Genomic DNA, 71,823 nt, shown 5'->3' on the forward strand with positions numbered 1-71,823 from the left:
AATATCAGCAAAAACGGTGAATTGAATCATCAACATCCCGCTTACGTAAGGACACGCAATGCACTTGACGTGCCACGCCCACCCCCACTCGCACGCCCTCAGCCCACAAAATAAGGGATACTGCGGGAAAAAAGATGCTTAATCTCATCGTGTTTTGTCTCAGGGCTCTTGCCTCGACGAAAATACCCGCAACATGGCACCGCATTCATCTGCCGAGATAAAAATGAAATAAATTTGAGTGCCGCGCAGGTCCTTGTCGGCGTATAGAAGCGGGAGTGCTTAAGCATTTGTGCCAACACAGACGTAAAAAATCTGCTACTTATAAATTATGTTTATTTATTTATTATATTTTGAAGCAGCTGCGCTCAACTACGCACCGTTTTGTCCAAGCCGAAACGAAAGAAAAACTTGTCTCCTTGTGTTGGCTGTCAACGGTTGTCCCGGCACAACAATGCACGATGCTTCATAAGTCTGAATGGGAAAAGTCCCAGCGCGAGGGGCTGGGAATCGGATTTTTGGTATGGAAAGAGAATCTCCCAGGAAGCGTTCAACAAATGCTGCTGACAGCGGACGCACTCAAAATCCAGGCTGCCCATTCAGTTTGCCAAAAGAGGGAAAGGAAAAGGAAGAAAAATCGGTAGAAAAAACGAAGACGAGGGTAGCCCCAAATTGGCAGAGCTGACAAAATTGGTCAGCAGTCAAGGATGGGACAAGGACATTTGTTGCTAATAATGTTATCGATGTGGCAAATACACAGGGCATACAATTTACATAATGAGCGGGCTCCCTCAGGACAACTTGACTGGATCAGGATAAGTCCAGAGCCAAGGAATATCATTACGTGAAACACTTAAATCTTACGTAATTGTGCTCGTCGCCTTTGAAGAAAAGGTCACTGAATTAACTTATTGCTGTTTGATATGAAAAAAAAATTAAAAAGAGATTTATTTGACATTTTTTATGTCGATATTAACCCAGCAGTATGTCTATTTGTGTTCATCAAAAAATTGTGAACGAATATTTTCTAAAACAAGTTACAAGCTAAAAATGTTTGTTAAATTGTTACACCCACAACCCTAAACTTCCAGGCGCCTTTTTTGCACTCCCACACTCAAAAAAAAATTTTAGAAAATCGCCTATGGATTTGCTTTACTGGCGATTTTTTTCTATATTTCTGGAATATTTCTTGAATTTAATGAATTTTGATTAATTGGAAGAAAATTTTCTTTACCAGTAGAAAATTTTTTTATTTTAAAGAAAAAAATCGCCAGTGAAGCAAATCCATAGGCGATTTTCTAAAATTCAGGGCGATTCATTTTCTGAGTGCAGAAGCGTCTGTTAACTCTGCTCAATCCCAGCGACAAGGCTGTGATCTATCGCATTTGCATTAGCAATGAGGCGAATTATAAGGCGGTTCCGTCATTTGGCACTGTAGATGCTTTCGATACCACTGAACTTACTGTAACCCTTTCGCCAGTTAAGGAGGATTTACCCGACTGCTCCATAGTTGTGAGCAGTATATCAAAAGACGATGAAAAGAAAGCAGAATGGAACTCGATGGATGTCAAGATCAAATTAGATCCGAAGAAAACCCCACGGCAAGGAGACGATAGCATCAGGACACGTTTGCAGCCGCAGGATCTGGTTGAGATACTCACGAAGCATTATAATCCTGCGTGTGCCGACTGTGGTCAGAGGTTGAAAGAATCGGTAGCGTCCCACGTCTGGCGAAAGGGCCAAAAATATTTTACTTTCCTTTTCGGTGTTTGCTTGGGAAGTAAGTTTTTGCCAAAAAATAAAATGTTAAATAATTATTTATTAATTTTAATATTATAGTTTCAGCTTTTTTTATCCGTAAGATATTGTAGAATTTGGAGTACAAGTCCGGCGTTTCAAATGCGATTCAATTGAATTATGAATTATGCAAATACAAATCCCTGCCCCAAGCGGATTTTCCTCAGCCCCACACTCACAGTTACCTAAATCAATCATACGCGCCGTTGGCCTCATTAGTCGAGCGTTTAGCCCAGCCATTTTCTCTACCTCTTCACTTCGGCCTAAGTTTGCACTCAAAAAACAAAAGAAAATCTTAATTTTACATAGAATGTTCGTTTTTTTTTATTTATTTATGAAGGCACAGTGTTCATTTACTAGAAAATTTAATTATAAACTATTTTGAATATTTAGATCTATCAAAATAAATAAATTAAGACTTTGATTGATTTATAAAGATTGATTTTATAAAGATAAAAACAAGTTCGTTAGTTAACTTTAAGTTAGTATTTAAATACACAAAGAGTTTTAAATCGAAAAGAGCTTTATAGATGAAAATATTTTTAAATTAAATAAGATATGTTTAATTTCTTGTTATGTCAAATGCTTCTTTTCTTAGTGTATTAGCCGACATCTCGCGTTGCGGCTTTAAATCAACTTGGCTTCCTTATTAACTAATCTGCCGCAAATCGTTTCAATGGTTTTGCGAGAGTACACATAAACACCACACCCACAGTTGTGCACCTGCTGAAATACACTCTTATATATAAATAAATCCTCGAGTACTCGCCATAAACTTACACACAGACGTATATGGCAAGTTGCTCGTTGTGGGCTTATAGTTATTTATAAAGCAATTATTGCCACAATTAATTTGTGATTGCATTTCGGGCAAAGCGTTGGCAATTGTTACTGTTGTTGCTGCAGGTTTAATTAGTTTACAAGGAACATTGAAGCCGTGCTTTATGATGCTAATTATCATTTTGCGGTGGCCCAATTCAATTTCGCTCTCCCGATCAAACAATGCGCAATGGCTAATTTCAATTCTCCCCAAGACCCAGATAAAGGTCCACACAACTAATGACCTGAAGTCAAGTGCACTTCCTATTTTAGGGAAAATTCTTATCTTAGAGAAAATTCCTTGAATTATTTATTGTTTGCGATGCTTCTCAACTGTCATTTCGTCTGTAGTTTGTCTGGTTTTATACAATTTTTCTTTATTTAGGTGCTCTGCAGATAGAACTGCGTCTGCAATTCGAAATGGGTTAGTGTCACCTACATTGTCGCGTTGCGAATGCAGATGGCATGCGTTGGGGAAAGCAACTTATTTACGAAGCGAAGCTTGAAATACTCTAACGAGAGCCCATAAAAATAAAATATATAAAAAATATATACCTGTATTTAAATAAATATTATTATATAGATTTTATTCATAACAATAATATTTATTACCGAGATCAACAAAAATATTAATATAATTAAAGCTAAAACTAAATACAGGATAAAGTAAAGATTTTTTAGTACACTGTAAATGAAATTTCAAACTGTTGATAGAAAGATGGTGGATATGAATTACACCTTAGCTTCAGAAATGACAAGTGAAGAAATTCAATTTGCCCAAATCGAGCGTAATTCAGATTTTTAAGTCTCACCAAAGAAGCAGTCACTGTCACAGTAACTGTTACTGTTCCCGTTTCCCGTTCCCTTTCTCGTCGCATTTTGATTCCGTGTTTTTGGCCTGTTTTGCCTTTATCGGAATCACAATTTATGCGGCCAAAAGGAAGTGAGTGGCCGGACCTTGGAAATTGTATTGAAAAATGATTGAAATTAGAATGTCTGATGGCATTTTGAATTGGATTTCCTCAGTCCCTTTTATCGTTTGTACTTTTTGCGCTCGTTTTGTGGCCAATTTCAGGCGAACACCGCAAGACAGGCCACAAAATGTTGTCCTGTTTCGGTGGGGCACCCCGCACCCTTAACCCTCTGGTGGCCCCTGGGCAAGCCCGTAGCCGTCGCTTTTGATTGCTGTTGCATGTCAAGATTTGTCAGGCAAATGAAAATATTTTGCGGCCCGGGTTTCTCTCTACGAGGTTTGTTTTCCTTGGGCCCTTCGCTGCAATGTCATAAAACATTATTGACATTTCAATTGTAAAAGCATTTTGTGTGTGACATTTTTTTGAAACAGCCATGGAGCAGGAGATGTTTCTATCCCTTTTAAATATTTTTTTTGCTTTTTTTCTGCTTCCCTCTTAGGACCTACAACTGCTCCCCGACGATTCATTAAAGTCCTTAATTTTCCTTGTTCTCCATGCCGGTTTGGTCACCTTTCGGCTCACGCATAAAACTTCCGGCAAACAAAGCCAGAAAAAGCGAAACAACAAATAAACAAAGTCAAGTTTTTTCCACGCTCCTTTCGGCTCTTGGCTTACGAAAAGTTTTACGAGCTTATCCTGGCAAGTAAGGGCAGACGAACGGCGAAGGACGAGCTACAAAACATGACGAAACACATACAGGACATGGCCCAATGATGCCAAACTGCAGTTAAGCGGGAGGAGAATGGCAATAAGCACTGAAAGAAATCGTTTGTATCATAATAAATTCATTTAGTCTGTGGTATAATATTATATTTTAATAATATTATTATTTTTATATATTTAATCAGCGGTATAATTTAATATTAATATTATTTTTATAGATTTATTCAGTGGTATAATGTAACATTAATATTATTTTTATTTATTTGATAGCATTATTTATTGACTGAGCTTACAAATTTCTAGCAGTGCATAGGGTTAAGATTAAGACAAGCGTCTGCCATGATAGAACTCAACCCGACATCTGCTTCGGGCTTTGGTTTGGACCCGTGTCGCCGCTTTCTTCGCCACTTCAGAATTCGGGGGTTCGCTCAGGTGAGCCGGAAAAAGTTATAAGGTGCCAAAGGCCGTAAAAGATGCAATCAAAATCAAACTGATTTGTCTCCGGGGAGCGATGCCAACTTTTATATTTACGACCGGGACTGGGACCGGCACAAAACTCCGACATCAGCAGACTCGCGACGAGACGAAGATGGAATACACTCCGAGTTGATTAATGCACTGCCGGGATATATGAATATCTGAGCAGATTGGCTGCTCCCTAATGAATGGACCGGTACGGAAAGAGTAGTAAAAAAGTTTTTAGAAAATTAAGTTATAAAAAAAGAAGTCGAACTTATTTAATTACTATTTGATTTATTTTTATATCTATCTAACTCTAATTAATTTATATAAATTCCTGACAAATTATTTGGAAACAAAAAAGTCATTCTAACATTGCACAGCTATTTATCATACCCTTTTCTTTGAGGCCATAAAAGCGGTTTTACCTATTTTGGTGGCTGCATTTAAATTGCACTGGCACAGAGGAAGGGAGTGAGACTCGAACTGAAACTGAGACTGGGCCAGGAAAGATGTCCCGGCAGCTGGACGCTTTAATTAGACAGTCGCAGTTGTGTGAACTTCGGGCCAAAGTTGCCGGGGGGCGGGGGAAATGCGGCGGAGGAGGAAGCCGGAGCTGGAACTGAAACTGGATATGAAGCTGGATACCGAATCTGGAGCTTCCTCCCTGCAATGGCCGCCGGTCGCGAGTCATGAAATTTATGCGTTAAAATTGCATAATTTGGCCAACACACACAGACGCAGACGCGGAAAAACTTTGCACATAAATTCTGGAAGTCAAGGTAACGGCGGAAACTTTTTGACCAAACCCCCTCGGAGTCCCTGGGGCCCTATCAAATTAAACACTTTCTGGTGTTGGGGCGTCTCTACTTAACGGAGTCGGGTGGGAACGGGGGGGTTCTTCCCCCAGATGCACAGATACAGAGATACACGTGCTCAGATGGAAGATGCACAATTCAAAGCACACACGATTCGATTTTAATTTCCTGTTTCGGCTTGTTCTGCCTCTTCCCTGGAAAAAAGCCCTTCGAATTCCCCCAATCCCATCCAGTCGGTTGCCATTTCATTGCCTCTTTTGGAATTTGCAAATACGAGTTTGCATGGGTGGATAAACTTGCCTTTTTCTGTATTTCTTTTTTTTTTCCCCTGCCATTTTCTGTTGTTATTTTTTGTCTGTGACATTCTAAGTGAATTTTTTGTGTGCCGACTCCCTAATAGTTTTTCAGTGCAAACTTTATTTAGTGCTCCTCGGTGGGATTGCCCAGCACCCTGAATGCTCACTCAATTTTTCGTTCGCCAATTTTTGAACATTTTTGCAATGAATTTCGTTTTCGGCTGGTCCGTCTGACATCTCGTTCTGTATGTGTGTTTTGTCTGGCGGCGTTTTTATGAAGATAAAAAGCTCAACAAAAGTCTGGCCAAATGTCCGGCGGCTTATATGCGACTACCACTCTGTGGATTGTGGCTAATGGGGCTGATGGCCTAGAACCCATTTGAGCCCAGTTGGTAGGGAAATCGAAGGGGGGTTGTAGAATTGGGCAGGCGCTCGGTTTTGCTGTTAGCTGCAATAATTGTTAATTGGCAGCAATGGATTTAAATTGTTATCGATTGCCGGCTGCGAAACAATTATAAATGGCCAAGTGTGAATTCCGGGGGTTCAGGGAGTGCTTAAACTTATGCCATCGATAAATATACAATTTTTGATGGTGTTTGCCTGGCTTGACTTCTGTTTGCATTTTAAATGCAGAAATCTAGACGCTTCGTTTCTGCTTAAAAATTAAATTTATCTTGGATCTTGTATACATATTTCTCAAATTGTATATTTTATATGTTTAAATTGGTAAACTTTTCCCAGACAGCCATGCATACTCATAAAATAATAATAATAAATAAAGTCCTGAAAATTCGAAAAAAATCTGTTGGTTGAAGAAACTCACTTTGCTGCACTTAACTTTTTGGACTCGACAATGGAATTTTTAGCATTCGAAATGGCTTAGCCGTTTACACTGATTGTTTCGAGGAACTTTTCGTTTTAAGCTGACTTTGCAGCACAATTGGCCAAACTCGACGGTCCGTCGGAGGACTTAAGTTCGCCAGGCGGCTGACGAGATGTTGCCAAAATGCAAAGCAAATACAACAAACCGAGGCGAAAAGAGGGAGATCAAAGTGAGGGACTTTCCGGCGTGACGGGAAACGGAGCGTGGGCAAACAAATCCTGTCGCATAATTTTTGGCAAGAACGTGAAATTAATTATGCGCAAGAAGAAAGGCGGCAGTCAGGAAAAGGGCTAACAAAGGACCTCGCGTAACATCCTGGCCAAGTCGCGTCAGCTGCCAACAATTTTCCTGGCGCCCAACAGGAGCTGCCGCCACAGGAGTGGGCAGCCCTCGGAGCATTCGGTCTGCAGCAGCCGAGGATTATGTTAAATTTAGCGGTGACGATGACACACAAGACACTTGGCAAAAGGTTCTCACACAATGGCCGCAATAATTGCGCGGAATTGAGAATGTCTGGTGGGTGGAGGTGGGCATGGGTCTGGGCAGCGGCACAGCAGAAGGGTGCCATTAATTGTGCAAAGTCAGTGCGACTGAAAAAGGCAAAGTCAGTGCCAAGTTAACAGACGCCACTTGCCAAAAAACACTTGGGCAAAATGTTAAGTCTCAGACATTCTGTATTTTAACAATATGTAATTTGATTTAAGATATCATTTAGCTTATAAAAAATTTGTTGGTTTTAGACATCTGGATTTAAGGAAAGCAAGTTAATTGATTTTATTTGATTTAATATATTATTTGCAAAACATATTTTAATTAAATAATTTATTTTTAAAATATTATTTTAAGAATTACATTTATTTTTAAGTACATGGAATATATACTCCAAAAAATAAGGTCTCTGTATAATTTTAAAATTTGTTCCCAAAACTTTAAATATATATATTTTTTAAGTGCAAGACAGACAAAATTGAGTTGGAATAAAGGGACGATGCAAGAGAATAAAATGCCCTCAAACGAGGTCCTGCTCCTCCTTTTCCATTTTCATTTCCTCCACCTCTCTATTTCGGTATGCCATAAATTGTATGCTATTTTTATTGTCATTTCCATGGCGAGGCAGAATGTTTGTTTAATTTTAAATGCCGACCGAAGGACTTCCCTTCCCTCTATCCTGTTAGGCGGCCACCGCCACAACTCCAACAATTAAATACAATTTCGAAAATCCCGAAAAGTGCGTCGTTGTCACAGCAAGAAAATAAACAAGAGACCGGCATAAAACGAGAAAAAGAAGAGATAAATCATGCACAGTTCTCGAACGCTTCGCTTCTATTTATCAAGCTCAGCGGAATTCTTTGTGGAGGATAATTTGGAAGAGGTGGCGGGGAAAACCGGAAATATATATATTTTAAAATTCGTGTGGAAACTCGGTTTGTGGCCAGGGAAATGTTGCCTTCGCTGAGCATATTTAGTTTTCCTTGCAAAGCAGGAGGGAAAAATCGTTTTTGAATTTAAACGTTAATATTTGAAAAATCCGCCAGGCTTCAACTAACTTTATATTAGGTATTTTTGGAAAATATATTTACCTTTAATCACTTGATTTCCCGCCACTTCCTTCACAAAACCCCATCACATTAGTGAAAAGCAATGAAAGCCTTTCGTCGGGAGCGGGAAAGACAACATTTCCTTTTGCGGCTGGCCAAATATTTGCATTAAATTTGGCCAAGTGGCAACGTTTATTCTGCTACTATACATTTTTTTTCTCTTCTGCCGGTTTTACTTGCTTTCAATTGCGTTTTTTCTACCCCTTTTTTTGTGTGCCACGGCACTTGATTTTCTCATTCTCTATTTCCTCTTCATTTTTCTTCGCTCTGCGAATGTGTGTGGGGGGTTTTTTTTTAGTTGTACAACAATTTCTTTGTTTGCTCTGTGCTTTCGTGGCGAGTTAATTTTGCATTTCCGCTCATTTAACTGCATTTCCACCGCTTTCCATCCCTATCCTTCCAGCTGGTTGCCATGGGCCGGGCTCAAAGTGCCGTGAAGTTGTTTTGGCCGCAGGAAGTTCATTTGTAGAACAGGCAACAGAAGCGAAAGTCATATGAATTTCCAGCGAAGAGAAGGCTATGAAGTGCCACTCGGAAGGAGTAAAAAAGATTTCAACACAGAATAGAGATATATATGTATTTTACAAGTCAAAATGGAACCAGCAACCCGAAAACGTAAGACTCCGTTTAGCCAGGATAATGTGAGTAGATATAACAAAAAAGGTAATTCCCAAAAAACTAATCAGAACTTCCTTAGAAACCTGTGACCAAAAGGACTTGTACCTTGTCAACAAAATTAACGAAGTCACCCAACTCCACACTAATTCAAACGGTTAAAAGACCCCTTAAGAAGTTCTCTTCAGATCTTTCGAATCTCCCGCCAGTTCCCGCAGTCGATGCTTTTGAGCGAGGATATCAAGTAGAAGTGATTTTAGATATGGTACAAAACTCTCACAAGGAGCAGTTTCTCTACATCAAGTTTAAGGATCTGCATGAGCCCGAACTGGTTCCTTTGGAACTTGCCTTGGATCGTGTCCCCCACCTGCTCTCCGCTTTCTACCAGGAATATGTCCAGGCCTGGGAGAAACTGGAACAGCAGTAGAAGGACACTTCCCCCTGAAAATTTAAGGAAGAAATTGCACACTTTAAGCGAAGTGCGAAACTGCCACGCATTTATGCCGCATCCTTTTGTGCAGTCCCGCGTCGAGTTTTAAATAATTTTATGCCTATTTGCCTCGTGCAGCTCGCAAAATTTCACACCTCAGCCATCAAAAGTTTGGGGCGGACGTGCGTGCCAGAAGTTTCTGCCATACGCAAATAAAGGATACCGAAAGGATACAGAAAATGTTTGAGCATGGGCGTGGTTAGACTACGTTTAAAGGGGGTTTGTGGCTTGTTTCACAGAAATGGATTTAATTTTAAGGCTGTTAGGATCTGTAAGTTAGAATCTTTTCTCGGTTGACTAAAAACTTAGTTATTTACTTGAAACCCTTTTGTCCACGCCCCTGACTAGCCTCATAAAAATTATATGTCAAGCGCAAAATCTCGGGCAAAGCGGGTTGGCGAGAAAAATTGCTTAAAGATGCAAGATACAAAAAGCTCGGCGAATATTGCGGGGAGTGGGGCAAACTGATTCCATTCGCTTCAGCTAAAGTGAGGATGTGAATGTGGAATGAATGTGCAGTGGATGCGGATGTGGATGAAAGTGCGAACGTGAATTTGAAATGATGTGCATGCGAGGAATTCGATTATTTAATATGTGAATTTGATTCAGCATCTCGGGTCCCAAGTTTCGAGTTCCAAGTTCTGAGTTCCGAGTCTTTGGCAGCAGGTGCACTTCCCCTTTCCGGAGACTTTACGACGACCGACCATCTGTGCAGCTGCATCTGCATTTTTATGAGTGTGCGGGTGCGCAGTATATTTGTTTAACTTATGTGTGTCGGATTCCGTTCATTGCACGTGCCACCCCCTTTTGGCCACCACTTTCACTGGCCCCTCCCCCGTTTCACCTAAGCCTGCTTTGCCTTTCGCCGCCCCTGCAACAGCAGCATCCAGCTGTTGACTTTTATTGTGGCTTTACATTAATTTGTTAAGTGCACCATGGCTGCCTGCCTCCGGACTGATGTGGCCACGCCCCCAGAAAGCCTTGTAAAAGTCAGCTGGGGGCGTGGGAAACTTTGAGGTGAGAAACTTGAGTGTCGGCAACATCCTGGCACTAAAATATCATATTTAGAAATATGCTGGTCAACACGGAAGTTAAATTAAACTTTATTTTCTTTAAAAATTTTTTTTAAATTTTTCTTAAATTTTTTTTATATTTTTTAAATTTGATTTAAATAATTTTCCATGTGTTTTTCGTGTCCCCTTTCAAGGTTAATCGGTTTCTTTAACCACAAGAGCCAAAAATGAAATCGATGCTGCTCCTGCGGTCAGAAGCCCACACCCAAAAAAAACTCGATATGAATCGTAGGTCAATTTGACCTTTTTTAAGATCATTTTTAACTTGATATGGGGCCAGGTAAATGTGATATGTTCGAAATGTAAAAAATCTTATTTCTGACCAAAACGTACACTAGTGCGAGCGAGAAAACATGCTTGAAGTACGTCAGTTCGAATTTCGAATCAGTCTTTCTCCCTTCCACTCATGTCATTTTGCTCGCCATATTGATTCTTGCGCTCTTTTTCGAAGTTAGAGAATCTCCGAGAGAGAGAATTCGGCAAAATGATATTATTTAATGTAAATTTATGAATATTTCAGGTAAAAACGATATGAGTAGGAATAACCAGAAAATTACCTGGACTTATCGATTTTACGGCGACGTGCTTTTTTTTGTGTGCAGGCGTTGTTCCTTTTAATTATGCTCAATGCACTTAAATGCAAATTATGCTCCGAAAAATGCAGCGGCTGCAAAATGCTACCCCATAATTTATGAGCCACTGCCGCCGCCACCCCGCGCGTTCCATTTCCATGCGTTCATTTTCTGCATCACTTCCGTTTCCGCTCCCCGTTTCCAATTCCAATTCCCCGCGATGGCCATCGCATTATGTTGTTGAACATTCGGTTTGGTGTCATCAACGACCTGATGTCGACTGTTGATACAAGTCGCCTGATAAGCGTAATCAGGGAAATAGACACAAGCCCAGGGAACATATTAGGATGCGATCGTGATTGGGGGCGTGAGATGCTCTAAAGGACTTAAGATCGCGTGATAAATGAAATATGGGCACTTCCAAAAAAAAGTCCACCAAGCCAAAAACCTTGAAACTTGAATAAAACATATTTCCACGTGATTTTGCCCCGATATTAGTTTCTATTTAGTTGGATACTGAGCTTAACTACAAATTTGGAGTACAGTTTGATTATTTTTATGACAAACCCCACCAATATACGCAAAAATCACTTTTTGGCTATTTTTTTGTTATTTTTTGGACCTATCTTCTGATGTAAATTTATCCTATAGGAATGCTAATATGTGACATTTTTCTGTACTAAATGCTTCATTCACATGCTAAACTATTAAGTTAAAAGCAAAACATCCAGCAATTGAGAGATAGAGGTAAAGAAATCCGCTTTACAAAACAGTCGGAAAAAATGTCCCGAGCGACATGTCCCGAGCGAATGTGGTTGAAACTGCATAAAAAAAAACGGCAAAGAATTTTTGAGTAAAACCAAAAGCATTTCATAACGACATGTTTGAACGACATTCTAAAAAAAATCGCATTCAAATATTCCATCAGAATTAGCTAATTTCTGGTGTTGTATGAACTTCCCCGAAATCCACTTCTATTTTTGTCCCGAGCGAATACGGCAGTTTTTTACCGATATCTTAAAAACTAAAAGTGGTACAAAATCAAGATTTTTACCAAAAATAGAGCTTGGGAAGAGTGAAAGGAAAAGCCCATAATTAAAATTTAAATCCATTGTTTTACAATTTTTTTTCAACTTTAAAGGTGTGCAAATGTCCCGAGCGACATTTTGGAAGTGCCCATATATAAATAAAATAAATACCTAAATAATATCTATTTTTAAGAGATGAGTTACCTCACCGTCGTATATAAACATACATCAAGGAGGTTATTTAAAAGATATCATGTTTTTCAAAATTATTTACGTTACATTATACAAAAAGGTTGTTGGTTGGACTGGAATATTTCGCAAACAAAAATTACTTTTATTAATAAAATAGTAAATAATAGTAAACCATTCAAGAAAAATTTTATTTAAAATTACAAAAAGGTAATAAAACATTAGTGTCCATAAGGCTACTCACGCCGTCATATCCGCACACCATCTAAGCGAATTACACCCGGTCACACATGGACTCCCTCTCACAGTCGGATGCACACAATATTTGTTTAATTAGCCCGTATTAATGTCGCTGCAAGAGCAAACAAAGGTGGCAGCTCATTATGAGAGACGCCAAAGAGCCAATCGGCCATTGTTATTGGCCATTGTAGTCGGGTTGGCCACTAAACACACCGAACACCGAAGCTCTCCCCTTTGCATTTCCACACTCCCGACCTGACCCACTATTCGATTTTCATTTTCATCGCCTATTGATTCAGAAACCATTTGCCTCGGCCCACAATAAATCCGCTTGTGAATTCAATTGTGGCGCTTATAATATTGTGCAACGACTGCCAGCCGACAACTCTCTGGCTGTTTAATGATGTGATTTCTGTTTTTGTGCTCTGGGGGATTATGGCGAGCTCAAAGGTTGAAAGGAGGAATTCACTCTGAGAAACATTTCAGATCGCCCAGTAAACTTCGCTCCGACTGCCAGTTCACATCGTTAACTCACCGTTCCAAACACACAGTTTTCACAGCAAAGTAGAAATGGCCTGCAAAAAGAAGACCAAGCTGTGGGAATCAATGGCCAAGGATGAAATGAAGACCACCACACAGGCGATGCTCGAGGAGGGTGCCAAGGGGCTAAGGACCATTTCCACGCAGGAGAAAAAGCTGGTCAACTTTCAGTCGTTCAATATGGATGAGTGAGTGGAAAATTATCCTGTTTAGGGAAATAAAGGGGCGTACTTGTGGGAAGTATTATGCTTTGGAAATTACAGCTTAAAATCGATGTACTAAAACCCTTTTAACTAGCTGAATATATATATATTTTTTTTTAGTCCCCGTTATGGAGTCTCCGATATCGATGACATAATGGAACCCCCCATGTTGTCCAGCTACACTCGACAATATTCTCAACCCTATCCAAATCGCTGCAAGCCGCTTGATCCAAAAACCGAATCACCAGATCCGGTCTTCAATCGCAAGCCCAAAAACGATTTTGAGTTTACTACGGGTCTGGATTTCAAGTTCCTGGATGATCACATGCATAATCTTTCCGAAACGCGCAAGAAAGTCAACTTCTTCAGGCAGTTGAGGTGAGAACTCTTGCTATTATCAAGTAACTTTATAACTATAATGTGTTTTTTACACAGAAATCAATCTTTTATTCTGTACTAAAATGCAATTACAAACGTCTGAATAAAAAAAGTTAATTAATGCACTTCAGCTAAACAATTTGTTACAATTTGACCCCTTCGTCGCCGGAGTCACGGAACATGGCTCTTGTTTTAAAAGCTTTCAATTGCGCCATGATTATAAATTACCCCTCATTATGTCCCCAGAAAAATGTGTCAATTGCATTTTCCGAGCGCCCCCTTCGTTTTCAATAGAAATCAATTAATTTTGCATAAATAAACCCGATTGTCAGCGTGGTTGAGGGGAGAGAGCCAGCCATGTGCTTGACTATTATTAGGTTAAAGCTGGTACACTTTTCTTGGAAAAAATAGCAAACAAATTGCAATTAATAATGCAGAAGGCAGAAGGCAGCCAGCCAAGTCCGGTATTTCGCCCCGGGCACTGGCATTGCTGCCAATTTGCATAAATGCTTGAAGACCTCTCCCGGTCCCGGTGGCCAGTGGCCAATGGGCAATCGGTCTGCAGGGTGGTGTCAAACTAATGGCAGACTATGACAGGGATCTGATTTATTATGCACGGTAATTAGTTTGGCCTCCTTAGCGTCCGAATGGAAGCCAATAAACCAGGCTGACATGCCGCTGCATTGATTTTGGCCCGAGGAAAGCGCGCAAAAGCGATGGATTTCCTTCTGCCTTCCGCCGTCTGGCGTCTGCCGTCTACCGCCGCGGGCATCGCTTCGTTGGAGTGCTATGGCTATGGCTTTGGCCAAAACATAACACTCTCCGGCTGACAGGAGCATGAAAGTCGGAATGAATGTTCCGAGGTGACAGCACAGCCAGCGGAGGAAGGAACAGGACGGGCAGTGGCTCGGTCATTGTGACTGCACAAAACATGGCTTGGACACGATGTCCTTGCGCTGCAGCTCTTCATCAGGATCACTGTGAAACGGAGCAGTCGATGGGGAAATTGTGACTGGGTGCTACAGGCGAGATGTGATTTGTTTGGGCTACAGAATCTGGTTAAGATAATAGTGAATTATTATTTAAATTATCATTGAAATATGCATTTTTTGGTTGATTTATTTATAGATAAAATTAGGATAGCTTACGATTAGGAATATACAGGTACAGATACAAATAGTCTAATGGGCTTAATAAGCAGCACGACGTTCTGCTGTTCTCTCAATTAATATTAGAAGTGAGAAAATAAAAGGTTTAGTCAATAATCATCCCATTTACCTATTCTAGAATGACTAATTAATATTGGTAAAGGATTTTGCGTTACTAAGTCCTAGATAAGAGATAAACCATAGACACATGCTGTAAATATTGTAGCATTTTAAAATCCCCCGTTATTAAGAAAATTAGGATACTTTTTAGGTATTTTAAAATTATTTAAGGAAAAGGTGAATGGTTAGAAAACTAAATTACCAAGTTTGAAAATAAGTTACTTACGGAGATTAAAAATTAATAGGAACATTTAAGTTATATTTGTTTAATATAAGAACAATTTTGTTTTTAATTATTTAGTCATTTTTAGTCATTTCACTCAATTTTTAAAATTCTTTTAAAGTGTAAAATTGGTTGAGTAGCTGAATTGAACGTAATTGCTAAGAGAGTCCCGTGACCATTTGACTTGACTGATAACTTTTTTGACAGTTCAGTGACTTTCTGGATTCATCCCGCACTCGGTTAAAAAATCAGGCCCCCGCACTGGTAAGTGACTTGGTCTTATCATCGCTTTTGGTGCAAACAAAAACCAGCTTGGCGACGTTGTTTGCTCGACATTTTGGCACATTCCTGCCAGACGCCTGCCCACATTCGTCAGCCCGAAGGACGAGACAGCCGGCAAGGATGCTACTCGGGGGGAAGAGGTCTGGAGGCCGATAAGAGCTGTCCCCCACCACGCACCACTGATAAGGATAAGCGACGACTTTCACCACGGCACATGGGTCCTTTCACCAACGAGTGGGCCAGAAACCCACCACACACCAAACACAACACTCACCAACGAAAGCCGGCTCTCTTTTGTGCGACTGCGTCGGGTCGTTCGGCTCGTCCTTCGGCTCTGATAAGACCCAGCTTCGTGCGACGGCCGAGGCCCAGTTCGGGTCACCTGCTGGCGGAGCTCGTTGCCCCAAGTCAGTTCACTCGGGAGCGCGGCGGAGTTCGTTTAGCGGCGGGCCAACGGTGCGGATACTTGACTTGGGCCTGGTCTGAGCTGCCAACTGAATGTGTGAGGTGTGCGAGGACGAAGTGCGAATCTCGGCAATATCGCATCTCGGGCGATATTATCCATCAGGCAAGCGGCCTTCCTGGCAAAGATCAAAAGTTCCGAAACACCCAAAAGTGTCAAGTGAAGGAATTAAAAAAAAAAGAAACAGGCAACAAAAAAACCCGAGTGTGTGCGCGTGCATGTGTAATTAATTTTTGGCATTTAAATTGGCCGACACCGGGGCTTTAAATCAATTTGACAAATTTGCATTTTTTTGGTGGGCACACAATGAGCAAAAAAAAGAGGGAAGCCCGGGCAAAGGCAATTTCATTTACAAATTACAAATTGATGTGCCCGAAGTACAGCAGCAATCAGGGGTCGTCAAAAGAGGATGAAGGATGAGAACGGGGGAAGCCTGCCAAATGTCCTTACAGCCGCTTCCTTTATTCTCTTTCCGAAATCGTTTGTCTGATAGGCAGCAACGTGTTCGGTTCGGCGAATTAAGTGGATTATGGGGGTCGTCTTAAGGATTAGTTGCTTGGAAATGCTCGGGCTATCAATCGGCGGGGTGTCCTTGTCAAGGCTGCTTTTAAATTGGGCGGCGAGTTTCCAGTTTCATCGGCGTTTTAATGCCTAACAAGTGGATCCAATAATGTTTTACATGTGTTGTTTTACAAGTGTTTCACTTGTGGAAAATTCTTTTCGAATTTTTTATATGTTTTATTTAATTCTTATTTCTAGTTTGTTCTATATATAAGGAAACATTCTTAAAAAAACATATTAATTAACTTCAAAGTTTATTTTATTTTTTGTACTTCATCAGTGTTTGCCATTTGAAAGCTGTATCACTGAAAATCTTGAAGTTTTACCCTTTTTTCTTTTCCTATTGTACTCTTAATCTAACTTCTGTAACTCCTTTATAGTCTTGGGTAATTTATGTTTTGCACACCAACTGTCTTAAATTAAAAATTTCATAACTGATTTAAATATTTTTTCTGCCGCATATTTTTGCCTATTTTCTGTTCTTTGCTTAATGTGGTGCAAGAAAATCTCGCATTTACACTTTAACGAAGGACGCTGAAAACAGGAAAATGTAAAATCGGGGAAAACGGAGTGGCAGCAAAGAGTAATAATAATAATAATAAGAACAAAATAAAAGGAATGAGCTGAAGAAAAATGTCTGAAACGTGACTCGTATGCAAATATTTTCAAAACGCAGACTAATAAGTGGAAGAAAAGCCAGGCGACAAAAGTGGCCGGAGACAAAGGGGCAGGTCAGGAAGGAGACTCTCTAGGTGGCAATGTCCTGGAGCAATTCTGTCTTCCTCCATTCATATTTAAAACGTAGCTTTGCATCTGGCAAAAATATGCTGCTTTATTCATAAATTAAAGAATCATTTCTCCCTCATTTATAACAATAACAGAAGTCTGTCGACGACCTCGACACTCCTAAAAAATGCTCATGTGCTCTCGCCCTCAAATGTGAAAAATGAAATAAATTTCATTGCATAATTCATGGGTCACTGGGGATAGGGGAGGGGGAGTGTGGGGGCAGCCGCTTGCCATTTTGTATGGTCATAAATCTTTTGGCATATGGGCTGCCATTTCCCATCATCATCAGCAGCGGGAAAGAAATGTGAAATCCCAAACAAAAAAACTCATGAAAAATATTTCAAAAATTAAATTTTTATTGTTCTCCCTTATCGTTCGCCAAATGCCCATAAACAATACATCAGAAAGCGAGCAAACAAACGAAAACAAACAACAGATATTGTTTACAATTGGCAAAAGGGCAAGAGACAAGCAAATAAAATAGTTTGCAAATTCATTCCATGACAAGTGGCTAAAACAATAAGCACAAAACGTTTTAAAACTCTCTCTCGAAATACAAACAATGAACGGCAACAGCAGCAGCAGCAATATCAACGGCAGCAACAGCAGCAACATCGAGTGCAACAGCAACAGCACGGCAGCAATATCAACATCGTCAGCAGCAGCAGGTCCAGTCACTCGGTCATCAACGGCAGCAACAACCATGTTCTATGGCTAATACAAAAGCTACAAACAACAAATCGCCAACAACAACTAAGCCAAAAGTTCGCCAAAGCATTTGATGCTAAAACAACAACAAAAAGGAAAACAACAACAGCAGCCACATCAACATTGGCAACACTTTTACGAGTTGCCAACTACCTTGTACAACGAATTTTTATTATTGCACAAGGTAAGCTTCCTATTTTTTTTATATTTTATTTAGAGTTCACTGTAGGGGGCGGGAAATTGATGTCCTCGCTCACCTTTGGCTGGCAAATCGAGCAGCAAAATTTAATGGCAGCTGCTACATTTTTCAGCGATTTACAGAACCTGACCTATCGCAGTTTCAGATGAGTTGAGAGTGCAAAGAAAGTATTTCGCTTTGGCAAACAATTTAGCTGAAGGGATGGGCAAATGGGATTACCTTCGGCCAAAATGACATAAAATATTATGACTTTACTTGTAAATTTATAGTAGAGATTTTAAAACGGATTTTATTTTACCTTACAAAAAAGTTTTTCCTTATGATTTATATTTTGTAAAATAAATTATGCATTTTACTTTTACTTGAGATAACATATTTTTGTTTCCAAACTTAATTATTGAAAAAAAAATTTTAAGTCAATATCTCAATTTGTGGACTTGATACTATAATTTTGAACGCAATTGTTAACTCAATATTTAAAACTTAGCTGGTTTCCAGTGAAAACTTTTCACCAGAGCAATTTAACTGAATAAAACATTTGATGCATTGGAAAGTAGATATTTATTAAATATTTATTCACTTGTATTTTAACATTTAAAACCACTTTAATCTGCCAAAATTCTGTTTTGGAAGGGGGTCGCCCTCCTAGCTTCTGGGAGGAAGTGATAAATAATAGTTAAAGTCCCATGCCCTCAATTCATAGTCCCAAACCATTGGCCACCCCTGACTTGTCGACCTCCTTATTATAAGGCCCCAAACTTGTGGCCAAAGAAAGTGCCTTCGCCGCAGAATATTGGCCCAGGCAATTCACTTTCTCTCGCAGCTCAATTAGCCCCCTCAGCCGGCAGTCTGTGGCCGGGATCCGGGGAAATCCCCGTAATTAAATGCAAGCCACATGCTTGGCTGACTAACCCACATCCTGTAGCAGCAGCAACACCGCCACCGCCTCCACCACATTCCACTCTAACTGAAGAACTTGTCCGACATGCATACATACATCATCTCGCAGGGGGCAGAAAATCGAAAAGAAAGCGATGACAGGCGAGCGAGTGGAAAAAGTTGTTCAAGTTACTACTGAAAATGCTTTTCAGCTGCCGCATGGAAGTCCCTTTTTAATTTTTCATGGCTGCCTCGCTCAAAGTCAAAGCAAACAGACGAGACGAGAGCCAAAAGTCGGCGGGTGGGGTGGGGTGGCTACGAAATGCATATGCATATACTGTAAGTCATACTTAACCCATCGCAAACACATTTCCCGGCACTCCGCTTGGATTTTGACTGCGCTCATCTTTCATCTCGTGTCCAAAATTCAAAATTCCCATACGCTAAGCGTGAAAAATGGCTCGAGTTGGGCCAAAGGCAAAGGCATCCTTCTTCCACTCCGCTGACCTGCTGGCCGATCAAATATTTGCATAGTAAATGGTTTTTATTATTAACTGTGTAAACCTCCATCTCGGAGGCTCCATCTTCGGAGCCGCCTTCTGTTTTTCGCTCGTGTCCAATTTTCATAAAAACGCCGTAACAAAGTTGTTAAAATATTTGCCCAACTCTCTCTAAGTGGGCTGCTTAGTCCGTGTTGGGTGGTCAGTGGACCGGGGACCACCCGGCGTATGCGTTATACACAGGAATCAATTAAATCATCTGCATGCTTTTAATTAAAATTCTCGTTGAGTTACATAATTGAGTCAGCCCCTTTGTTTGGTTTTTTTGATGGGTATGTTCGCTTTATAGCAGGTGTTGTGGAAAATAAGATGCTATTAATTAATGTTGTAGCTTCAACATTTTTTAAATTTATAATATTTAAATTTAAAAATTGTAATAATTAAAAATTAATTACGTTTTAAATTTTTTTAGTTTAAGTCTTGTATTTGTTGCACTTCAAATTTATTTTTAAAAGAATTTGGTTGATTGGTTAAATCTTACCTCAATTGTTATAATTATACCAAATTCTGGTTAGGAAAAGTTTTTATTATTTAAATTTGATGGGTAGCAGAAATTCGTTAATTTCTTCTTCGAGCCATCAAAGTTAACACGCTTTTGCCACTTTTATGCCATGCCCTTTGCGGCCAGCCGTTTTTTCCATTTTCCTCTTTGTGAGTCCCCCTCCTCCCGACGCCCATGCACAACACTCACGTAAATAAAGCGCGAAATTTAAAGCTTGAATCTCATTAAAATGGTTTTATTGCCAAGGAAAATGGCGGCGGAGAAAGGGGTGAAACGTGGATGGGGTAGGAGATGCGAGATGGGAGATGCTTCCATTTCGTTACACATTTATTTTTCACCCATCCATAGTTTCATTCCAATGGAGTCGACGCTGCGGGTGTCAATTTCATTGCACGCTGCTCACTTTGAAGTTGGCCAAAAAGGGGGATAAAAAGGGGCTAGAAAGGGGAAGGAAAATCGGGTGAAAATCGGGGGGAGATACAGTTGCCTTAGCACAATTGAAATCGATAGCGGAGGAGTGAAAAACTACGGGGCGGGTTGGGAAAACCGCTCAAACTCAATTTGGAGCCGTCCATATATTTTCCCTCGTCCTTTTTCGGTTACCCATTTTCCGCAGCAGGGGGAACCAATAATTTTCATTCCAACTTGGCATTTTTTGGCGGCTGCCAGACGCAGCACAAGCAGATGACTTCTTGCTTTGGCCTTTGGGAGGAGGAATTTCCAAAGGCTTTCCAGCAGGCTGCGAGAGAGAAAAAACCGTTTAAGTGGAAAATTACACTAAAATAGACACAAAATGCTATTTGTGGGTGACTGGCCAACAAGCAGCAGGGGGCTTTTATTTCTGCTGCTAAAGGAGGGCAAGGGGAAAGTGCGGAAAATGGTTGAGGGAAATTCCGACCTGTTCCTGACGTCATGTGTTGGTCGGTCTTTCTGCCAGCCAGTGCACTTGGGTTGAGTGGATTCGGTTAAGTGGAGTGGAATCCATGGAGCATGCACACCAGTCAATAAAGACGTTTATGTCCAGATGAAGCTACAAAAATTATTGGGGAAATTCCAAGTTCACCTCTATATGCCAATAATTTTACCCACAAAAAATACAAGTTCAAAATAAAAGAAATAATAAAAATGGTTAAGAGGTTTATTCCAATAAATTGAAACTTTATGTTAGAGTAGTTCAGATATCCCAACATAAATATGGTATTATATTATCTGATCAGTAAAAAATTTTAATATATATATATTTATTTTTCACATAGATCCCTGTCGATACCAAAGTTTTTATGTGACATACTTATCCTTTTGCTCGGTTCCCATCTTGATCTGCATTGGATACATTTAATCAGCGTCCTTTTGGCAGCTCTTCGACAAATATTTTTTCTCGTTATCCCATTTCTCACATACTCTCGCAACATGGGATGGAAAGAGCCCATTAAAGCATCATTCAGTCAGTGACAGCCTCGTTTCGTTCCTTCGATTTTCCCATTTGACAGTTCATTTTGCAGCGAGTGACGTTCAACGGAAAACAAATAGCAGGAATAAAGAAATGCCCAGATGGAAATTTTAAAGGGCAAATCAGCCTGACAGTTGGCCCATGAAAAATGCAGAAGGCCCAAAATAGTTGAGCAAAAAGAGTGGGATATCCGATGCGATGGGGCATTTAATTGTTTTTAGAGTAGCGATGGAGAATAAAAGTTAAAGTAAAGTGCAATTTTTGTGTTGACACTTGTCTGCAGTGGGAAAAAGGAAGACAAAATGTAGCTGCAACAATCAAAAGTAAATACAAATAACAAGTTCTGTGAGGCAGCCATGTCCCATGTCCCAGACAAGATGCGACACTGAAAGAGACGGCAGCTGCCAGGGAGAAAGAGAGGGCCGAACAACAAGGCAGACAGACCGTGACTGCACATAAGGAGCAGGCTCATCATCATCCTCATCATCTGCAGCCGGGCAAAACAAATCCTTATGCCACTACATATCCTTGTGCGCTTGTCTATGTCCTGGCTTATGACCCCTCGGTCGTCCTTCGTTCGCTCTCTCTTCCTGGCAAAGGGACAATGCGATTCTTCTGCACTTTTTCCTCTGCTCGCTCGTTTGTAAGTAAAATCCTTTTGGCTCAGCATTTGTATGCCCATCATAAAAAGGACAACAGGAGGGAATGAGAATGAACCGTCCCGCACTTCTCCTCTCCCCCATTCAGAGTAGTTATTTAGGTAAATATGAATACGTGCATGTCTCTGCGAAATGCAAAATAAACCCAAAATGCACTTCCGCCTTAATGCGTTTTGTTTTGGACAGGGGACAAGCCGAAATGGATATTAGTTTGGCTGATCCCGGGAAGCCCTGGTAATGCCAATCCCCCGTAATTGCGTGCTACGAATGCGACCCCATAAACCGGGCTACTGGTTCCGGGTTGCGGGGATCGGGATTCCAAAATCGGGCCAGGGGAATGTGAGAAATGGCTGCAAGTTGGCAGCTTTTACGGCACGTACCCGACTGCTGCTCCCAATTTCCGTCAGAAATATAACACCAGCAGAAGTGCGCCTGGAAATGCAAAGTCCAATGGATATGCAATATGAATAGCACTCAGCATACGGAAATGATTTCGCAAAGCTGTGGGAATTGGACCCCAAATGGATGCTCGGCGAGCTTTCGATGTCAGATGTAACGGTTTAATTAGTGATTCTGGGCAGTAATTGGCTAGGAATTGGTAATTGATGATTATACATGTTTAATCCAGATTACAAAATTGATTAAATTATAAATTACTTACCTTTACAAACATTTCCAGTATTATTAGCAAATTTTTGCAATAAGTGGAGAATATTATATTCCATCAGGTGGTTGCATAATCAGGTGGTTGCTAGGAATTTTTTTTCAATTAATGAAATAATAGATGAATTTAAAAAAATAATTAAATTTATAGATTTCATTAGCCTTTGAATTAGATAAATAATAATATATTCATTTAACAAATAGGTCTCATTAGCATTTCAATCAGATTAATAATAACATGATTCATTTGAAAAGCATCACGACAGCTAAATGTGCATAATTCAAAATTATTAAATATCTCTTTCATAAGAGCACTCACTTCGTTAGTTTTACGCCAAGTGCCCCTCAATTTTGAAGTTTTCCCACCTCGTCAATTCTATTAAAAGCCACGCAAGTTGATCAACGACATGTCCCGGCTGCATAATCAAGTTAACTTCTGCCAGTTAACTTCTGCTTGCCATCTAGATGGGCTGGCAAGCAAGGAGCAAGGATGTCGTCCTGACTAACTACATTTCGGAGTCACATTCGCACATGCCATACCACACTTCTTGCCCCTCTAATTCAGGTTGGTCGTGCGTGTTTTAGTTTTAGTTTCTGTGTCAACGTTTCGTCGTAATTTCCCCTATCTAACCGCATCATGGAAGGCAAGTGTGTGTGTGAGCTTTATGGGGTTATCCTACATCCTGTCGTTCTGCTCATCGCTCTCATTTCGCTGCTCCACTCCGGACTTGGAGGCTGTTCGGCTCTACCAATTAAGTAAAAAATATAAAACGCTGTCAAGGACAAACAAATGTGCATTTTAATTAAATTTTTAGCTTGAGCGCGTGTCATTTCTTGCCACTCATTTTTGCCGGCTTCTTCGCATCCCTTCCTCTCGGGCCATTTAAAAATTTGCGAAAATGCGTTTTGCATGCAACGGGAAAAGGGAATATCAAGTATACGCCATGCAGCCTGTCATAAATCACTTGCGAGAAATTCTACCAAAAATGTGCGTCTGCTAGATGGGCGATGGGCGTGGCCTAATGTAACACTAACTGTAACTGTGCCAAATGCCCAAGCACTAAATAAAATGGCTACGTGCAAAGTTTTTGTCCAACAGCAGCAGATGTGAAAGCACAAAAAAAGGAAAAAAAAAACTAAATACAACCGACCAGCAGAACAAAGGAGAGAAAATAAACAAGTAGAAACCAAACAAGAGGGAACTATATAGTCGAGTGACTCGACTATCGGATACTCATTACTCCGTTAGCCAATACTAAAACAAATTAAACATATAAGTATAATAAAAATATTTTTTAATTAATATAATTTAATATAAATAATCCTATATACATTTAGGGTCGGATGCCGCTTCCTTCTTCCTGTTGCACACTTTTCAATGAATACAATATACCCCTTTACTCCACCAGTAACAGGTATAAATATAAGAAACTCGGCATGGAGTGAAATTCCATTTCCAACCAAGAAGTGGAGTGGCGTGAAGTGATAAAGCGTGCCGAGTAAGAGATACATATTAATTGCTCTTCTGCCACAGGAGCAGCAACAACTCTGTCTGTTTTTGTGTTGAAATGCTAAACAGCAAAACTCGTGTTTGTTGCTGTCGCTGGGAAATCTGTAAGCGAGCAGAGCTGGGAAAGCGGTGGGGAATCCAACAAAAGCAGACAAAACCAGATGGCTGTCATAGAATCGTAGCTTCAGAGTTGCCTAATATAACATTACCTGAGCATTTAAAGGGACTATTAATTGAAATATTTTTTCAATTCAATAATTTTAAAATTGTATTCTTATATTCGAATTATTTCCGAAATTAACTTTCTTCTCTTCATTTTTTTTCTGGTTTACAGTGTAGGTAAAAGTATATCTTATTTATTAATGTCTGTAAAATAATTATGATCTAAAAATATTTTATTTATTCCATTTTTTTTTTTATTAATTCGAAAATCTTTTCTAAATTGGTTTTTAAAATTATAACTGGTCTTTTTATAAATATTACATAGATACTTAATAAATAGCCAGATTTAGTCAGAAAAGAAAAGGCTTAGTTGTCAACACTGAAGACTATATTAATAGACCAACTTTTGTGCGCTAATTTACGCAGCCCCAAAGTTGACCCCAGGAAGCCTGATTTATCCTTCAATCCCCGCCGTGATTCCGCGCTCCTCATTTGGCTTTGCTCAAGTCGGGCTCGGGCCCTTTGTCGCATCAAATTCAATTCGCCTCAATCAAAACTTATCCCTTTCATGGCTGCCACAAAGCATTAGCTTTTGCTTGGCACTTGGGGCAACTCGCTCCATTGGCCATGTCATTTGCAATTGCATCATTATCATTGCGAAGAGAGAGTCCTCCTCGTCCTACTCCTCCTACTTCTTCGTCCTGTCGTTTTGGGGTTTTCCCCTGACGTCTATCGCTGCAATGTTGTCTTGTTGAATTATAGCGCGCTACGCACTTAATCATTTGCGTTTTCCCTGCCACATCCGAAAAGTTTTTGCATGTCTTGGGTTTAGTCCTGGATTCAGTTGTTTCTGGCAGCATTCCTCGGCAGCCGGGGACCGCAAGGGTGTCCTGGCGAATGTTGTCCTAGTCAGGGTCTTAGTTTTAGTTTCGGTTATTTGTGTGCGTGCTGCGTGTCCTTGTCAAAAGTAAGCAAGTGTCGCGGTGGTTATCTCCCATCGCCCCTTTTCCGAGTTTTCCAGAGTTTCCCGTTTGGTGGGTCAACATTGCCACCATTTCACAGCGCCCAGCGAAAACCACAATGAGCCACTTGAGGAAAGTTTGCGAAAAACGAAAACGAATTTAACTAAGAACTTTTGACGTTTGGCGACTGCAACCGCAGAAAACATTTTCACTCGGGGGAGAGTCAATAGGACGGGCTTAGACAAAAACCAACAGAACTGCGTGGACGAATTTACACTCCAAGTGTTGGTCATGGGTAATCTTCTGGAAGAATGTGTCTTGTGTTGCCGGAACTTTTTTATATATGGCCACCATATTCGAGCTGAAATATTAATACTTAAAAATACAGCAAAAAGATGGTGTCTAGCTTTTGCATAAACTTTGTAATACTTTTTTGTCTAGCATATTTTAGTTTATTTTTTTATTCATAGCGATTAATTTATTTTTTTAGGTCTTTTATTCTCCAAAATTTTCAAAAAAATAGAAATAACTTTGCTTGCAGTGTAATCTTGACTACTGTCGTGTGGCATACGGGTCGTATGATTAATATTAAAGTTTCCACCAGAAGTGAGTATTAAGCCTGGCCAGAGAAAGTCGGAAAACATAAGTTTTTTTTTCGGAGTGCGGGAAGGAAAAGCAGACGGCAGTCAAAGACACGCAAAAGGTTGCCCCAACGATGGGCCGAGGAAAACAACAACGAAGGGCGGGAAAAGCGGCGAAATGTTGCCGACTGTTGGCAACGTTTAAATCAGATAAACACTCTTTGCCTTTCCTTCATGTTGTTGCTGCTGATGTTTTTCCTGGTATTGCGTTGTTTTTTTATGCGGGTATATGTTTTTGGGGTGGCGCTTTCGGAGCCGAGGGTGTGGCAATCTTGTGCTGGTGTTACAAAGCTGCAGGCGGCAACTTAATTTCTCCCCATTTCTGTGCTGCTGGCAAGAAATCCAAAATAAATAAGACATTTGCTGTATTTATTGTTATTGTCGTTTTTTACTGTTGCTGCTGCAGATTTTTACTCCCCCCAAGGACTTGCTTCTATTTAATTCATAAGCTAAGTTCTTTGTTAAACAATTTTCATACATCACGAGTTTTCTCGTTGACGGAATGCTTAGGCAATTGAAAAGGAAAATTGAGAAGGGAAAAATGTTGATGATAATGCGATTGTGAATTGATTACAGCTGAGTTTACTCGGCGATGGGAATGGGAATACCCGATAACCGTTTCAAAAATCAGTGGCAAAGGCAAGAATGTAAAAATGAACTTATTCAACTTACCATATTTTTTATTCGCGAAATAAATTGTGTTACTTTTGACTTGTTCGTATTTTAAAAAATATTTTTAGAGTCGTGAGCAAGCCATGTGTCTAAAAGTCCCGCAATTTAACCTTACAGACAGAATAGTCGTTCCATCAACAACTTAACATCGATTGTCAAGTTATTGAAGGACATCTATCAAACGAGAATTTACAACATCCGTCACGGATAAGCGCTAGGATACAAAGATACTGCCGCTGACAGGGTCGCCAGTCCTCTTTTGTGGCTTTTCCACACACAGGAAAAGCGATTTCAGGCTTTCCACTCATTGCGCTCACTCAATTGCAAACCATATTTCAATTTTATTTTATTATCACAGAACACGAGCGGATACAGCGATATCCTTTACTTTTATTGTATTATAATGCAGCCCGATGGGGGGAACGTCCAGGACATCTCGTCCTTTAACCCATTTTCCACCCATCGTTCCTTTTTCCTACACATACTACATGTATATACCATATATGATTCAAGGATCTGAGGCTGGCTTTTTGGGCCAAGTTATTGATAGTTATGGCACGCCCACACGCACAGATGGCCGCCCCCTTTTTGATTTGACCAGAATTTCACATTTTTTTCAATGCCTCTCCTTTCTTTTCCCAATTTTCCACTCTTTCTCTCGCTCTCGCTTGGCAATACAAGAATTTTGCATAATTTATTAGGAATATTTAATAAAAAATGCCACAAGGCAAACACTGACGGCAAGGCAAGGGGCAGTGGAGAAGAGGGGCGGTGGCCGCTTGGCAAACTTTACGCTTCGTTAGCTTCTGTTTCATAGCCCCATCTCTCTCTAGCTCCTCTTTTTTGTGCCACATTTATGCTTTGTTTCTCTTTTTTAACACACCGATACACACACTCCCGCACACACATTCGCCTGCATTTGCAATGTAGATTCACTTTTGTGAATTTATGGTGGAAAAACTCACACGACAATGAAAACTGAAGAGAGAAAGGAGCTCTGAAAGCTCGCCTTTCACGTACACTCCCAAAAAATGCGGAATAGTAATAAATTAGAGTTGATTGGCTAATACTAAAAGGGAAAAAAAGTTAAAAAAAAGAAAACAAAAAAAAACTGTGACAATATGAATGCTTCTTTGGAGATTTTAGGAACTTTTGACACTATGAAAGCAAAGGATGTTTTCTTACATTAATTGAAGAACATTTTTCTTTGGAACGTTTAATATCTATAAATTTTTATTAAAAATAATTTACATTTACATTTTACATTACATTACATTTTAAAAATATTTATTTGCATTTGCACCGTCACTCAGAATCTTCTCCATGAGCCCTGTTTAATTTTAGCTTTCCGAATTGATTTTTCTCCGGCTTTTTCTATAGTTGATACGCAATCGATTTCATTGCGTTGGTAAAAGGTGTAACGCTTACAATTCCCCGCTTCTCACCCGCAAACGCCGTGTGTGCAGTCCTTTTAACATAAATCATTGCCAACGTGCCGGGACTTGGTGCGGGGAAAAATCCTTTCGCATTGATTTGATTTGGAATAGTTGAAGCATGAAGTGACAGCTGAAATATCGCTTTACATGCGCCGCCAACGATGACGATGATGGTTGAATCGCTGCGTTGGCAGTCAGCGGGGATCGGGAATGGGATGGGGTTGTAATGCTGACAACCCAGCGTCCCTCTGATTAGTCAGTCAGCATTGCACCTATATGTCTCACTCAACACGCCCCTTGAATCCCCCACACGCTTTCGCAATCAACTGACATTGCATCACTCCATCATTCCATCATTCCGCTTAACACGCAACTCTGAACTTGACATTCCTCACTTGGCAGCTGCATTTTGTTTCAATTGCATTCAGTTTGCCTGGTTATTCAATTGATCGAAACATTTTGAAAAAATTTCTAATATTGTACAGTGAAAAAAGTATGTGAATTCGATTTTATCAACATAGTTAGTTAAACAAATTAATTTTTAAAGGTGTCTAAAAGTATGCAACAATAGATTTTAGATAAGGAACTCCCTTAGGATTTATTCCTAAAGACGAGTAGTGTTCCTAAATTCATATTATTTTGTTAGAAATCCCTACGAAAAATGCATAAAGCCTTAGAAGAACAATAAAGCTTAACCCCCACCGCCCACTAATTCTTATCTGGCCATCCCTTCTAATTTCCTGATGCGTGCCTTGTCTCGCACAAAGCCTAAGGGTCGGCTAGGGGGCACTCATTAAACCCTCCTGCGGGCATCCTTTATCCGGAACCGGAAATCAGCACGTTTCGGCCCAGCAAAAACAACAGCTTTTAGGCAGTTAAAGCATATTTTTGTCGGCAACAAATCAAGCGTAAAAAGTGTATTAAGCGCCTCCTTCTTTCCGTTTCTCTGCTTTAAAAATGTGTTCCGCTGCCTACTTTGTGGGGCCTCGCATTAATACCTCGTTTGTCTTGCTCGACTCCGTCATGCCCTTCTAGGTTTTTTCGGTTTTTTGGCTTTCTGGCAGCTGCCCTACAAATTGGACAAGTAAATGGGGCCAGGAGCAGGCGTACCACCAACAAATTGGGTATCGGTTAAAAAGAATTGAGTGCAAAAAAATGTTTGAAATTCTAATCTTTTAGTTCACGCTTGACTGCATCGCGCACACACAAACACACGGGCGGCCTATGCGAACCTATAAAAATATACACAAAATTTGACTACACTGATAAAACAAAGCCTTAGTAAATCTTTTAATTTCATATTCAATGTATCTATATTTCCTTTAGTTTTCATTCATTTTTAATAATTTTAAATTTCAAATTAATGTTTTATTAATATGATATAATTTGTCATAAAATCAAAAAAGTCTAATATAAATATGACTAGCACCATAACTAATATTTTCCAACCTTGATTAAAACATTTTAAAATTTAATCCTACTAAAAATAAATTTTTGTTTTTTTATTTCATTTAAATTCTATTTTTACTGAACCATTTATTTTATCATTGCACACTGGGCCAGCCGATCAGATTTTTGGCCAAAAATACGTTTTTCTTTTTTAAGAAAATGACCAAATTGAGTTTGCGATCCTTTTTATAATACATTAAACTAATTTATGCCAAAGTTTCAAAGAATTCGGGCAAGTAGTTTTCTTTTACCATATTTTCAAAGTGAAAAATTCATAAAATATTGATGGAAATGAAAAAAAATTTAGAAGTCAAAGATGCTTATGTTGCTGTTCGACTTCTTTCCGAAACTTGCAGAAGGGATTATTTTCAACAAGTAAAAAATATAATATAGCTCGTATGTCTTACTTGTTTGCTAAAATAAATGTAATTGTTAATTTTTACGCTTTTTTTCAGCAAATGAGTACTTTGCTTTTCGAGTGCCTTCGAGTGCCATCCCCAAATTAGTTCATTCCTTCAAAAAAAAATTCGTTGATCAATTTACTAAAAGCGTAGCCCACCGACTCGATGCGGTTTTGCCTTAGTTGTCGGTAATTTTAGTTTTAATTGAAGGCTTAACTCAAAGTCGAGCTATTTTGAAGAGCTTTGCTAGAGAGCCCAAAAGTATGCCGTACTTTTTTCTTCAGGTTTTAGTGAACATTTGGCGTGATTTTAGTGTGACTAACATCTTAAATCTACTTTTTAAGTACACTAATCGATCATGGTATTTTCCAAACCTATATCTATCTATTTAATCAGGACTATGCAAATAAAAATGTAGCATACTTTTGTGATGACTTCAGAATATGTCAAATTAACATTAAACAAATCAAAAAACAATATTTTTAAACAATTTTTTTTACATAATTTGATTATATATAACTTAAAAGGTAACAAGAACAAAAAAATAGAAATTTTTTTTAAATCGATTGTTTGATAAACGTTGATGTGGGAGCCTCCGAAAGTTGCACTTTTTAACGGTTCATAAATCTTAAATGACATAATATTTTTTAGTGATGTTAATTTTTTTTAGTTTGTTTTATCTCATACTTTATTGTTTTCGAAAATGAAAGAAGTGCGTCTTCTAGTTATTTTTTTAAAAATAAAAAACCGAAAAGTCCGTAAAATTTTCCGACTTTGGTCTGGATTATCTATATCATATAAAATTCCAAGAAATTTTACTTGCAGTTCGTTGGAAAGTTCAATCTTTTAAGAAAAAAACGCAAAAAAATGCATCCTTCTAACTGTCCTAGGAAAGAAATAACAGATTTTTGGCCAAAAAATTAACTTTCTGGCCCAGTGTGCATTGTAAAAGTTACCAAAATAGCTACCATTGACTAAGTGAGACAGGCGGATTAAAGGCACACCATTATCAATTAAACGAAAACAATTCAATTGCCGAATAATCGTCTTGAATGGCAATAGAAATGTATAAATTTAAGAAAAGAGTTAGGTAACCGAAAATGTATTTTATTTACAATATTCTGACTGTATAAATCTTTTTATGTCCCCACATTCTTGAATAGTGTTGGCCTATGTGTGCATAGACACGTGTAAAAGCCAAATATTTTGCTAGTCAATATATCAAAAAAACATTTTTTCTGTGCTCGCTTTCGGACTATGAAGATGAATGAACAGCCAAAATAAACTGATATAAAGGAGGAAAAAATAAGGAAAAAAGGGAAAAAGAGAATATATATATGCTAAAGGGAATGAACGAGTAAACCCATAAAAAAAACACAGTGAGAATTAAAAGCAAAAGTCGTTGGGGGGCAAAGGGAGGGGCAAAGGATTTAGCCAGGAGCGGTGCTATCTGCATCTCGCTCACACCTTCCGTTCACACTTTGTGCACTGCATTTTGTTTTAAAACAAATACATTTTACGCCGAGACAAACTAACAAACATTAATCAAAAGTTTGCGGCCCGGTCTGAAGGTTGCCTGAGAAAATGGCCAGGAAAATCGGGAAATGGCGAAAAAGGGGTGCGGAAATGGGAGGAAAGGAATGGAAAGGGAAGTCCAGTGGTCAGTTGGCCAGCTGTTTGGCCAGCCTCGGCCTTTTCTATATTAAAGTCCCCACCGCATGACGGGGCAGCATTTTCAGGCTTTTAGATACAATGGCCAAAGGTCAGATTGTAATATGGAGCAAACGGGGATGGGATGGAATGGGGATAGGATAGTATGGAATGGAAGCTGCTGGGAACCGAAACTAGGCCGACAGGTGAGCAGGTGGCATTCGCTTTGCTTACGTGGCAATCTGGGACTTGACCTTTGTCCTCGGCAACTTTTTCTACCCCCTTTTGTGCGGCCATTTCTGGATTTCACAGCTGCCAAGCTGCATCGAAAACTTGCATGAAAGTTCAGAGAATTTATTGAAAATTGCTCTCGACACATATAACTGATAAAGGAATTCTGATAAAATTAGTAAAAGAAATACTTTAAAGCATAAAGCAAATAAATGGATTGACTTTTGAATATTTTATAATTTTACCTCTTAAATTTTTGAATGAAAGACTTGAATAAAAAATCTCAAAAGTCTTTCGGCCTAGCATTAATTCCGAAAGCCTATTTAAATAAATCCCTTTTAATGACAGGTTTCGCCTTTTTGGGAATTTTAAGACCAATGATATAAGCCCATGTTAAGAGTTACTGAAAGGATGAACACATGCACTGCCGTAAAGTCCCTTTCATTGTTTTGGTTAGTCCCCATCCAAGGTGAGAGTATTTCATCCGCTTTCTGTGTAATCAGCGTCATGTTGGAAATGCATTTCGCTCTTTTGTGCATTGCCATGCATATTTAAAAGCCCGCCCACACACGTTTGTAAAACTGTTTGATTGTCCTGGCAAAAGCTCCAGGCCCTAGGCTTCCTGCCAATCCTGTGTGCGTGGCACGTGTAAAGCGAAAATTGTCCTTGACTTTGCCCCTTCTCCGCTCCTTGGGGGAGTTTTGTTTAATTGCTAACACACTCCCGCACACACGAATAAAATTCCTAATGAATGCAAATGAATGGCGGACTACGGCAGCAACAACAAACTACTGAAAAGTATTTTATATGCGCAAAAAAAATTAAATTTTCATCACAGCCTAAGTGGGTTAAAGGAACACCCAAGGACAGGGGTGTGTGAAATTCCCCTGTTTGCATATTTACTGTGCCGGTATTTGTTTGCACATTTAATTTAAATATTTAATTAAAATTTCGAGCGCGGATTGATTCAAACAATTAAAAATAGCAGGCTCAGCAAAGTGTATTTAATTTTGGATACGAGGAATGGATATGGGGAAAAGGTTGCTTTCGCTTAGTTAGTTATTTCAATAAATACACTAGATATGTGCCATACAAAATATAGAAGATATGTTTAAAAGCATGTTTATAAAGAAATATAACAAACGAAGAACTTTTTTATGATTTAATTTTAAATTTCAATAAAATGAAATCGAATGCGTATTATAGACTTTGTTTAATGTGATAAAATGATAATAATCTCTTTTAGTCTGAAAACCTTCATGTGATTTGCCTACTGATATCGGACTACAAATAAACCTTTAAAGTCCACGTTTTAAATATGACAAACATGAATACATTTACAATCTCTTGGCCCAATTGTATTGCTGCATTTTGAATTCGCTTTGATTGATCACTTAGTTGATGCAATTAATATTATAAAAATGCCCAATAAATTGTGTTTGTATAGCCTTAAATGGCTTAAATGAATTTGGTATTTTCAAACAGATTATTAATTGTTTAATTCAATTACAGTGGCTTACACTTGGTATCTCGACTGTTATTTGATCTAATCTTTGTTTTCTATTTATTGAAATAAATGCCTGAATTTGTGTTTGCTGCCTCTGAATTTATAATTTTTTGTGTGCAATTAAATCTGAACCCGGAGTGTGTGTATTTGCTTGGCCATAAACATGATTAAAAATTGTTGGATGCCTATCCGCAGTTCAAATTAAACAACCCAACCCGCAATTGCCGCAAAAACAACAGCAACATCACAAAGCACCTTGCGGCGGCCTATGTATGTGTGTGTGCGTGTTTGTGTTTGCCGGAATGTGTGTATGTGTGTGTGCGGCTTTGGTCCTGTTTGCATTAGTAGGCAAGCTCAACTGCTCCGTTTCGTTTCGTTTCGCTTTTGTTTTATTTGCATTGTTCTGGGCTGCCAGGACTTTGTGGAGGGAGTTTATTTGCTCTTCGGCTTTTATGCGCGCAAATTGTTTACTCTTTTTAGTGGCTTCTATTGTGCCCGAACACAACGGGCCAGGATAACGATTGCCAAATGCTCTGCGGTTAGCGGACAACAGAGCCGATATGATATCAATGCATTTTTGTGAATTTTGCTTCTAAATTCTTTCTTTTTACTTAGGAATTTTGATTTTACATCTTTCACCATATGTGGATATTGTTGTTGAATTGTTAAATTATGAAAAACGTTTTACTTAATATTGGAACTTTAGAAATTATGTGGAAATTGGTCCTTTAGCTAAACCTTTACATTTGAACGATTTTTTAAATAATTAATTTGTATCAATGGGTAAATGTACTGCAATTTTAGTTTAAGGCCTAACTATAAATTTTATTAAAATATTATTAATTTAACTATTTCATTGAATTTATACATTAAATTATATTTTTTTAATGAGTTCTACATAACTTATATATTTTAACGTTTAAGAAAGAACGCCCAATAAATTAATTACCTAACAACCAATGCAGTATTTGCATTTGATTAAATACCCTTATACCCAACACCAATGTGGTTTTCTTAGCCAAATATTACTGATTGTTAAATATGCATAAATCTTAGTTTAAGTAAACATTTATTGTGAATGTTAAATATGTGGCAGATTAATAAAGAAATAATCATATATCCTAAATAAGTCTCCCTGCAGTTTAAAATCTTTAATTGAGCCTTACCTGTGAATGGAAAAGTGGCCTATCTGCAGATTAATCCAGCACCACCCACCGCCCGCTATTAACACCCACCCACTCCCCAAACGGGCAAACAATGCTCTCACCCACTTTCACCCGCCCGCCGAAGCTCTTTAGCCGCTCATGAGCAAAGAAAAAGCACTTAGCACCGCTCCTATTCCTCTCCTACTCTTCCTCTCCTCTCCTCTGCATAATGGCGCATAAGCGGACCACGCCTCCCGCCCCTTTATCCTGCATCACTCACACTCGCACGCTTACACATACACAGACATATGCAGATGCAGGAATATGGAGGAGGAACAACACTTTCCCCTTAATGTTGCATTCGCCGGCTGATGTTTGGCTTGGAAAAGCAAAAGTGCATACAAATGCGTTTCGTTTGTAGTCCCCAAACTGCATTCGCTTTTTATGGTAATGCAAAAAGTGGGCGGTGGGTGGAAAATGCGATTGGTGCTTGGCATTGGGACTTGGCTGTGACTTTTATTGGCTTTTCAGGGAGCGAGGAAGACGAAAATCTGGAGCGTTTTAGCCTAAACCAGAAATTAGATTCTTACTCTGAGGACTTTTATGGCATTCGGCAGATATTTCAATTGAGTAAGGATCTAAGTTTGGGAGAAATAATAGAAGAAGATTCAATAGCGTTAGAGAAAATATATTTTAACGGAAAAGTGTTGGAAATTAAAATTTAATTTTACAATATAAGCTCCTACTTTCGTAACTTGCTAAAAATCAAAAATACATAAATAAATCTAGATCACTTTACCTCTCCCCAATAATCATATTTATGCCGTTGGAAAGTTTATTTCGCTTAGCAAAAGTTCTCGTTCAATTAGGATATATTTATTGAAATAAAACGCAAAACAAATTCCAATAACTTTAGCAGCTTCAAGGGGAAATGAATTACAGCTTGAGTGAAAACTTTTCCCTCCCCATCGAACAGCTGTTAACCTTCGCCTTTCAGGTCCTTTTCGGGAAAGGCCTCCACTTGACCGAAAGTTGGACCATTATGGCAAATGCACAAACACAAAAGCGAAAGTGGAGCACAGATGAGATGATCGAAAACAGCCCCCTAAAGATATGTATATACACATAAGCATGGGAAACTCAGATACCCACATATCGATACTGATGGCCAGGCAGTTTTTAACTTTTGTAAGTCGTCTTTGGCATTTTTGATCCACTGACCCGAATGTCCATACATATTCCTGCATGTACATTGATATATGAATAGGTGGAATGTGTGCCGGCCTGCATATGCATATACATATACATATTTGATGACCAAATGCTTTTCAATAACAATACAACAACAGCAACTACAGACAGACACATCGCACAAAAGGCAACAACAATGGGCAAATAAACTATATGGAAATATTGAAAACGTGGGCTGAAAAATCGAGGAGGCTGGGAAAATGGGAGAGCAGGGCGTTCAATACTTTGAACTGAGTATGTGTGTGTGTGTGGTCAGGTGTGGCACTCTTTTGTGCCGGTGCATCCAGCAAAAAGGTATTAAAAATTCTATAACGGCAATACCTCAGGAGATACAGTGGGTGTTGCTTGAAAAATAGAATTATGAATTAATTTCTATACGCTTTAATAATTTAATAATTTATTACCAAACCGATTTACCAGTAATTGAATAGGATAGGATAATATAATCCACCGTATAAGACCGAAAAAGCCTATCAACTCCACCCATTTTTAGAATTATGGTAAAACAATAGAATTTTTCGAATTTTTGAAAGCAAATTTTAATTAAACGCAAAATTAAATACAAATATTTATTGCATGGGTTAAATTTTCGATTTATGTTGAGCAAGCATATTAAAGAAAACAATGTACTAACGAGTATTCCCTTGTAGGCCTAATCCACTGTACTAATCCCCCTGTAGTCGCCCGTTTCATATGCATATTTAAATACTTTCTGAGCGGACGCTTTGTTATTCAGCATAAATAACCAAAAATAGAGGTGGGTAAGCCCTTAAATTTATGCCAAACTAATGCCAGTCCCTGGGAAATGGGTTTCTCTTCGGTTTCATCAGCCAGGAGAGTTGCAGAGCGGCGGGCTTTGAGCGGGCTTAGTCCTTGTCCTGCAAAATGTTTTTAGTTTTATCCTGTCGATTGTCGCCGTTAAAGCTATAAAATAGACCGGTTATTATAAATTGCCATTCGTGGCCGGGCAAACAATAAAAAAGGCTGTTTTCTTTTTTGCTCGTATCCCTTTTTATGGCCATGTTCTATGCAAATGTTTGTACATTTATTAAAAATAGCAAAGATTTTGATATAATCCGTTGCATTTAATTGACTGCAACTAACTAGTGCAAAAACGCCATGTGGGACACCCGAGAGTCCTTAGCGAGGACAAAAAGCCCTGCGTAAAAAATCGAGAGGTGGCAGATTATTGGGTGGCCAATAATTCATGACGCTGCACAATAGACGGGTGGGAAATCCATTGAAAGGATTTTAATGGGGCGAGGATCGGGAACTGTATTTATTTGCATTCCCTGATCCGTTACAATTTCAATTATGAGAAATGGGCCGAGATGTGTTTGCATTTCATTTCGACGAGTGAGCCCGATGATGATGATGGCAATCATGAATTGTCCTTTTTTGTACTGTCGCCCCCAGCAGGATAAGCTGTAAAACAATGCAGGCTTACATATTAATGTGCAATCTCGTACTTTAATTCAATGTTTTGAATGTATCGTGTATTGTAGTGATTTTATGATGTAAAATTAAAATTAACTTTCGTTATTTAAGCATCCCTAATACTTTCGAAAAATCGAAACTTAAATACATTTATAAGATTTTTCTGGTATGCTTTGGGCAAAGAAACTTCAAAATATTTCCCCTGGTTATAAGCTTTCCTTCAGTCCATACAAAAGGTAAAAGTTAAATAAGGCAAGTCTGTTTGCCTCGGAAAAAGTTTCACAATTTATATCACAATCCTCCCCTGGTATCAATTCCCCTAGCAAGGACATCGTTTTGTCAGTGGCAGCGCTAATAAACAAAGGCTTTCACTTCGTTGATTATTGCCATTGAACTGAAAACGCGACTGCCAGCGACAAAGTGGAAATGGAATGGGGTGGAGTCCTTGACGAACCACTCCGTCACCAGGAGCAGACTTCTCCGCTATCCGTTATCCGTTATCTGTTAGTTTAGCTGCCACTACATGTTGTTTCAAAGTTTTCCCGGAGCAATCAGCTGGGTGGGATGAAGGTGGGAGGTAGAACAGGGCCTTCCAGCTGCTGATGTTGATGCTGCAATTGGAAAAGTCAACGGCTGCCTGCAATGCCAGAGGCAATATTGTCTCTTCGGCTGGAAGGCGGGCTGAAATAAGGGAAATTGAAAACAGAATCGCAGACGGCAGGCAGGTGGAAAGGCAAAGGAAATGCAATCAAGTCGGTTACTGTCTGAGTTTTCCTTGTTGTCATAAGAGGATTTCTCGCAAGAATTTCGCAAGTTTGTCGGGAGTAAGTTCGTTTGATATCGAAATAGCTCGGATTTGTTCAGCTGAATAATTAATCAAGAAAATCGCACGAAAAAGAGAGAGAAACATAATGATGGAATTAATGGAAATATACTTGCAATATTTTGGTGCCCTTTTGATCTTTAAAATATTTACTTATTTATTTAAGCAAGAATTTTTTTGCAAAACCTAATTGTTTATTCAAGGAAGTGTGCACTTGGCAAGCAAACAATCAGAAATCACTATGTTTGACTTGCGCATAATAGACGTGGCTAAAAATCGCTGGCGACGGAATGCATGTGTAATTTTTGCATTCAGCTTTGGCAAATATTTGCGCACCGAATGAAAGTAAATGGCAATGGTATGTGGCCCAATCGTTGGCATCGGCATTCAATTTGAAAATATTGCAGCCTCCGCCTGCCGGCGACCGCCGACCGACGATTCAAGTGCAAATCGAATCAGCCTGGCGTGAAAACGCGCCAGGAAATCGTGGCCAAGCAAAAAAACGGGGAAATTGGGAAAAAATCGGAAAAATCTGAACATATATATATATTATGTTATTATTGGGCTTTTGTGCGCCGAAGGTCCTTTCAACATATGGCGAACTGCATTTAGCATTTAGCCTGTGAATTTCTGTGAAAAAGTTGTCACGCTCAGCTGGAAGAGCAAATCAAATTTCCGGATCAAAATCCTTTTGCCTGGCCAAAATCCTATTTCCGTCATTAAAGTTGCATCGCCAACTCGTCCTTGGCGACGTTGCCATGGCATTTCAGTCGAACCTGGACAATTAGTTCAGCGTTGAGCGCTGAGCTGCTGTTGCAGCCTTCGATCGCAAAATCTGTTCCAATTTCGGTGATTTCCCAGCAGCCTCACCTGCCACTCCATTTGGATTCTCGGCTCTCGGACCGTCAGCGAGGAGACCCCGACTAAATAATCAATATCTGTCACACAAAACCATTTCGGGCTCCTGGCGCCTGAAACTTTTCGGCTGACAAAAGTTTCGGTGTGTCCAAAACAGAGACTGAACAAATAAAGTGACGCGCTGTTTTCATTTGTTTTGATTGAGGTTTGCATCTTGTTCAAACAAATGAAGGTGGACGGTTGGATTGCCCGGTGAAAAATGGAATATTGAATTACAGTTGGAGCTGCTGAAAGTGAAGGTATAAGGGGATAACATTTGGCTGTATGGGCAAGAATGACCTAATTAGAATGACCTTTTAAATATGCTAGGGACTGTAATATATAAAAATATATATTTTTAAATGTTAAAATATGTGTCCAAAAGTATGCATTGAATTAAGGATAGTCCTTTTGCGCATGAATTCATATCACTTTTCGGCTAAACCTTTATTGTTGCATACTTTTAGACACCTATTTTGACATTTAAATGTTATTTTGAAAACTCATCTATTTCTGTGGCAACACAATTAATTTTTGTTTATTTTAATGTATTATTTAAATATGCTGATAGAGAGAACACATATTTGGCTTTTTCTGCAGAGAAAAATAAAAAGATTAGGTGCTCGGAATTGAGCTATAAAATTATCCCCACAATCCACAGGCATTCGAAAATATTGCCAAGCATTAATTTAATTTCTAAAACACATCCCAAAGTCGGTATGGTGAAATTGATGCCCGAATCCGACATTTCCCACATTTAAATGGAAACCATTCGATTCTATGGCCTTGCTTACCTTGCGGCAGTTCATTTCGGCTACGCCCCCTGCTTTTGCCCAAGAATATGCTGATCAACTTTTCCTTCGCTTTTTTGGGCTGACATTTGCACATTTTATGGTCCATGGCCACAATTTAATGTTCGATGTGCTTTGTTGGTCCCGTCTTGTTGTTGTCGTCAATGCCATTCACATTTTCGTTGTGGGCTAATTTAATATTGTGCTTTGTATGATTTTCACATATTATCAAGAAGTTTTATTGCGGCAATTGAACACGTTGTCAGAGGGACTTGACTCCGTATCGTCGTAAAATTGAAGCACCCCCAGTATTTTTGGATATTTATGTTAAGGATATTGTAAACGTGTATTGGTGTGCGTATACGTAATATGCGGGTGGCCCGGCGGCTCTGTTTTGTTGTTGTTGTTGTCGGTTGGGTTGTTTACTTTTATTGGCTTTCGGTATTATTGGTTATTGGGATGCGAGGGATACGAAATGGTAGTGGAAAAGGTGCGCGTGCCTGTCTAGCTGCCTGTTATAATTTAACTTTTATTTCTCTATTTATGGCTTAATAAGACACACGTTCTCGGGGTTTACCATCCAAAGCCAAGGATGCTTATCGGGCACTTAAGCCAACAACTTTTTTACGGCCCGGTCAAGATAAACGTTTATTTAATTGCCGCACACGAAACTTTCACAGCGATGACAAAACACCACCTCCCTTATCAATGGCAATAAATTTAGATTTGCCTATGGTAATAATTAGCCCATTGAAACTGTGATTTATCATGCCCAATAAGTGTCCAGCTCAATGAAAACTTATGTTTGAGCCATGCTGCTTGCCATCAATAAATGTGATAGAAGTTAAGGTGTTTTGGTGAGAATTTATTACTTAAAAGGAAAATGCCCAAGAGGAAAATTTAAATTTATTTTATTTAATTATGTAAATAGAACAAATAAAGTCTGTATAAATTCACTTTTAATAAGTGGATCTAGTGAGTTTCATAAGAAGCAACAATAAATATTCAGTGAATTATCACTATGGACGGCAGTCCATGTAGTGACGAAGCGCACCAGGAGAGTGTGCGAAGGCGACTACTATATATACACGAAGAAATGAAAATCTACTGTGATGGTCCGATCATAATGAATGATACACCTATCGAAAGGTATTGCAAAAACTTAAAGGATTGCATACCAAGACTTTAGGAAAATCAATTGGCTTGGGAGAGAGAGCGGGGAAAGTGAAAAAGTTAAAATTTCGAAATTTGGAGCTGTTGGGGCCGGTGGGGATAAATGCCCCCTCGCAATGTTTTAGTTGTATTCCTTTTGAAAATACCCGTCGAATGAGGGGTCATTTGTCAAAATCCGACGCTCCGTTCAAAAGTTATAGCCAAAATAAGATTTTCTTCTTCTTCCCAAAATGAAAATTTAATTCTGTTTGTCCACTTGTCCACTTGTCCACTTGTCCACTTGTCCAAAATATGTTTTTTAAGTTCTGAAAATTTGATATGACGTTCATCACATCGATATAAAAAACTTTTGTTCTACCACTTTTGGAAAAACTAGCTAGTTTAGCGGGAAAACAGCTATAAATAGCTAAAATTCGGAAAGCCGTAACTTCTATACTACTAAAGCTACAGACTTGTGCTGCATCTCGTTTGAAAGGTATTTTTAAATGCTATAAACGCCTTCTATATGCAATTTGAGTAAATGTAATAGTTAAAAAGATATGAACAAAATAAAATTTGTTTAAACTTTTTTTTTAGCTTTTTTTTTAATTTTCTCAAAAACGGCTCTAACGATTTTCCTTACAACTTTAAACTGTATAGCCCTTGAGATTCCTTAAATTTTGGTATATAACACATTACTGTAAAAAGTCACGTTTAAAAGTTATTTTTATACGAAAATAGCCACTTTTGCCAGCTCGAACAATTAACGCTCCCTGAGTATTGAATTTTGTGGGAGGGTATCCGAACTGTATTTTAGGGTCATGGAATCAGTAAATTTGCACTTAAGAGTTCCATATAGGAATCTTTTGTTCTACGACTTTTGGAAAAAGCCGCTACTTTAGCGGGAAAAAGCTAAAAATAGCTAAATTTCTTTAGTTTGTAAGTTCTACACTACTAAAGGTACAGACATGTGCTATACCTCGTTTAAAAGGTATTTTAAAATACTTCAACGCCTTTTTAACTTAATTTGTTAAAATACAATAGTTTAAAAATTATGATTGACCAATTTAAATTTAAATGTATATATTAGCTCCTATGAGAGCAAATGTAAACAAACAAAAACTTCTGATATCAAATAAAAACACCTCTTAACGAGGTAAAAAACTAGTGACGACCGCACCTTCAACATACAAAAGTTCTGATATCAACATTTGTGACGAAAAATTATTACACTCGTCATTAAATAGACTTTCTAATATTTTCTCATTCGGCACGCTGCAATAGAAAATGCCTGTGAAGGGAAAAATGCTGGAATAGTTTGCTAGGGCGGGCCGAATGAGAAAATATTAGAAAGTCTATTTAATGACGAGTGTAATAATTTTTCGTCACAAATGTTGATATCAGAACTTTTGTATGTTGAAGGTGCGGTCGTCACTAGTTTTTTACCTCGTTAAGAGGTGTTTTTATTTGATATTTTATTATGGCAAATATTAATTTTACTTTCTTGAATTTATATTCTGTAAACTTTTCTGCGCTTTAAGTTATGTAAGTTAAACGTTACCATTGCCGGCGACTGAACAGTTAATAAAATTCCGTGACGTTCTTTTGGCATATTTTAAGCCCCCCTGTAGGAATGCCTCACTTAAAGTCAACAGCAAATGGCAGGACAAATGTTGACAAAGGAAGGCAACAAATAACAAACAACAGCCGGTGAAGTGGTCCTTGACGAAAATGAGAGCGCGCTGGGGTCGGCGTAGTTGAAAGGATGCAGCGGAGCAAATATCGTGGGAGCGAGGACTAGGCCTAGTTTGGGATTTCGTCCTGCAGCTGCAGCTGACCACAGGTCGCGGATAAGAGGGAAAGGTCGGGAAAAAGAGGGTGAGAAAAGGGGAAAATCCTGGAAAAGCGTATTCCCCCAGGTTACCACGAGCCTTCTCCTCGGGCCAAGCCTCTTGAGAAATAACGCTTAGCTTCAGCTCTTGCTTTATATTTTTCTGGCATTTTGCTCGGAGTTCCCCCACTTCATTCCCTAGTTGTTTTTCCTCCATTTTTGTTTTTAGCTGGTAAAGTCTATTATGCTTGCGAAAATTGCTTTACAGCTGCAAAACAATGCGGCAAAAAAGGTTACACAGCACAAAAAGAAATACACACAAAAATGAATAATGACAGCGAACTGGAGGGAATGGTCTAGAGATTACTTTTAACTCCGGGTGCCATTCAGTGATAAAATGCAGAGACCTGAATGCCCTTTCCAAATCGGAATAAATATATTTAGTATAAAATAAATTCATGAAATAAAAATGATTTTTAATAAAAGGATACTTATTTCTAAAATGCAAAAAACATTTTATTAAAATTCAAAATTGTTCAATAAATAACTACATACCAAAGTTTAAGTATTAAATACTCCCAATCATTCAAAAACTTTTTAGGAACACTTTTTCTCTCCTATTTTTGCGGATTATAGAAATGTCTGAGACATAATCACCGAACCCCCCGAGTGAGGGTATTAAAAGGGAATTTACTATCAAAGTCTCCGGACAGCAGCAGTGAAATAATATTTGCCCCAACCTCAGGGGGAAGGAAATCGGGTGGGGAAGTGCAGCTAAAATAATTTGCGCATAATGAAGCCGGAAGTGTGAATGCAAAGAATACAAGGAAAGTGGAGGAAAGAACTTCATTATCTGCGCCAAGCAGCTCTTCCAGCGCGAAGAAGAAGAAGAAGTGGAAACTCGGGCTTGGTCGAGGCATTCAAGCAGGGAAAATTACACAAAATCTTTGCCGGGATTTTCTAATTAAAGTTTCAGCAAACGAAACGCGGCGCCAAAGTGAAATTAATGGCTCTGCCATTTTTGGCCAGACCGGTTTCTCCCCATTTCCCCTTATTTGCTTGTGTGAGTGTGTATTTGGCTTTATGAAGTCAACGATGGCAGCATTTTTGGCCTCTTAATCTGTTCTCTCACTCGAACTCAGCTCTTCCCGCTCTTCTGCTCGGCCGCCTCGGTGTGTGCGTAATTTATTTGCAATCAATGCGGCCCTAAAGGACATTATTTTTACATTAAAGCAAGGGCTAAGAGTGTGTTAGACTACGAAGGAGACTACACAAAGTGGGCCAAAAAAATCCGTGCCAAAATACGAAGTTGGCTACCATTTGGCAGCTGTCACATAATACATCTCAAACCGCGCAGGCATAAATAATGCGAGAGACTTATGGACTTCTAATGGGGCAGATTACTTTAAGTTAGGGCGACTAAATCAGTCTTTTTCTTTTGGTTAAGATTAATTTACTTGGAAAAATAAATAACAATATTCTAGTTTTTATTGTTAGATATTTATTTAAATTGCGTACGATATTTTTAATATAAAATTATTTTTTTACAATATTAAAAAATACTTATTCAATGAAATACATTTTTTAAACTTGTTAAAAATTGATAAAGATATTAATAGATTTAAGATAAATTATAATTGCCCCCAAAATGTTCATATTAAGTTAAAAAAAATATTTTTCATCTCTTTGTTTTAAGTGTACGCTGCAAGAATACATTATCTGCGCAGGGTTTGGATAAACTATTTGTGGGAATCATTTGTGACATGTGAGATCTCACATTTGTGTGTTTGTCATATCGCACGTTAATGCGAGTTTCATTAGGCTGAACCGCCACGTCTCACCACCCCCTACCCCCAACCCCCTTACCCACTCCCTTAACAGCGGCCATTGCTCCGGAGTTTGTCTGTGTGCGAATATTTGTGCTTGTGTCAGAAAGAACTGACAAACTGCATGGAAAGTTTCTCGAACCCCGGGCACGTATCGTGTGTCATAAGCAGGAAAAGCGGCTTTTGGCTTTCTGCAGTGTCCGCTGCAGTTGTGCAGTTGGAAATAAAATTATTAACCCCGCTGCAATGCAACATAAATAGGATTAGTGTCTGCAGCAACTGCACAAGGAGAACAAACACGACTTGGACTTGGATGGCTGGCTAGATGGCTAGACCGAAGGAGACGCCGGAGAAAGGCCACAACAAAGGCAGCCAGGCAGCATTTGCATTTGCATGTTGCATACTTCACGGCGTTGTGCTCACATATGATAAACGGCAACGACAATGCCACAACCACATTTCCACACACACACTCATACATATAGCTGTATCTGTGTCTGCGGGTATTTCCCTTTTTTCACTATCTGCTTCGTTCTTCGTTTTGCCTTTGTTTTGGCCGGGCAAAAATGCAGCTGAGTATTTTTCAGCTACATGCAAAAACTTCATTTCATTTCTGCGGCTGTCGTCCAGTGTATTGACCCCTAAACGCCCTCCACACACACACACAAGCAGTCAAACAAAACATTAGTGACAAAGCCATTCCATTTTGCTCACACCCCCATTCCCATTCCCCATTTCGACACCATTGCGGTTTTTGCAAGCATTTTGTTTGCTTTGTGGCTTCCGGTTTCTGTAACTGTTACTGTTACTCTTTTCTTTTACTCTGTTCGAAAGCCGGCTTTAAAAATTCGCCATCGTACCCAAAAGTCAACTGCTCTGAGCTCAATTGAGTATTTGTCCAAACGAGCAGAATAATTTAAATATGCATCCACGGTATTACTATATTATGAAGCCATCAACGCACTGAAATGGCCTTCAGGTATTTGCAGCGCCACTTGAAATCGGTCCAGGGATTCCGATTCCGATTCCAATTCTGATGCCCGTGAAATGCCGGCGGCTAGTCAACGAGGCGATTTCCAATGCGAAATCTGAGAAAAATCGCCTGTCATAAAATAAATTATTTGCATTTTTCCACGGCACTGAAACACAATGTGGTTTTCACATTGTTGGTTCACGTATTTCATTTCATTTCACTTTTAATTGTTGCTCTATATAAAAACTGGATTTTAACTGGTTTTAATACATTAATTAAAAAATTTTAAAATTTTCGTTTAAGTGAAAAAATTGAAACATTTTCTTTTTAATGATTTGTAAGCTATCTGTTTAAATGTTTAATTAACCTCTTGTGTTCATCCTCTTTTATTACTTAAAGTTCCTTTTTTTTAAATACCTCTTAGTTCATATTTTAGCGTGCCTCCACTCAAGTATTTCCCTTTTTACCCATTAAATTTTTTTAATTCTTGTTTTGATCTCAAGTAACACCACACTAGACGCTGCAGTAGGTGCCATGCGGTTTTGGGCTTGAAAAATTAACGCGGAAATGCAAAAGTGTTGCTCATACGCCCCGTTGCTTGCATGCAAATTTCATATATTAAGCCCGGCAAGGGCAGTGGCGTCGCACAGAGGGGGTAAAAGCGGGAACTTGTTGTGTTTGGCTTGCATGGTCGACGGCCATAATTGCAACATGCCGCACAAGCAAAAACACACACACGCAGCGCAGTGGGCGACTTGGGACTTTAGCCTAGTCAAACAAACCGCGGGGCACAACCGAAAACGAAAGAAAAAATCACGACAAAAAAGCAAACGAAGGAAAGCCAAATTTCTAGTTGAACCCAAATGTGTAGCAGGGTAAGAGGAGGAAAAGGCACTCGTACTCGCGTGGCTTTTTGGAACTCCTGGCAGGGTGTTCTTATGACTTAATGTGGCCTACGCGAGTGGGGGTTTTAGGAAATGCACTTGAAGAAAACTGGCTAGCTGGTACACCCAGAGAAATGTGGGACTATTTTTTAGGTAACGTATGACCTAAAAAATTTAAATAGACTAAAATTTCAGATTTAGGTAATGGGTTACCTAAAAATATTAGCATGTGGACTATGTTCCTACTTTTTAGGTAAAGCTAAAGAGATTTTTATAGGCCATCGTAACCTTCAAATTGGTCCATAAGACCTAAAATTTAGGAATAATTTAAAGTCGATTATCACTCACAACTTAATACAAATATTGGTCCCTAATATTAATAAACAAATTATTCGGTTTTTTAAGTTTAATGTTAAAAAATTTTTTAGACTTTTCTTAAAGCTAGTGATGGAAAAGTTTCAATATATAAAATCAATACCTACGTGGACTATTTTCCTACTTTTAAGGTAATAGTGCCCTATTCTAAAAATAGAATTCGCCTGAGCCCCTTGAAGCAGGCTTTGGTTTTGCCGCAGGGCCTTTAAGTAGTTCCGTAGACCAGAGGCTAGCCTATTGGACTCTCGCGCAGAAGACCCGGGATCGATTCCCACCGAGGACAAAATAAAGTGATTGTTTTTTCAGAAAGATAAAATATTTGCTTTTCCGAATAATACAATATAAGCAATTAAAATAATCAAATATGTTACTATCAATAGTAAAAATCCTAGCTTTTTTTTAAATACCTAATATTTAGGTAATTCTGACCTAAAAATCTAGTCCACTAGCCATTTTTTTAGGTAACCATTACCAGAAATAAATTCAAGACTGCGTACAAAATATAGTCCACATGGACAACATTTTAGGTAATGCATGGCCTTGGCGCGTTTTTCTGGCCATATTTCCTAAAATTTTAGGTAATTAGGCCCCTTTTTAGTCCATTTTGTTTTCTGGGTGTAGCTGTTAAAAATATATAATTTTAAAACGATATCAAATAATTTTTATTCACAAATTTATATAGTAAGAAAAATGGGTAAAACCAAATAAATAATTATTATAATCAAGTTAAAAAAATAAACTTTTCATTAGGAAAATATTTGTAACTAAAGCTTACTGATACCGAAAAAAAATAATCATAGAAACTAAAATATTAAGTTTGAAAATTGTCTTAATAACATGAGTATTGAATTAATACTTTAAGAAGTACAAAATTGAAACTAGAAAATATTAGTACAGGCTGTACTATTTATTTGGTATTCAAATTAAATCTATACCAATCTTTTAATTTAACGAGTAACAAGTGTTTGGCGTACCAATAATGTTTACAGTTAATAAGTAATTTCCCTCGGTGCATTAAGTTGAATATATACAGACCCCTTTTGAAGTCCATTAAACTGTCCGCAGTTCCGAGTTTACGACAGCCGCACTAACCATTACCCATTTACCATTTTCCGTCTCTTTTTCCAGGCCTGATCCTCATCCGGAATCATTATAGTTCGAGTATGCGATGGCAGCGGGAAGAGCAGCCGCGACGCTGGAGGCTCCGGGTCCGCCCAGCGGTCAGGACATAGCCAGCGACAACAGCGCCCAGCGCCGCACGTTAGCCACGAAGGTGCGGCGAAAAGGGCCACGCCCCCAGCGGCGCCTGCACCCGCCCCTGCGAACACCGCGATCCCCCCGCCTGCCGCTCACCCACCAACGGATCCACCTGCTGCTCTGGCTGATCTGCTGTTGCTGCCAACTGGGCCAGCTGGCGGCCAGCGAGTGCCCGGCGGTGTGCGAGTGCAAGTGGAAGAGCGGCAAGGAGTCCGTCTTGTGCCTTAACGCCAACCTCACCCACATCCCTTTGCCGCTGGACGGGGGCACCCAGTTGCTGGACCTGAGCGGCAATGAGATTCAATCGATACCGGACGACAGCTTCGCCTCCGCCCAGCTGCTCAACCTGCAGAAGGTTTACATGGCCAGGTGCCACCTGCGGCTGATCGAAAGGCATGCCTTCCGCAAGCTGATCAACCTGGTGGAGCTGGATTTGAGCCAGAACCTCCTCTCGGCCATACCCTCGTTGGCCCTGTTCCATGTCTCGGAGCTGAGGGAACTGCGGCTGAGTGGGAATCCAATACTAAGAGTTCCCGACGATGCCTTCGGCCATGTCCCCCAGTTGGTGAAACTAGAACTCAGTGACTGCCGGCTGTCGCATATTGCAGTGCGTGCATTTGCCGGTCTGGAAAGCAGCCTGGAGTGGCTGAAGCTGGACGGGAATCGGCTGAGCGAGGTGAGGAGCGGCACCATCACTTCGCTGGCCTCGCTTCATGGTCTGGAGTTAGCCCGCAATGCCTGGAATTGCAGCTGCTCGCTGAGGCCGCTGAGGGCCTGGATGCTGCAGCAGAATATACCGAGTGGCATACCGCCCACCTGCGAGTCGCCACCAAGGCTGTCCGGTCGAGCTTGGGACAAACTGGATGTGGATGACTTCGCCTGCGTTCCACAGATTGTGGCCACGGACACCACAGCCCACGGAGTGGAGGGCAGGAATATAACCATGAGCTGCTATGTGGAGGGAGTACCGCAGCCGGCGGTCAAGTGGCTGCTGAAGAACCGCCTGATAGCCAATCTCAGTGCTGGCGGAGATGGGGACTCGGAGGCGGAGCAGCCCAGGACAGCGGCCGCCACGCAGGGCAGGAAGACCTATGTGGTCAATATGCTGAGGAATGCCTCCAATCTGACCATCCTAACGGCCGACATGCAGGATGCGGGGATCTATACGTGTGCGGCGGAGAACAAGGCTGGTAAAGTGGAGGCCAGTGTGACTTTGGCCGTGTCCCGCCGACCACCGGAAGCGCCGTGGGGCGTGAGGATCGTGCTGCTGGGCGTCATAGCTGCCCTGCTCCTGGTCGGCGGCTCCTCCTTTGCGGCCATCTGCCTGTGCTCCCTGCAGAGGCGACGAAAGCTGCGCCTGTGGAACTCTGTGCCGCCGGTGAGGAGAAGCGAGAGTTACGAGAAGATCGAGATGACGGCCAGGACGAGACCGGATCTGGGGGGCGGGGCCAGTTGCGGGGGCGGCAGTGCCACTGGTGCCGGACTCTTTCACGATGCCGAGGAGCAGGGCTATCTGCGGGCATCTCACACTCCCCTGCAGGACAACGATGCGGGGCAGGCGGCGGCCATTGTGAATCCGAGTGCGGGAAGTGCCCAGCGGAGAAACGGGGACTACCTGCACGTGTCCACCCACTGCGACGATGAGGAGGAGGAGCAGTTGCACCATCCACATCCACAGCACCACCCACTTGCACATCCTCATCCCAATCAGCAGCAGCAGCAGCTGCAGCAGAGGAAGGGCTCCCAGGGCCATGTTGTCTCCGCATCCGGGACGAATAATTCAGGAGCGCTGGAGGAAACGGATCTGCACATACCGCGCCTCATCGACATCGGCGGGTGAGTTGACCTACACGCGGAGGAAAAACTGGGTTGCTAATTTAAAATTTCATTTGTAAATATTTTTTAAAGAGGTATTGGTTGTGTAATTTACCTTAATAAATTTCAATTTTAGTTTATTTTAATTAATTATAATTTAAATCCTGACTTACACCTCCCTTTCGCTCAGTGCATGCCTCGGGTGCCCTTTGTTTCTGCGGTTCTCGTTACTTCGAGTGGCAATTGTCCCCCGACCGGGCGTCCGTGTCCCTGTCAAAGAGCTGTCATGCTCGAGTGCGGAACGCGCCCGGATCTCCGTATTGCGTCCGTATTATGGGCAACACTTGACACTTCCACTCTGAGCTCGAGCTCGAGTCCTTTTCCACCCACTCGGCCCATTCACCTCCATCTCCGGCGACTGAGCGAAACGCGCGTGCTAATGACGCGCGAAATATGCGAGCACATCCACATTCAACCGCCCACATCCACATCCTCGTACAGGCTACAAGACCACATCCACATCCACCTCCACCTCCACATCCTCGTCCACGAGAAGTGCTTTATTTCGGGCACACTGAGATCTCACTCTGCCTGATTGGCGCTTGTCATGTGAAAGGCATCCTGCCGCGGATACGAGTGCGAGTGCTGGTTAATGGATGTGCGGCCGGTTATCTTCATGGACGAGGACACTGCCGAATAACGAGAATCTGAAAAGTCAAGCACTCAACGAAAATAGGATACAGGCGACTTACAAGCGGGGTGCAAACACAAAGGGACTTTCTTTTTGTATCAGGCAATGACAAAGAATATTTTATGTTTTTTCTCTTAAGATTTTACTCCATCACTAATTAGTTTTTATTTTAGTTCAACCATTTTTTGAACATTTGTAATACTTGTATTTATTATTATTATATTATATTAATATTTTTTTAAGCAGACAAGTTTTTTATATTAAAAAAAATGCATTTTACCTTTCAAACTAGATTTCTGTTAGTCTTATTTAAGAGTCTAGTAAACACGCATTTTCTGAGATCATGACAACTGTAGCGAATTTTCAAAACCAAGAGATATTTCCAAAATCTCATATTTCCATTTCAATTTTGTTTATTTCCTTTAAATTTAATTTAATTTAATTTTTCCAAGACTAAATTGTAATTTCCTATCATTTTTCTCCTTTCTTCCAGTACCGATTCCGCCTCAAGTTCGATCTCCAGCCAGGTGGATGCCGCCGCTCGCTTAGCGGGCTATGCCGGCCACACCTGGAAGACCACGCCCATTGCCACCACCAAGATCAATTCGCCTCACAGCAAGCCGGCTAACTCGGCGGCGGCAACCTCCTCCCTGAATCCTCAGGGAACGGGAACGGCCACGCCCTACGCCCACTATGGCCTCCAGCCGGCGGACGAGATGGCCACCTCGGTGTTCTGCAGCGAGGGCCAGGAGAGCGACCTGTTTGACAGCAACTATCCGGACTTGCTGGACATAGCCAAGTATGCGGTGGCCCAGGCCCAGCAGCAGGAGGGTCGAGGGCCGGGAGGCTACGGCCAGGCCACGCCCACTCCGAACGGCGGTCTGTGCACCCTGCCCCGCAAGCTGAAGACCAGCGGCAAGTACTTCCGCAACTCCTCGGACAGCCAGTCGCCCCTGCTGGCGGATAATTCGAGTAAATACGGGAGTAGCACCCTGGGCGATGGCAGCTTCCTGAACGAGGCCATGGGTCTGGGTCGGCGATACTCGGCGGAGTCCAGTTATGCGAACTATTCGAGCACGGCCACCTACACGGGCGGCGGCCAGCGGGCCAATAGTTTCCTCAACCTGGTGCAGAGTGGCGCCCACAAGGGCAATCTGCTGCCCGGTCATCTGGGCCAGAAGCCCAGCCTGCCCTCGAGCCCAGTGCAGCATCAGCGATCCCTGTCGAGTGCAGCCACGCCCCTGCTGGACTTCTCCGCCCTCGCTTCGAGGGCGGCCGGAGCGGCCAACTCCTCGGTGGCTGCCTACGATTATCATGCCGCCCAGTTGGAGCGATTCCTCGAGGAGTATCGCAACCTGCAGGATCAGCTGTGCAAGATGAAGGAGACCTGCGACACGATCCGGAAAAAGGAGACCCCGCTGCGCGTGGCCATTGGCCAGTCGGCCGCCCAGTTGGCGGACCCCGTGATGTACAGTGCAGCCTCGCACAGTCCGAAGCCGCCGGCCACGAGTAATCTGAAGGCCAAGACCCTGCTGCCGGGACAGCCGCCGGATCCACCGCCCTACTGGCTGCACCGCAATGCCATGCTGAAGCGGCTGAACGGGGACGGCAGTGGAGGGGCGAGTGGTGGTTCCCCGTCGCCCGCCTCCCCGCAGCCCGGACAGGATATTTTCAAGAGCTAATCGGAAGCGTGTACAGCCGGAGGACTGAGAGATGGGGCAGGAGGAGAATCGAGAGCCTTCGGTCCACCGAAGATGGCATGAGCTTGCGGGAATACAAAGAATGGTTTATAAGTAAAGGAACTAAGAAAATTTATTTATTTATGAGTCAAAATCTGCCAAGTGGGCCACCCCTGTTCCGAAGGTCCGATTTTCATCGATCTTTTTTACTTTTCCGGTTCACAACGAAAATATAAGAACTTCATTTGAACGGTTTTGCGAAATTTTGAGTTTTACCGGAGTTATAGGGGTCAAAACATGGCATTTTTGACACTTTTTCGAAAAAGTTGCACTCAGTCAAAAATTCATAACTTCGGAACGGTAAGAGATATCTTTATGATGTTTTCACTAATCGCTCAAGAATTATTATGGCTTTCCATAAAAAAATTTTAAAAAAAATTAAAAATTTTTTTTCTTAAAAATAAATCAACATTTTTTTTTAGTTTTTATTTTTTTCAGTGTTCTTCACCAGCTATAGAGTTTAAAACCATTTGAAAATGAAGTTTGATTCATTACGAAAAAGATAAAAAAAAAAAAAGAGGGGCCCGGACAAAGGTTTTTCGCAATATCGATTTGAAGAAGGGCGCACAGCGGATTCCCATACAAAACGACAAAAAGTGCGTCATTGACAGCTGCAGTCGGCTGACGCTACGCGCGCAACGGCATGTGTTGACCAGCCAATTTTCACGAGCAAGCCGTTTTTGTATGGGAAACCGCTGTGCGCCCTTCTTCAAATCGATATTGCGAAAAACCTTTGTCCGGGCCCCTCTTTTTTTTTTTTTTATCTTTTTCGTAATGAATCAAACTTCATTTTCAAATGGTTTTAAACTCTATAGCTGGTGAAGAACACTGAAAAAAATAAAAACTAAAAAAAAATGTTGATTTATTTTTAAGAAAAAAAATTGTTAATTTTTATTAAAATTTTTTTATGGAAAGCCATAATAATTCTTGAGCGATTAGTGAAAACATCATAAAGATATCTCTTACCGTTCCGAAGTTATGAATTTTTGACTGAGTGCAACTTTTTCGAAAAAGTGTCAAAAATGCCATGTTTTGACCCCTATAACTCCGGTAAAACTCAAAATTTCGCAAAACCGTTCAAATGAAGTTCTTATATTTTCGTTGTGAACCGGAAAAGTAAAAAAGATCGATGAAAATCGGACCTTCGGAACAGGGGTGGCCCACTTGGCAGATTTTGACTCTTATTTGTTTAACAAATTATAAACATATATTTAAAGTTCAATCTGAAGTACTTAAAATGTATATTTGATATGTTTTGAATCTTAAATTTAATTATATTTTTTTAATTTCGTAGAGATCATCACAACTTCATGATCTTTTCAAAGATTGCAAAAAATCGTGATATCATAAGATGATAGATCATGATATAACTAAGTATTATGAAAAATAATTTCTCATTTTTAGAAATAAATATTAATATTATGAAAACTTTTACCCTTTACTGTAAATTAAATATGTTGGGATCTTTAATATTTTTAAACATTGTTAGTTTAAAATTCATCCATTTATTTATTTTAAAAGTTTTTTTTTCCATTTTGACATTCAACAAATTTACATAGTTACAAAAGTCCTATCAATATTAATCCTCGCAAGCTCCTGCCCGTCGATGAAAATGCATTTGTCTGGATAGTTAGTTAGGCCTAGGTAGCTGGAGGACATTCAACTGGCTCGATGCCCAGCCCCTCTGTTGTATTATAGAAACACTTTTCCACTCTTTATACTCGCTACTATGCAATATTAGACACGATCCCGAAAAGCGGAGGACAAAAAACAAACATAAGACATTGTAAGTGTATAGACAGCAATCCCTTAGCAAAAGAAGACACTATCTCGAAAACACACACCTATCGAAACCTAATCCTAGAACCCCCTACCCCCAAAAAGCTCTCGTGTTAGTCTAACTACAAGTGTTTTTGTACTTTAAGCGATCTCAATATCAACAAGGATAATATAGATGACCTTAAATATCATAAGTATGAGTTGGCACAGACTGCATATCTATATTGTTTGATTGTTAGATGTTTGTTTTTCAGTTCCGCAGTTCAGGTCACAAATTGTAAGCCAATTAGATCGAAACTCTAAATTGTAATTTAAATTAACAGAACGATAAAGACAAAAACCAAAAACGTATTTTAGGGTGTCACTAAACTAAAACTCGAAAGCATTTCACCCAAAACCCAACAAGAGAAAGCAAAAATAAAATTAGTTGAGAATTGAAAAAAAGGAAGAACTAGCGAGAGTTTTACTGGATCGAATGGGTTAATCGACGGGGCGTGCAAATGTCCACTTCCGGGGGCCGAAGGCAAGTAATGGTCGCTTGTCGTGCCACATTCGCTTCAACATTTTCGCGGGGGCGTTGGTCAAGATTAAACAATAATTTCGGACCGAAAAATAGGTGGAAGTGGGCGTGGCAGGCACTTCCTCCGCATGGCGAAACTACGCCAATTTGGCTCGGAGCTCATTTCTTTTATTTTCGCCCCGCATTCCGGCTGCCAAATGAAGTTGTAAAATGCAAATGAAGCCGTCGCCGTAGTCACATGCGCGTTAAAGTTCATGTTCGATGTGATGTCGCCATAAAGCAGGATTAAAACGAATTTATGAACCTTTGGCACGACGACTACGACGACATGATAGCCGTTTTATACCACTCCCCATACCATATCCTTCGCACTTGAACGCACACACACAATGTCGCACTTGGGAGGAATTTGTCTTTGGCCCACAGGCATTTGAATGAAAAACGTCGCCTACTTTTCCGGGAAACATTGTGTAAAATGTAAATCGCCAGGCAATCCTGAATCTGGGACAATCCTCCTGTGGCCTCGGTCATCAATAGCTCATTTGGGCCCCTTGCTCATAAGCTCATAAATATTTAAGGCTCGTCTTAAACATGCGTAAGCGGTAAATATTTAAAGCTCGCAACCGAGTCAAAAGATTAAATAGAAACACATTAAATGTCATGACAGACCGCAATTATTATTTGCAAATATGTATTTTAAAAATGCTATACAAAGTGGGTTTTGAATAAACATGAAATTGTTCATAGTCAGATTTAAGTTTAGCGAAAGTATAATTTTTACATATATATATTTTGTATAATATTTTATAAAAAAATTTAGATATTACAAAAAATTGTCTAGCTGCTTTATTATCATAATTAATACCCAGCTTTGGCAAACATTTTATCAGCTAATTTCCCTGTGTGATCTCAATTTCGTTCCGTTCGCTTTGATTTATACGTGAATAACATGTAATTAAGCTATGACTGGCTGATAAAACTCGCGGCTGGCTGGATGGCTGGCTGGCTGGATGGCTGGCTGGCTTATGAATTTCGAGCACGCAGACGTGTCAGAAGGCAAAAGTAACCGAAAATGGTTGGCCATTTAAGCGAGCTCCGTTCGCCGGAGGCCGAGTTGGTTAGTTGGAGTTACTTGCTGTGAGCCGGGCCCAGATGCACGGCCAGCCCTTTGCGGTTTGTCGGCTTTAAAGAGCAAAGCCATTTACATTCCCCCAGCTTTTCGTTTTTTTTTTGGCCCACCCACCTGACCGCCTGCTGTCCGGCTAAAGCGAAAATAATGAGCCAACATCAGGGATCTCGGCGTGAAGCAGAGTAAAGAGCAACAACGTCGAGAGCAGTCGAGTTCATGTCAAGCTGTCAGTCAAGGTCGATTTCGTTTCCCACCCACTTCCTCTTGCCACTCCCCCTTCCCTTTACCGTTATCCTGCCCTGCACCTGCCTCTGCCTCTGTCAGTGGCAGAAAGGACGAGAAATGTGGGTGGCAGTGGGAGGAAGGTCGGCAAGTGCCCTTTTGTCACTGTCTTGTGGCTGCCAGTGCAATTTTTATATGTGGCCAAAGCACGGTATTACGGATATATACGTGACCTGGTGATTTTGGATGTACCGTGGTAGGATGAATATTTTAAAAGTCTAATACACTGTAAAAATTAACTAGTAAAAATATTTATAAATAGTAATTCATTGAATACATATTATTATTGTAACAGAAAATTTATAAAATTTATTTTAAGCTTAATAAACACCATTTTTTTAATCAAATAAAATAATATTTAAATATTTTGACTAGTGTAAAACTGACAATATGAGCTTTATATTCCCTTTGAGCTTTCGCCAAGGCGATGAAGGACTTTTAAGCTGAGTACCAACTAGTTGACTCCCCGAATTGATAAAGCGATGAGCGGAGCTAACGGAGCAATGTGTGTTATGTGTGTGTGCCCAGGGAATTTTTCCATCATTATCAGTGTCCTTGTAGCCGCTTCCACATGCCACTTAATGCCAACGCACCAGCAGAGCACCAGCAGAGGCAGCACTCGTCCCACTTTTGCATGTCGTCGTCGGCATCGTCATCTTGGCGGCCTTTGTGGTAGCAGCACACAACTGCATACCGCCCACTATCCACCACCCACCAGCCAACCCTCCCTAATGCCATTCTTCAAGCCTCCCACAACGGCCATTATATTCAAGCATTTTCGTGGCATAAGTTGGCACTTTAGCGCCAGGCAGCTGCTACCTGTTTCAGTTTTTCAGCCCTCTCTCGCATTTCTCTGCCGCTGCTTTGTTTATTTTTAGCCAGCATCAATTCACATTGTGGCCAATTTTTTAGGAGGGAAAAGAAACAATTCCTGCATGATCGTAGTACGGTTATCGATTGGTCTTGAAGGGAGATCTGAACTTTGCGAGAGCTACAACATTCAGCCACAAAATGCCAATTGATGGCCTTGAGACGGAGATGAATATTTCTTGATACACGGAAAAATTATGGGAAGTCCCTATGAGATTCTGTTTAGTATTAAAATGTAAGAAAAAATATATATTTTTTAATATTAAAATATAAAAATAAATTATAAAATCGCTTAAGGAATTCCTATTTATTCTAATATTTTAAAATTACTTTTCCAATCGTCAACTAAATTGAAATTTTTATAATTGAAAACTTTTTGAATATCCTTTCCGTCGTTTTTTCTCCTGCTTGGCATTTATTTTTCAATTGGCCACATTGGCCATCGATATGGTGGGAGAGGCAGAAAGGAGGCGAATACAGGATACTGCCGCCTGTTTAATGTGCTGCTGCCTGTTTCCCATCCCCATTTCGTTCCATCCCATTGCTGTCGTCCTTTTTAATGGATGTTGCATTACTTTCCGAGGCAGCTGTACGAACAAAAAGTTTTGCAGAGGCGAAAATTGAAAAATAGTTTCGCCCCGCTCGCAAACGAAACACGAGCGACGAGCTTGGTAAAAGTTGCGCCCGAAAAGTTAATGGCAATTGCATTTATTGATTAGCCCGCCAGGAGCGGGATAGAATATATAAAAAGTTTGCTCTTAAATGCCACTTGGATTTAATTTTCCTGTTTGGCTAAGCCAACAGATATTGTCCTCTCGACCACAAGTTCAACAAGTCAACGCATCAATGTCAAATAATCCTTTGGAGAAAAAAGAAACTCGGGGTAGGGGATATATCTGGGCTATACTCAATGCGCCTGCGGTTGAGAGAGCGCAAGGACACCGGTGACATAAAGCAAACTCAAGCTGCAGTGTCAGTGCCACGCCCCCAATTCCCCCACCAGCCGCCCCCTCAAGTGCTGGTAATGAGCGCACTGATAATTCATTAAACAAAGCGGCGAAAAAAAGAAGAGAAGACGACGGCCCAAAAAAAAGCAAACTGAGTGCGAAAGGCTGGTGGAAAAATGTCAAGGATAATGTGCCAGCGCTCGGCTGCCGGAAATGAAATGGTAGGACGATTTCGGCTTTAATTTGCAGTCTGACAACGACGGTTTGCCAAAAGTTTGCTGCTGCCTAAATTCACTAAGGGATGACAGATATTTTTGGATTGCTTTAAAATGTCAATTAAGCTGGCGCTGTGAAAATTAAAGGGTTTTATTGATTGGATTATTGAGAATACAGAAATTACTCTGTTTTTGGATTTTATTTTATAAATATCGGTTGTTATGCAAAATTTGTAATGAATGGATTTATATTTTTCAGCCAATCAGTAGTGAATTTCAAATGAAAAAATCAGGGAAACATGAGGACTTTAATTTCTTTAAATTTATTGCCGACTACACACTCAAATTTTAAGTAATTGCCAGATCAAAGTCGGGAAAATACTTGTGGCTAGCAATCGCAAATTGTGCAAAGTTTCTGAAAGCGTTCACAAAGTTTTTAAAGAGTATTCACAGTCCCGGCAGCCTGCAGAAATTCCCCAATAAATTCCTTCAACGCTGTTCCCCAGGTATGCGCTCCTTCGGGCGAATCTAGGCCAATCTAGACCACACCTGGCGACTGTCACTCAGGGCCAAAAGCCAGAGAAACCGGGCTAAGCTCTCGGTGGTGCCAATTTCCCAATGCTGAGCAATTACAAAGGCCGAAACGAACGAAAGCCGTCAGCCACTTTAATGAAAACTTTGGCCGGGCGCTTAGCGGTTTTGGCCAAGTTGCAGCGGGTAATCAGCCATGTTATGGCAGTCAGCAGTCCGCAGCCTCAATGGCCGGGGGTTCGAGCTTATGGCTTATGGCTTATGGCCTTGCAGTGCACTTGAAATTTGTTGTTTGCCAGCAACAGGATAATCTGACGGGCATCCTTTTCTCTGGCTTCCTTGTTTTTATTTAGCCTTTTTGTTTTTGGTGGCTCTATCTGGCGCTGTTGGGTGTTTTGTTTGTATTGGTTTCGTCGCCTCCGTTTGTTTGAGTTCCGCCGAAAACACAAAAAAGCTCAAATTGTGGCCCCCGAAAACTTTGTGCCAGGTTTTTGTCGGCCGCAGTTATTCGCCGCTTTTGTTTGTGGCTCAGCTGCAGCTTTGTTGGCCAGCTGTCCCACTTTAATTAAGCGAGCCGAGCTGAATACAAACTCTACTCCTAAAGTGTCAATCAGAGCGGCATCAAGATTGCACTCTTCAGAGCTCTTTTGGCCAGCGAAAAAATACATGTATATCCACTCCATTCAACTAATAACACAACGGGGAAAAGGGGGAATGCAATTGTTACGTTTGAAATTCATTTGAATATTTTGCGCGGCAGTGTGTGCATTTAAATTGAATTTTATGAAATTGTTGCGAAAGCAAAAGGCGAAAAAATGCTGGCCACATCAGTGAGCACAACTGGGAAATAAGCCAGACTTTCTAATACCCTTAGGATATTTTATTTTATAATATTCAGAATATTTAGAATTTAACTTCTAATACCATAAATTAAATAAAATGAAAATACAAAAACTAGATCACATATAACACCATTTCTTCTTAAAATCGAATAAAATAGTTTTTAGAAGCTGTCATGATTCATGGAAAAATAATAAAAGTTAACTTTGAACAAAAGTTTGATTAGAATCAAAAGCCTTCAACCACATATACCGAAAACCTCAGTTGAAAACCCAGTGAAAGCTGAGAGCTGCCCACTTTTGAGGTAAGCAAATGTGTTGCGGACAGTTGCAAATATACCTGGAGTTTGTTGTGGCAGCCAGAATTGCCGGAAGCGCAACACTCTGCGCCAAAAGTAAGGCACCACCCACCGACCCATATGCAAAATGTACTATGTATATATATGCAGGGCGATACAGACACAATGCAAAGTAACCAATTTCGTAGCTGAATCGTTTAGTGAAATCACTTGAGGCGATTAAAATCAATCACAGACAATCATCGCCCGGGCTACATTTTTCCTGCCACTTTACGATTTTATTTAATTTGCACTCGAAGCCATGTCAAGAGCTTTCCTCCTGGCCGCCTGGCTGCCTGGCCGGTAGGGAAAATTTGATTTTAAATTGGATTTGCCATCGATGAACGTGGGAGTTTGTTTGTGCCGGTCTGAATATAAAAAAAATACACAAGTTCGAGAAACTAACAAAGTCCATTTCCATGCTGCCAGCCAGCCACTTTCAGGTGTGAAGCAAAGTGTTTGAGCATTTGGTCATAAAGAGCCACAGGTTATATTTTCTTCAGAACGAAAAACCAAAAAAATAAACACTACAAACAACCAGCACTGCATATAAACAGCATGCTGGGTACGAATTTCGATAAACATTTGCTCGGGGTAAATGAAATTGAGGGAAAATTAAGCCAAACAACATTAAATAAATTAAACGGATGGATTTTTATTTGCCTGCTCTGTAATGAAATTTTCATGTAAATTGAATTCCATCAAGCATAAAGGGATCGATTCAGGTCTGTGCAAATTAAGGTGATGCAAATTAATGCAATTGAATTAAAACTAATTAATAAGGATGTACGAGTAGTATTGTAAAGTCCTGTAAGAGAAGAAGGTATTATTATTTCAGCTATTATCAAAAATATATTCTGAACAAAAAATAACTTTTTTATTCACTTAACCAGTTACATTCATTTGTTAATGTTGCAATGGTCCTTCTCCACCAAGTTTATTTCAAAACTTTGGCCGTATTTCACAGTGCCAAAATAAATTGTTGCACCCGCCTCCCCCTGCGAAAATGTCACTTTCTTAACTTTTGCATATTTTTCGTTTGACTTTTCAGACTCAAAAGAAGCTCTCGGTGAAGAGACTGAGCTTAAATGATTTTTAATTATGCCTTAACAATAAGTATGCAACTAGAATAATTTGGTCATAAGAGATTTGTTTTTGGTTTGAGAAGAGAGAGAGAGAGAACCATCGGAACATGGAAAATTCCGGACTTTAAGACATCTCTCTGTCAAAATAGTTGTATAATTTGCAATTAATCTTTTCTAATTTATTGACACAGTCTGGGTTTGTGTGTTTTGCTGGCTTACCGTCGGGTTACGCATAATTTATGCAAATTTCGCTAAATCAATTTTTAATTAAAATCCACACAGATACAGATAGTCCCGACACAAGTGCACAAGTGCTCACACACCAGTATATCTATATGCAGCTGCCTTGCCAAAACAAAATAATTGAAATGGCTGCACCGAGGGAAATATATATGGCTGGCAAACAAATCAATATGTTGAGCCATCAATCTAGGCAACTGTCCATTCAAGCATTTTAGCCATTTCATTCAATGGGTCCAAAGTGTCGGACTAAACGATAATTTTATTTGCATAACACTAAACATAAAACTAATTTGTTGTCTCGCTTTAAATGCCCCCATAACATCTGTATAAATTTACGGATTTGGATTTCAATTGCCTGGCGGCTTGGGTCAGAGAGCAATGCGAACCAAATCGGACAGCTGACAGGTCGACTGGTAATTAATCTCAATTAAAGTGCATTATCTTAAAGTAAGCTGCATACATAATGGCATTTTGAAAAGGCAGCACTTAACTTTAAATCCTCAGGGGAAATCTGGAAGTATTCAAGGAAGAGTGCTACGGTTATACATTTGGGATATTGATTTTAATTTTTTTAACCTTAATTTCAATTTTTTAAGAAACTTGTTTATTTTTTAAATATATTTTAAGTGCTTAAACATATATATGTAAACTTATAGTATACATTTTATACTATACTGCTTCCAATAAGTTGAGATTTAAATTGTGAATGTTACATATTTATACCCGTTACTCGCAAAGTAAAAGGGTATATTAGATTCGTGCAAAAGTATGTAACAGGTAGAAGGAAGCGTTTCCGACCCTATAAACTATATATATTCTTGATCGGGATCACTAGCCGAGTCGATCTAGCCATGTCCGTCTGTCCGTCTGTCTGTCTGTCTGTCTGTCTGTCTGTCTGTCTGTCTGTCTGTCTGTCTGTCTGTCTGTCTGTCTGTCTGTCTGTCTGTCTGTATGAACGCTGAGATCTCGGAAACTATAAAAGCTAGAAGATTGACATTTTGCATGCAGATTCTAGGAGTTCCTACGCAGCGCAAGTTTGTTTCAAAAGGGTGCCACGCCCCCTCTAACGCCCACAATCGCTTATATACGATTTTAAAAATTTCAATATTTTGGAAAAGTAAAAATGCAGTTTTATTGTGTTTATCAATACCTATCGAAATGTAGAAGAAATTTTTTAAATCGGACCATTCGTTAAAAAGTTACGGCGGATCAAAGTTTTTCTCCATCTCTTTCGCACTCCCTTTAGCTGAGTAACGGGTATCTGATAGTCGGGGCACCCGACTATAGCGTTCTCTCTTGTTTACTTTTATATAGGTACATTTTTCTGAAAAAAAAGTATAAGAAGTTTGAATTTCCCTTTATTTATTTTAATTTTTCTTTACCACGTATTGCAATAAGCATTAAATGGTATCTATTTTTTAAGCTGCCTGGCAATAAAATGTCCCAATTATTGAAATTAATTAGCTGTAAAAACGTTGTGCCATTATATAAAACATATGCGGAACATTCATCTTGCAATAGAGATGCAGAAAAATACATGCACTCCACTGATGCGACACTTTCCCTTTCCTTTGCCTGGAAATCTCTATTTCACTCTCTCGCAGCTGCATTTCCGCTGGCACGTTGGCATTTCCGTTTCCGCCCAACGCTTCGTTGCTACAATTATAATAGTTTTTATTTAGCTGCAGCTAAAAGTCATTTGGTGCGCTCAATTTAATATGCCGCTTAATGGGCGGGCAAAGCACTTTCTCCGCTTATGGCGGAATAAATCTCAATAAAATTGAATTAAGCTCGGCAGTCGTCCAGTTGCCTTATCGCAGAGGTCCCAGCAGCTTTCGGCTCCCATGCTGGGCAATCGGCCATTGGCAATCGCCAGTCGGGGTCTGGCCCATGTCAATGGCAGTTATAATTAATTTGTGCGGAAATCAGATGCCTGTCGACAATGCAATCTCGGCGGCAAATCTGTTTTCAATTAATGGCAAATTGTCGAGTACGTAAAGCTGCTCAGCCATCCAAGTCGGGCAGCAGAATTGAGAGCTCAAAGGCTAAAATCCCCAAAAATAGCCGCATGTAAAATACTAAAAATAACATGAAAGAGGTTTTTAAATTTTATCCTACTTCACATTCAATGGAGAAAGCTTTCAGCAGAAAATTGATTATTTCACCAACGCAGTTCTCAACATTATGGCTAAGCCATCTTAAAACTGTCATAAATCAATAGCTAGCTAAATTCAGAAATCTGTGTCAAAAATTCGAAGCATAACATTTTTACAAAGAAAAATGGATTATATAACTTCACACTTTTAATTGCTAAAAAAAACTTATATTTTATTTTTGTATTATTATTTTAGAAAAATCTTTTGTGCCGATTTTTATAAATTACTATTAAATTATTAGCCAAAAGTTGGTCACACTTAAATAGATTTTCTTTTGTTTCTAAATCCGAAAGAAATTTATAGTTTGTCCTTGTATTTTTTCTGTGCAGAAAATTGTGTAGAAAAACTTTACAAAATCAGTCTGTGAATCTCAGTCCAAAATGGCCTGGAAAATGGGAAATGTGCAAATGCAAACATGGAAAATGTTCGGGGCAGAGAGAGTAGGAGCAGGGGCATTCCGACAGGACATAAGTAAAATACTTAAGATAAGCAAAAGTGATGGGGCGAGTCTGTTTGTCTCTCTGTGTGGTCATAACCATAAGCAAGGGCCCAAACACACACACACGAGTACTCAAGGGCCCCATTATCGAAAGGGTTACGCAATTACATGATTTCCAGCACCATTCCGAATGGGAGGAGGAAGGGAATATGGGAAAGCGGGGTGGATGAGCTAACAAAACAAAGCCAGAGGACACTTCTGACCAGATTTTCAATGTGCTCGGCTCAGTTCGGTTGCTTACATAAATTGTTTACCAATCTGGTCGAAAATCGGAATTTCAAATTTTGCCTACGAAAATTTATGCGCACATTTATACAATTTACATGCGCACACACAGCGGCGATACAAGGATAGCAGGATAGCCGAAAAAAAGGATATGCATCTACATTTCATTTTATTTCATTTGATTTCATTTTGCAGCAAAAACCAAAGAGCAGAGCCAAAAAATAAAAGCCAACTAGCCATCCGGCCCCAAAGGCGTTATGATGGTTCAAAAGGGTTTTCCGATACACCAACTCGTCTTTGGGGAGGTGGACGGAAGGATGGATGGATGGATAGATGATAAGTATGCCAGGACGAAGATGTCCTGCCAATTTAAGCCGGGAATGTTCGGGCATTGCACCTGAAAGTCTGATTTAAATTGCAAAACTAAACAGCAATCAGCAGGGGAGAACTCTCGAGTGCGTAAGCAAGCGATTTGGTCCTGTCCGTGATTCTCGTCCTGCTCCTCGTCCTGCTACCGCTGCTGCTTGTCAACAGCGGCGCTGACGGCAGAGATTAAGATGCAAATTCGGGTAGCAGGACAACATCAACATCCTGTAGCCCCGCCCCGCAGGCCAGTCTGGGAAAACACCTGTATCCCAAATCCTTGCGCTCGGCCAATGCGCCCGCAAAGTGCAAAGTGAATATTCATGTTGCATGTCAGGACGTAATACAACATTTGTGCGACATGCAGGATGAACAGGGCACAAGGAGCCCAGGCACCAGCCAACAGCCAGCACTACCAGAAACAGAAACAGGCAGCTGGTCACAGAGTGGACTTTGAGCAGCAGAGAAACATAAGGCAAAATTAGGCCTCAAATCTAGGCGAATCAGCAGAAGATTTGCTCTCGCAATTCTGTCAAATTAGTAAAAAGCACACAGAGTATTTCTTTTAAATATGAAACCAAAAATAAAATTTTAAAATCATCATAACCCTATTGAAAAGTCATAAATAATATAATATTCGCATCCGTCATATAAAGATATGACAAAAATAATTAAATTTCTTGTGCATACAGCAAAAGGAATTACATTCTCTCAAACTCCGACTGTCTGAAGCCATCAGACAATGTAATCAAGCCAATTTCCGTTCACACATCAGAACTCGGTCTTCAAAAGCCTTTTGGAAACGTGTCATAAAGCAAAAATTCGTACCCATGTGAAAATTTTGCAATTTCCTTCGAGGACCAGCCGAGGTATATTTTTCCAATTTCAATTTTGAATTGGTTTATTTTTTTGTTTAGCCAAAATCAATATCTAGCCAAGCAATTAGACAAGGCAACAGGGCGAAAAGGAAAATATATCACAACATATTTCCTGCCAAATGGCCACTCATAATTGGCCAGATAAGAGTTGTCCGAAACTGGTTTGCTGCTTTCCCTTTTGGGTATTTTGCAGGTGATTTAATTGGCATAGAGAGCTGCTGGTAATTGAAAAGTAAGATTGGATGAAATGGTCGGAAGCAAAACGGTGAGAGATTAAACTTTTAATAATGAAAGCAGAGCCCCAGGCTTCTATTCGGCTCCTTCTCCCTCTCCATTGACACTGTGATGCATTTAAGCCATGTGCATTAAATCATTTTCCACTTTTAAATAATCTCTTCACTGCAATTAATTTAAACGACATCTAAAAGACATTTCGCTCAACCCCGTTTTGGTTTTCCACTTAATGTCAATGATTGCTGCTGCACTCTGGGCCCGGACTATCTGCATAAATGTTTTATCATCTCACACCGCCGAACAACACAGCATTTCGCCCGGGGACAAGGATGAGAAGCCGGAGCCTGAGCCCGAGCCTGAGCCTGAGCCGCCGGAGGTTGAGCGAACAGCAGTCGGCGAGAAATGGCCAACTCGTGTCAACTGACTTTTAAGCCATATTTAATCCGGCTTGTAAGGGAAATGCGCACCAGTTATCCTGGCCGAGTGATTCTGCACAGGCAACAAAACAGCAAAAGCATAAATAACTAGGAGTAAGTGGCAAGAAAAGCGAGAAAAGGCTTGGAGTTGCTCAGCTGGAAAAAGTATAGTTCATTAAAGTAAAACTATTTTAGGAATATTTCTAAAACCTAAAAATCGAACCTATGTTTATTGATTTTGATAAATGTAACACCTCATTAAGTCTCAACATAATCTTTTATGTTTCGGTATCATATTTCGTTAGTTAATGATTTTCCTAAAGCTGATCTTAAATAGTTTCGGGATGTTTTCTAGGAATCATAATAAATAATCATTCTAGTGCCAATATACCCAAAAATACCGAAGAATTTTGCTGTTCCTGAAAAAAATAACAATAACAAGCTTGGGCTGTGGTCATTCGAGTTGGACTTGAATAGCTGGATCTGCCTCGAGTGTCTCCATGTATATCTCCCCTTTATGCTCGCTCTCGTATGTTTGTACATATATAAACTGTTGCGACAATGTCAACATGCGAAGTTCTTCCTACCGCAAAGATGACAGATGACCACTTCATGAACCCATGCATTTTAATCCGCAGGCGGCCTCCCAGGCTTTTTCGGCCCTTTTCTGGCCAAAAAACAATGCAAGTGCGGCCCAAAGGGTTCGGGTCTGGAGTCCTGCATCCGGTCGAGGCTTCAGCTGTGATCCTGGGTAGATGGGTGGATGGGTGGATAAGTGGGCGGCCCGGGATAATGATGGAAGTGCTCTCGGTAAATGCAAAATATATATATTTTGCCATGTGCAAGTTAAATGTGCGACACATAAATAATTTCACTGCCATGGGCCGGACTGAGCACACGGTCAATGCATCAAGGATGCACTCATACACACTCACTCTCATTCATCTCTATATAAACACTCACACAAACAAATGCATAAAGTTTCGCCTTGGCTCCCAACGAACGAGAAATGGTCCCATGCATTACGTTTTAATTTTGCAAAAATTATTTAAATGCGAGTATAATGTAATGTAAATTTCCATTGGGTTCGGGGAGTGGGCGTGGTCGGTTGAGAGGCGATATAAGTAGCTTTACATGGTCGCCGCTACTCAAATTAATGGATTTTTAATTGTCTCTTTCTCACTTACAGGCTTCAGTCGCGAGTCCTTTTTGTGTTTTTCCCCCTTGTGTCCCAGGCAAATTACCTCCATGGCTGGGAAAAAAAGGGAAAAGCGTGTGGTAAGGAAAATCCCTTTTTTCTCGAATCTGCTTTAAGACTATGGAAAGTAAAACGTACAATGCGTATTCTCCCGCAAAGACGAACTTTTTAAGCAGGCTTAATAAAAAAATGGGTCCGCATAATGCAAGGAAATGGTCGCCATAATGGGATAATCATGGATTGTTAAGACAACAAAATGGGTTAAAATATTATCCAATTCATTGTTTTTACACAGCGATCATTTATCTCCAGAATAAATAATTTGTAGAGCTTAATTTTTAAAAATATTAGCTGTGCTATGGTGATTTGGAAATTTTTTATTTTAATATTTTATCTTGTTTTAGAGCTTCAAGAGCTATAAAATGAAATTCACATTACTCATATCCAATCCACAAAAAATCATAAAGAAGCTATTTCCAAAATGATAAACTGACAAATTGTACAAAAATTAATTTAAATAAAACTACTTTTTCGTTTCAGCCGTTTTTCTAGCTTAACTTTTACGCGTATCATTCATCTGTGAGAGCCACTAAAATATAGCTCATACGTCTAGGATTCATGGGCAATTTATGGTAAGGAACCACTTTCGCCTTAACTCGAAAATTCATAAGCTTATCCAAGCTGTAGGCGAAATCCTGAGCAAATTTCCATGCGACTCGTTCAGCCGAATTGGTTGGGCAAAATTGCCGATGCTAAGCCGGCAGTGCAATAAAAATATCAACGGCGGCGGGCAAAAGGAAGAAATGCTTGGAAAAATGGCAACGCCTCCCTATTATTGGCTGCTTCGTTGGCCTTCTTCCTATTTTTTAATATTTTTATGTACACGAGCAGCCGCAGCAACAGCACAAACAAGAAACACTTCATGGCTTAAACTTTTTGCGTTGGCCTAAATAAATTTCCACTTAATAGATTCGTTACAATAAATGGTTGGCCCGAGGGCAGGGGAGCAGAAGGGTCCATAAGAAGAAGCTGCGGCATCAGTGGGTTTCCACATTGAATTTTATGGCATATTAAAAAGCAAAAGCGTGCAAAAAGCTCTCGAGTTCCGGGTTTTGGGAATTCGGCTCACAGCTTACCCTTTTCTCCTTTCTGGCAGCAATTTCATTAGCGGCAATTGTGCCAAAATTATAAATGACAACATTTCAGCAGGCTTTAATTTAATCTGACGGCATTTCAGTTCTCAACCTTTCAGCAGCAAGTGCTTAAATCCGAACACACAAAAATTAATTTCATCATATTTTTCACTTTCTTAAAAAGGGAAAACTCAATCGCCAGCCCTACACTCAAAAAAAAAAACGCCTAGAATCGCCTTTGGTTTTAGAAAATCGCCTATGGATTTGCTTTACTGGCGATTTTGTCTATATTAAAGAAAGTAGGTTTTTAAAATCAAAGGCGTTTTATTCTAAAAAACAAAAAAAAAAACATCTGGGATTGAGAAATTTTTTACTAGAAAGTAAAAAAGTTATGTCTTACAATTAGAAATAAAGGTTTTCTAAGAAATAGAAATACCGTTTTTTTTAATATAGAAACATATTTTCTAAACCCAAAGAAAAAGTTTTATGTTTTTTAAAAAACTTTTCCTTATTTAAAGGAAAAAAAATTCTAAATTAAGAAAATTGTTTCCCAGAAAGAAAAACATTTTCCATAAATCTAGAAAAATATGTATTTTGTTTTAGAAAACGATGCCTGCATTTTTAATAATATGTTCCTAAAAAGGCTGTAATTTTTTTTTAAATTTGTTTAAATAAACCCACAACTAAATATATAAAAACTAGAAATGTTTTTTTTTATTTAAATGTTTTATTGAGCACTTTATCGGACTCGAGGTCACTTTTCTAGCATTTCAACACACTTTATAGTTTACGTTTTAAACATAATATCAAAACAAAATATAATTAAAAATAAAATTTTGGCTTAATATAGCTGTTGTTGTTAAGTAAATGAAATTGTGCGGGTGGGTGACATATGTCTGATAACCTAATTAATTTATAATTTAAATATCCAGTTTTCATGAAGCAGGTTGTATGCTCGCAAAAAATAGTTTCAATTTCAACGCACAAAAATGTTATCTCATTTTCCACCAACATTACTTCTTTAATCTCAAAAGATTTAAAAAAAGGTTCAAATGAGTATAATATAAATGTTTTTTTGTATAACACATTTCGTAGCTTGACAAAGGAATAACAACAAATTTGTTGAGAATATGGTATAAGTTTTGAAATTTCTGTGTAAAACAAAGAGTTACTTACTAAGCACTTTGTTTTGCTTAGTACTAACTCATTAGTTTTTGAGTTTTGTAACTTCTTAGCAAACTGAAAACTAATTTTCATAGAAAGGGATAATAAAATATTTCTTCTGGACATAGTGTTTTGGCAATACGATTTCAGAGACTTGTGTTTAGCTTCAAACGGAAATGTCCACAAGTATTTTAATGGACCCGATTGCTCAACTATTTTGGGGTAATGGTTTAAAAAATGATGTTTTGGTTTTAAATTGTCTTCAAATAAAATCTGGTAGTCTCGGTTATGAGCAAGTATTACTGATTGTAAAGTTTTTATATCGTCTTTAGAATAGTCTGATAAAGTTACTAAGTCAATTAATTTAAGTAAATTTTTAACAAATTGCCAGACACTATCGTTCTTGGGAATTTTATCGGAAATCATTAGCGGAAAGAATGTTATGAAGGTCAATAGCTCACGAGCAGTTGCTTTGATATTGAATTTTTTTAATAAATTTAATTGAAAGGCTGGACATATGTTTCCTATCTCAGCTTCTCCATAATCAAAATCTGTTTTTCTTATGTTCAAGAATTCCAAGTCAAATATTTTTTGTTTAATATAATACATAATAATATGACAAATATCATATCTCAGCACGCCTTCAAATAAGTCATGCAAAATGTCTACAGCATAATTAGATGTTACGGAGAAATTTTGAAGTTGATTAAAGAGACAATCTGATTTTATTCCCGTCATAGAGAGATCTGAGAGGCTTAAGTCATTTTTATAATTTTCTTCATTTCTTAAGCTTTGAGTACATACATTAAATGAGACATAGCTATCTTGCTTTGATATTTTGCAAAACCTACAAAAAAAATTTGAAACAAATGAAGTGGTGAATCCTAAAATACCGTTCAACCCTAAGTTATCGCCTAGTATTAAACCAAGGATTAAATAAACTGTATATTCCTCGCCATCTACTTTTATGTGAACACCTCTATCTTCAAATTTCTTTAGCACTTCTATAAATTTAAAAAAACATTTAGAATTGCCTAGTCTTTTAACGTCTTCTGATTTGTAAATAGCTGCTGTAAAAATAGTATTGTATTCCAGAGGTACTGACGGAAAGGAAAGATACACTCCTGTAAGCGGACTGCGATGTGGTCCTAAAGGATTATTTATTTCAAAATCGTCAGTGTATAAAAAATATGGAATTTTATATTGTTTGTCTTTATTGTTTGACTTAATTTTTTTCCACAAAAGTCCGTTTGTAAAATTTGTAATTTTTGTTTGAGCTTCATAGAAATTAAGATTTTTCATACAACTTTTAAAAACATTTGGAAGCTCGAAGAAAGATTTTAACTGAAACTCTAAAGGTAATATGACCCCTTTATTTTTTTTATCTCCTAAAGTCATTTGGTTTTTTACTCTTAGTGGGGCAATTTCGCTGTTAATTGTGATAATCTGAGGCTCCCTATATAAATTTAACTTTTCAAGATTTTTAATGGTTTTATATTCGTTTTCAACGTTTTTAAAAGGATGTTCACAAAAAGTAGACAAATTTACTAGCCGTTCTTTAATTTCACTTAAGGTTGAAGTGTTTTCTAAAATACATTTGATTTCTTTATGTATTGGAGTTGTTATGTTTAGTTCTACTTGTTTCTGAATCTTATAAACTTCACTGCGGGGAAAATTTAACTGTGAACCTAAATTTAAATTAAATGCGAATGAATGTTGATATAAGTTTTCTTCTTCTATGTCCATCGGAATACTTTCTTTTGCTTGAGGCAATTCATGCTGAAATATTATATTGTCTCTTTCTGGATACGTTAAAATATCATTTTCCGATTGAACGACTTCATTAAAATATTCAGATTGATGTTCATTTTTTGTTAGCATGTGACTCTTGAAATGTTTAAAACTGGAAAAAACGTTAGAACAATCAGAGTATCCACAAGGAAGTTGTATGTACGGGTCATACGTATGTAACTCTTTAATATGAGAAATGAAAATATTTATATCGTCAAAACTACGACTTTTACAAAGTTTGCATATCAACATCATTTTTTAAAAGATTAATGTTGTTTGGTTGAAGTTCTTTCAATAACTCGGACAACGATCTGCTTTTTAAATCTGTTGTTAAATGAATGTTGTAAAAAAATTTCTGAATGAATGTCCAGAACAACGAGCACTCAACCGGATATTTTAAATTTAAAACAAAGAAACACTTAAAACATACGTCCAAACAATTAAGAATATTATCAAACTTATAAAATACACTTGAGACATACAAGTAATACTCTGTAATGTCGTAAGGGCTTGAACCTTTTAGACAAATAATGGGTTGCAAAGTAGTCTTACTTAGGTATCTTAATTCTATAATCTCTTTTAAATAGGTTTCTATTTCACCAACAGTGGGTCTCCAAATAACAAATGCGATCCTGGAGTCCT

The 71,823-nt window shown here is 39.5% G+C and overlaps 4 protein-coding genes across 9 annotated transcripts in view; 3 read left to right on the top strand and 1 right to left on the bottom strand.

Moving 5' to 3' along the window:
* The first annotated feature begins 8,785 nt into the window (after window positions 1–8,785).
* On the top strand, window positions 8,786–9,600 carry Skadu (skadu). Its single transcript, XM_017147357.3, has 2 exons — window positions 8,786–8,945; window positions 9,002–9,600. Exons 1-2 carry the CDS (start codon window positions 8,898–8,900, stop codon window positions 9,344–9,346), a joined length of 393 nt encoding a protein of 130 aa, XP_017002846.2. The 5' UTR covers window positions 8,786–8,897; the 3' UTR covers window positions 9,347–9,600.
* Window positions 9,601–12,325: 2,725 nt separating this feature from the next.
* Window positions 12,326–13,762, top strand: LOC108061272 (uncharacterized). Of its 2 annotated transcripts, XM_070217038.1 has the most exons (5): window positions 12,334–12,481; window positions 12,811–13,005; window positions 13,063–13,239; window positions 13,375–13,632; window positions 13,690–13,762. In XM_070217038.1, exons 3-5 carry the CDS (start codon window positions 13,082–13,084, stop codon window positions 13,712–13,714), a joined length of 441 nt encoding a protein of 146 aa, XP_070073139.1. In that variant the 5' UTR covers window positions 12,334–12,481; window positions 12,811–13,005; window positions 13,063–13,081; the 3' UTR covers window positions 13,715–13,762. The 2 variants fall into 2 exon arrangements, with proteins under 2 accessions (XP_017002850.2, XP_070073139.1); XM_017147361.3 differs by lacking the exon at window positions 12,811–13,005 and having other exon boundaries at window positions 12,326–12,481.
* A 1,976-nt stretch (window positions 13,763–15,738) lies between these two features.
* kek3 (kekkon 3) lies at window positions 15,739–52,414 on the top strand. Of its 2 annotated transcripts, none has more exons than XM_070211674.1 (4): window positions 15,739–16,090; window positions 17,623–18,110; window positions 47,973–49,937; window positions 51,101–52,414. In XM_070211674.1, exons 3-4 carry the CDS (start codon window positions 48,013–48,015, stop codon window positions 52,287–52,289), a joined length of 3,114 nt encoding a protein of 1,037 aa, XP_070067775.1. In that variant the 5' UTR covers window positions 15,739–16,090; window positions 17,623–18,110; window positions 47,973–48,012; the 3' UTR covers window positions 52,290–52,414. The 2 variants fall into 2 exon arrangements, with proteins under 2 accessions (XP_070067775.1, XP_017002943.2); XM_017147454.3 differs by having other exon boundaries at window positions 15,739–15,912.
* An 18,927-nt stretch (window positions 52,415–71,341) lies between these two features.
* LOC108068596 (uncharacterized) overlaps window positions 71,342–71,823 on the bottom strand; it is a 3,413-nt gene continuing 2,931 nt past the window's right edge. For all 4 annotated transcript variants that reach the window (XR_011417855.1, XR_011417852.1, XM_070212832.1 and 1 more), the window contains one exon: window positions 71,342–71,823. This exon is cut by the window's right edge and continues 96 nt beyond it. Coding sequence is in view for 2 of the 4 variants with exons in the window: in XM_070212832.1 (XP_070068933.1) it covers window positions 71,411–71,823 (413 nt within the window). In the remaining 2 variants the exon portion in view is untranslated.

Source organism: Drosophila takahashii, chromosome 2L (assembly GCF_030179915.1).
Source record: "Drosophila takahashii strain IR98-3 E-12201 chromosome 2L, DtakHiC1v2, whole genome shotgun sequence".
Lineage (NCBI taxonomy): Eukaryota > Metazoa > Arthropoda > Insecta > Diptera > Drosophilidae > Drosophila > Drosophila takahashii.

Coding starts and splice junctions, on each gene's coding strand:
- LOC108061272 (XM_017147361.3), top strand. CDS start 13,082: ATGGCCTGCAAAAAGAAGACCAAGCTGTGGGAATCAATGGCCAAGGAT. Junction 13,240..13,374: donor CAGTCGTTCAATATGGATGA/GTGAGTGGAAAA, acceptor ATTTTTTTTTAG/TCCCCGTTATGGAGTCTCCG. Junction 13,633..13,689: donor AACTTCTTCAGGCAGTTGAG/GTGAGAACTCTT, acceptor TTTTTTACACAG/AAATCAATCTTTTATTCTGT.
- Skadu (XM_017147357.3), top strand. CDS start 8,898: ATGGAACCAGCAACCCGAAAACGTAAGACTCCGTTTAGCCAGGATAAT. Junction 8,946..9,001: donor CTCCGTTTAGCCAGGATAAT/GTGAGTAGATAT, acceptor GAACTTCCTTAG/AAACCTGTGACCAAAAGGAC.
- kek3 (XM_070211674.1), top strand. CDS start 48,013: ATGGCAGCGGGAAGAGCAGCCGCGACGCTGGAGGCTCCGGGTCCGCCC. Junction 49,938..51,100: donor CGCCTCATCGACATCGGCGG/GTGAGTTGACCT, acceptor CCTTTCTTCCAG/TACCGATTCCGCCTCAAGTT.